This window comes from Haliotis rubra, unplaced genomic scaffold, assembly GCF_003918875.1.
Source record: "Haliotis rubra isolate DU_JTF1 unplaced genomic scaffold, ASM391887v1 Scf241, whole genome shotgun sequence".
NCBI classification, from domain to species: Eukaryota; Metazoa; Mollusca; class Gastropoda; order Lepetellida; family Haliotidae; genus Haliotis; species Haliotis rubra.
This window is the reverse complement of record NW_025766459.1, coordinates 7,696-71,363: the sequence shown is the minus strand read 5'-3', so window position 1 is coordinate 71,363 and position 63,668 is coordinate 7,696. Positions and strand designations below refer to the sequence as shown.

General features: G+C 41.0%; 4 protein-coding genes and 1 long non-coding RNA gene across 6 annotated transcripts in view; 2 read left to right on the top strand and 3 right to left on the bottom strand.

The window, feature by feature from the left end:
• Window positions 1-3,786: 3,786 nt before the first annotated feature.
• Window positions 3,787-9,104, bottom strand: LOC124278737 (UPF0691 protein C9orf116 homolog). Its single transcript, XM_046714503.1, has 4 exons — window positions 8,972-9,104; window positions 4,947-5,055; window positions 4,564-4,697; window positions 3,787-4,262 (listed from the first exon to the last, which is right to left on the bottom strand). Exons 1-4 carry the CDS (start codon window positions 8,987-8,989, stop codon window positions 4,194-4,196), a joined length of 330 nt encoding a protein of 109 aa, XP_046570459.1. The 5' UTR covers window positions 8,990-9,104; the 3' UTR covers window positions 3,787-4,193.
• Window positions 9,105-19,987: 10,883 nt separating this feature from the next.
• Window positions 19,988-39,521, top strand: LOC124278779. Its single transcript, XM_046714554.1, has 9 exons — window positions 19,988-20,185; window positions 30,446-30,495; window positions 32,045-32,161; window positions 32,835-32,877; window positions 33,322-33,408; window positions 34,722-34,773; window positions 35,225-35,317; window positions 36,356-36,429; window positions 38,357-39,521. The coding sequence occupies exons 1-9, from the start codon at window positions 19,988-19,990 to the stop codon at window positions 38,492-38,494; spliced, it is 852 nt and encodes a 283-aa protein (XP_046570510.1). The 3' UTR covers window positions 38,495-39,521.
• A 1,329-nt stretch (window positions 39,522-40,850) lies between these two features.
• On the bottom strand, window positions 40,851-41,162 carry LOC124278747. Its single transcript, XR_006899170.1, has 2 exons — window positions 41,070-41,162; window positions 40,851-40,989 (listed from the first exon to the last, which is right to left on the bottom strand). It is a non-coding gene; the product is annotated as an uncharacterized LOC124278747 (long non-coding RNA).
• A 7,981-nt stretch (window positions 41,163-49,143) lies between these two features.
• Window positions 49,144-56,881, bottom strand: LOC124278745 (laccase-1-like). 2 transcript variants are annotated; one of them, XM_046714511.1, is made up of 3 exons: window positions 56,828-56,881; window positions 50,373-52,362; window positions 49,144-49,405 (listed from the first exon to the last, which is right to left on the bottom strand). In XM_046714511.1, the coding sequence occupies exons 1-3, from the start codon at window positions 56,864-56,866 to the stop codon at window positions 49,329-49,331; spliced, it is 2,106 nt and encodes a 701-aa protein (XP_046570467.1). In that variant the 5' UTR covers window positions 56,867-56,881; the 3' UTR covers window positions 49,144-49,328. The 2 variants fall into 2 exon arrangements, with proteins under 2 accessions (XP_046570467.1, XP_046570466.1); XM_046714510.1 differs by lacking the exon at window positions 56,828-56,881 and adding an exon at window positions 53,939-54,041.
• Window positions 56,882-59,548: 2,667 nt separating this feature from the next.
• The window catches only part of LOC124278744, a 5,216-nt gene continuing 1,096 nt past the window's right edge, over window positions 59,549-63,668 (top strand). Inside the window, exons 1-5 of the mRNA XM_046714509.1 lie at window positions 59,549-59,669; window positions 60,375-60,417; window positions 60,883-60,969; window positions 62,289-62,340; window positions 62,789-62,881. Coding sequence (XP_046570465.1) covers window positions 59,554-59,669; window positions 60,375-60,417; window positions 60,883-60,969; window positions 62,289-62,340; window positions 62,789-62,881 — 391 coding nt within the window. The 5' untranslated portion in view covers window positions 59,549-59,553. The remainder of the gene's footprint in view (window positions 59,670-60,374; window positions 60,418-60,882; window positions 60,970-62,288; window positions 62,341-62,788; window positions 62,882-63,668) is intronic.

The following is a 63,668-nucleotide window of genomic DNA, read 5'->3' as shown; positions in this document are numbered from 1 at the left end:
ACTCCATGTAATAACATGTTTGACACCCCATTGTATAACACATCTGTCACTCCATGTTATAACATGTTTGTCACTACATGTTATAATACTTTGTGAATAACGCTTCGCCCGGTAGCATGGACATACGAACGATGTTGACCGTACTGTCCACACAGGGTGTGGTTAGGGGCACATATCCTGAACTGTTTCCATGCCAAAGCACATACAGTTCCATTTCACCATTTTCATGATAACGCTCTTAAAACCTACCTACCCACAACACATGTACCCGATGTCGTTGGACTAGGAAAAGTAGGCTATAGGCAATAGAAACAAGAAATATATGCTTAAAATATGATCGTAGTTGAAAGGTCAAACCCATCTAATAATTAAAGCGTCGTTATAAACAGAACATAAAACGACTTCTATAGGAAAGAACACCAGGACATCGTGAGTCGCTTGAAACAAAGCGCGAGCATGTTTGACGTTTAAACACAAATGTCTAACGAGAGCTGCGTTTTAGCATCATGTAAACAGAATTGTTCTTTATGACGAGAAATGCTGTCAGGAGGCCACTATAAAACTAAACGCACGTGTGACAAGGAGCTTGTAAGTCACTGCAAAGTCATAAACCGCCGGTTTAACACTGCGTACGTCAATCGCGCGCCTCAATGAGACACTACCACGTCGCCATACCGATGACGAAAGTTGGAATCCGTTGCCATGTCTTGATCTCTCCAGTTCCTGGTACCTGACACCTAGTACTGGGCGAGTTCTGGCTTGTCTGCGGAGATAAGGCAGCATATGGGTCTAACGTTACCGTGCTTGAAGACGTTACTGCATAGTTGTTCATGGATAAATGACACAGGAGGCAAATGAACGTCCCAATGGCCCTGTGCAATATTGTCTGCTCAAAAGATGAGTTGCGGTGTGTGGTCTTGTCCATAGACACCAGGTCTCAAATCAGTTGAAGTTAGACAATGTTGACCACGGAGAGTCCATGGATGGGTGACAGTGTTTGGCAGCCTGACTCCTGGCTAGGGCTTCTGAAATGAAGTCCACGTGACACATGTAGCCTCACCTAAGGCAAGTGAGTTGCTTCAAAATTGTCTCTGTTCACCCAGCAGAAAATGGGTACCCGGTGGGATAAGTCATATGACTATAAACCTTCAAGAAGGGTTATTTTGGGTAAGAGCGGGGTTTGACTGTTTCCAGCTGTAATGTTGGAAAAGAGGATGTTCAACAACAAACTAAGAAACATACCTGGCTCATCTTCAATGCGACCTGTGAAGATCCGGGGTAGAATAGGTCTTCAGCAACCCATTCGCTGGCCATAAAAGGCGACTATGCTTGTCGTAAGAGGCGACTAACGGGATTGGGTGGTCAGTTTCGCTGACTTGGTTGACACATGTCATCGGTTCCCAATTGCGCAGATTGAAACTCATGCTGTTGATCACTGGATTGTCTGGTCCAGACTCGATTATTTACAGACCGCCGCCATATAGCTGGGATATTGCTGAGTGCGGCGTAAAACTAAACTCACTCACTCACCCATCTTCAATGCTGATACTAAAATGATTGATAATCGGAAATATCCTGGATGAGAAGATGTTTTAATGATTATCAATACGATGAGATTGAGAATATCGCACATAAGCGATTGTGGTGAAATAAGGTTTTAATGGACAGGTTTACACGAAAATGAACCTTTTTTGTCTTGCACTTTATTACTTCTATGTCCATAATAAACACACCATGGCTTATGTCCCTTGGAAATGACGTCATTGGTGACCGACTGATAAACGAATGACCTTGTTAGAACTTATAAGATCCATTTCACGTGCTGCAGATATAGGTGTGGTTCTTGTGTCGCGATGCGCAGACTACTGTTTTAGTCCAGCTGTTGCCTGGCCGTCAGCTGGCTATGTGGTCAGTTCCACACTCAACAGTGATGACTTAACATCTTTTGCTTTGGGATTAGACAGGAGACCAGTCTAAATCAACTGGCACCTATTATACATAATCAAAGGGCGGTTACTCTGGCCTATTTAGCTTGACAAACAGAGGCTTCATAACATTTCAGCACAATGCGGGTTATACTTTCATTGTAAGAAAAATGAGTGTATATTTTCAAACATTGATATCAAGCAAAAAAATAATGATAGAGTTCACATAACTTAGACAAACCAGCCAATCAAATGTCAGTCTTATTGTCATTAAGTTTTGAGGTAGGTATTGTCACTGAAGACATCACACATGTAGAACAAGAGTGATTCCTGGCCCTGAAGCATAGCGCTTAGACGTATGATCAAAGTAGCGCTAAGATAGTTTGTGGAATGGTGCCTTGGATTTGGATATTGAAGACTGTAGCAATGATAATCCACATGATAATCACTGATACACCCTGTGTATATGTGCGTGCAATGTGTGAAGCCTCTTTCTGGTGTCATTTGCTTTGATATTTCTACAATAAAGCAAAATGTGACATAAAGCCAGATTCACTCACTCACTCCTGTGCGTGAAGTAAACAACACAGAGCTAAGGACAGATCCTTGTGGAACTCCACATGAGTTGTATACCTGTCCTGAAAAGCATGATCTGGGTATGTACCCAGGATAAGAACCACCAAAGTCTTAGATGTAAGACTGACTGACTGACTGAGTTTGGTTTTACATCGCTTTTAGCAATATTCCAGCTACATCACGGCAGGGGAACACCAGAAATGGGCTTCACACATTGTACCCATGTGGAATTCGAACCCGGGTCTTCGGCGTGACGAGCCAACGCTTTAACCACTTGGCTACCCACCGCCCCCTTAGATGTAAGAACAATCAGATGTTGAACCGCATCAACATCTATGGATATCCACGGACAACATATTGTGCTTGCCCAAATTGAAAATGCATTTTGGCGACATCCATCCTCGATATCTCCGGGGTATACGTTACGATCACTCTGCACTATACCCTGGATGCATCCACGGCTATGTTGATTTTATTACCTCCCTTGCCTGGCTTTTTATCCAATCAGGTGTCTACGCTGGGAAGTTGAGCGAACCAGTCACAACTCACTTTCACTTCTTAAATTATCTAACCGTTTAAACTTGGCAACACAATAGATGCAGAGGGCACTCTGAAGATGTGGAAGGAGTTCTTTACATGTTTTGTAAAGTTTCAGATCTGTCAATTTGTTTGTATTATTTCTCAAATCTGAGTGGTACTGCGAACAAACCTTCGCGACTGCGACCGCTGTCAAGCTGTTGACACTGGCAAGCTCTGATGTAACGGCGGCTTAGCTGATTGGCTACTGTGAGAATGAGGAGCCAGCAAAGGGAGGTAATATAATTATCGGGCCAAGGCGTGGATGCATCCAGGATATAGTGCAGAGTGATCGTAACGTATACCCTGGAGATATCGAGGATGGGCGACATCAGGCAAAGAGATTTTTTTTCTCGGTTGAATACCAACTGAAACACCACAATACAGTAGGACAAAGTTTTTCAACACAAGAAAGAAGGCAATTAAATACTTTAAACAATAAATTGTTATCACAACAACAGCAATATAGCAGATTCCAACTTTCACGACATGACTGACTGACTGAGTTTGGTTTTACGCTGCTTTTAGCAATATTCCAGCAATATCACAGCGGGGAACACCAGAAATGGGCATCACTCATTGTACCCATGTGGGGATTCGAACCTGGGTCTTCGGCGTGACGAGCCAACGCTTTAACCACTAGACTACCCCACTGCCCTTCACGACATGAACACATGGAGACTTACAGAGGGAACACAACTCAGGCAATGCATGGAAGATTTAATGATATATAAAATGATATACAATGATTTCCACACACAGCATGCAAGCGACGAAAGTAAACTCACCCTCCAATATCTGGTAGGACTGATGTATATAACACCCCACTACACATGATATCAACAATAAGACTTGGATGTAGTTTTATATAAATGTTCCCAGTAACTTTAAATACTTGAAATATTAATATCATCATCATATGATATAGTTTATTACCACTTTCAACAACAGACTACTGAATAACTCTCAACTTTCATTATATTGCTTCATTTCCATTTCATTTATGCAGATGTAAGAAACTTTTCATAATAAAATGTAACAAAACACTGACTAAAATTTTAGCAAGAGTCAGAGGTGTGGAATGTGAGATCTGTGAATGTGTACAATATTAGACAGCTAGACACGACTCTGGTCTAGACCTGTGTTCAGCGAGTGGTTCCGGTACATGCCGCATACGCCCAGTTTCTGAAACACAACATTACATCCTGAATCCAATAGGACAGACCAAACCTACATTCAAGGCTAAATCATTGCAAGATTCTCAAATATGAGGATTAACAACTTGAGTTACTTCTTAGATTCTATCCAAAATATACTGTGTATAATTGACATATACCAAATTCAAGTGCGGACAGTTTTGTCTACTTTTAGCTAATTCATGCCAACTAAATACAATTCTATAATCTCTAAAATCAACATTTTGTAAATAATGTTGTATCCCCCCAAAGTCTTGTATTAGCATAGCTGACAATGTTTTTTGTCATACCTCTGAGAATTGCTGGGACTTGGCATGAAAACATGTTGGCATGGTGTGAACGCTCGGTGCCCGACGGCCATACTCGGAGGATGTCGTCATGTACATGGGGTGCTGGGGCTTCCCGACGTAGCCTTCGAACCAGTCTGCAACACACACATCAACACCATCAGTTCCTCCATACTGTCCATACGATCCTCACAAACTCACATTCAGTTATTTAGTGATTACTAATGTTTACAATGGAAATACACAGCCCATGAGTCCATTACACAAGACAATCTTCGACTGCGACTGAAGTGACACACGGCAGTTAAGATCATTTTGTTGAAAAAAGGGTCAGCACATGAGCTGAATGACTCAGACTGTCTTGTGTCACTTCATGATGTACTTACTGGGGTTGTCGAACCTGGCTGGCATCTCCTTTGTCCGGTAGTAGTCAGATGTCTTGGCATCCTTGGGCACCCCTCCTGGTCCAAGCTCCGGTGCCTGGGGCGTCTGTGTCTGGAAGCATCACAATAAATACTATATGCAAATTGTTACATATGTCTCATTTCGTGAATATTGCTATATTACAGCCAAATCAGGTACCGCGAAATACTGCTGACTTTGGTTGATCACTGCTGTGAACACGATTTCCGTTACTTAACACCATGCTGTGTTCGTGTGAGAGGAGAATCTTAGGTGAAGAAGGTCTTCAACGTTTACACTTCGGTGGAATGACTGAGCATAGCAAAATACTATCACAGAAAAGCAGGATTTGAACCACCTAAGGGAGGCAACTCCACACACCACTAATGAACGCCATCTGTTTCTGTAACCTGGCCTGTAACGTTGTGTATTGAATACAGTTTGCAAAGAAACTTATATGCGTCATGTACTTCTTGTTTCCTCACTGTCCTACCTTGAGGAAAACTAATACAGGTTCTCATACCAGTCACTTTCACTGTCTGATGTGAAAAGTTACAGTTCAATTTCATCCACAGTTTGGTAGTTGCAGATGTGGGAACTATCATTTGAATGTACCTGTGGTTGAGCTATATATTCACATTACAGTGGTTTGACATTGCAATATGTAATCACAATGAAATTTCTCATTCTGCATGTACAAAACATGCTGAACATGCACAAACAAGCTGAACAAGCACAAACAGGCTGAACATGCACATACAAGCTGAACATGCACATAAACAAACAAGCCGAAGTCTGTGTGTTGGGTGCCTCATCATGTGTATCTCAGTGATCAGACAGAATCCAGGTGAAACCCTGACTCCAGTGTGGGAGTGAGGGGCGGGGGAGATAGATAGTGTCGCAAGTTGCCTGGATGTTTGGCAAATGAAAAAATGTAAATTCTTAAATGTGGCATGAGTACATCAAATGGGTCACCCACCAGGGTTCGGTGAGACCTGGGAATTGGAGACCCTCCAAAAAACCCACACCAAGACAAGATCATCTCACTACATTAAATGCACAACACAATAGATTCGAATCTGCAGGAAATACCAAGGGCCACTATTGGAAGTCATTCAACAGCGTGCCATCAAGGTGTCATGCAGGTACCACTCAACACTGCGGATACACCAGATACTGAGTTACATACACAAAATCAACTTTACACATGTTTATTATCATTATACACTCACTATGATTTCATAAGTCCGTTGTATTTTATATTAGCATGTTTGTTATACCTGCTGTGGCAAGTAAGGAATGTGGATACACTTAAAATATTTAACATCATCAACTCGTCAAGCAGTAGCATAGCACATTCCGTTGTTTGTTTGCATTTCTGTGAATGAATCCATATATAGTGAAATTATCAGTATGTTGCTAATTAAACCTGTAGCTTTATTCCATTTCTAGGAGATCAGATTGTCAACAATTTAAACAATGTGTAGCCCTAAACAAAGATTACAGATCCATGCCAGAATTCTATGACTCTTTTGGAAAGATATCACATTCATTTTCTAGTCATGATCACCTCTTACACTTGTTACAGTGTTACCTTATTTAGGACATTGAAATTAACAAAGAGTGAGTTAGGGGTGGAAATAACTTTAATCTTGATAGTGTACTCCGGTACAGTGGCACATGTAAAGTCACTTGCCCTGATAATTTTCCCACTATACCGACCTTTTTATTGCTGATTTTTTAAATAAACAACATAATTAACATTGGAAAGTCAACTGGACACCGGTACAGTGTGATATACAAATTTGCTTGCCCGACAGAAAAAAAACACTGGACTCGGACGTCGGGCAATGTGTTACTTCCACCCCTGTACTGGCCCTTTTGGACGCAGGTATTGGTATATTTTATCCAAGTTGAAGGAATAGATCAAGTGTCATTAAAAGGTAATTTTTCTGAATGTCGAGGACATCACAGGGGCGTGTCACGCTTAGAAACAGCGTTAGAAAGACATATAGGTATATAGACCCTACCCTAGTACTATATAAAAGGAAAAGGATGTAACAACGGAACCAATCTAAGTTAGATTTCACCCCGTAAACTATTTTTAAGGCCCTGTCGAGGCCTACGGATCAAAAGCGAGATGATTTCCCTACAGAATGAGCTATAAATGGTCACAATCGGATCATTATTTCAAAAGTTATATGCCACGACTCGCCGAAAACAGCTACCTTCTGCAATTCCAAGCCAAAATCATGGTTCACCCAAGACAGCGAAAACTCACCTTTTAAATTCGTTTATTAATTCCAGCCACGTTGACAGCACCTATGTAGGGCTAGATTCGATCGACAGCGCCATTCCATGGGTCTAAAAGCTTATTGCAACATCTACAAATCATTTCCTCGACAGTAAGCAGGCATTTTCTCCAAAACCATTGGCAATCATACTCATTTGTCGGTCATAGATGGCCTTGACATTTAAGTGACCTGAACAGTAAATTTGTAAGAATAATTTTAGAAGTTAAATATTTATAAATATAATTTCCTAAAAATGAATCAATATCGAATGCATTTTTACAACCTCTAAAACTATTCTTAACAATTTATTGTTCCGTACATCATCCCAAATATAGGATTATTGCAAAGTTCATATTTCGAGCCCATTAGCAAACAGTCAAAATCTTACAGTATTTTATATTTTCCACCAATCGGATTGCCCAATTCAGTTTCTGCGGATCTGCTCAGATCACTTGAATGTCAAGGCCATCTATGGCCGACAAGTGAGTATGATTGCAGATGGGTTTGGAGAAAATGCCTGCTTACTGTCGAGGAAATGATTTGTAGATGTTGCAATAAGCTTTTAGACCCATGGAATGGCGCTGTCGATCGAATCTAGCCCTACATAGGTGCTGTCAACGTGGCTGGAATTAATAAACAAATTTAAAAGGTGAGTTTTCGCTGTCTTGGGTGAACCATGATTTTGGCTTGGAATTGCAGAAGGTAGCTGTTTTCGGCGAGTCGTGGCATATAACTTTTGAAATAATGATCCGATTGTGACCATTTATAGCTCATTTTGTAGGGAAATCATCTCGCTTTCGATCCGTGGGCCTCGACGGGGCCTTAAAAATAGTTTATGTGGTGAAATCTAACTTTGATTGAGGAGGGGGTGATTCCGTTGTTACATCCCTTTCCTTTTAGGGTAGGGTAGGTAGGGTAGGTATTAGGGTTGGGTCTATATACCTATATGTCTTTTTTAACATTGTTTCTAAGCATGACACGCCCCTGTGAAGGACATAACATAGTTTGATAAATAATCAAAGGAACTACTGAATTAAAACAGGCTGAGTGGGTTAGGCGTCTGACTTTGTGTGCTGGTGATTAGGTGCCTGACTCTGAGGGTCTGGGTGCGAATCCTGGATGAGGTTCAAAATTACTAGAATCTGTACTTTACTAAGAAAGTGTAATCCCAAATATAACATATGTTACATTTGACCACTTTCTAAATGGCATTGTGTATTCATAACTCCTGATCAGTTTCTTATGTCGTGTACATGTTTCAACTTTTCATCAGGGTAATTGTCAAAACATAACAACATTGAGATTTCAGGTTACTTCTTTCATCAATACCTTTCCGTATCATAGCCATAGCCAACTCAGCATCAAATCAACAAACCTGATTTAATGGACTGTTTGTTTTGTTTCCCTGGTAAATAGTACACTGTCAACACTCTATTAGAAACTTAGGAAGAATCAGTATGTGTGTTGGCTGTCCCAATAATTCCATAAATGCAAATAGTTCAATCAAGGAATTTCTGAATCTGCAAAAATAATAATAGATGGCAACGGGAGACACTTCACTGACAATATTATTATGATGGTATAATCTGTATCTGGTTTGAAGATGCCTAAATAAGGATGTCATATCAAAGAACATTACTTGCTGACTATCAGAAAAAAATGGTTTTCTAGTTCTTTAAGTGTGAATCCAAATGATCGCTTCTCTGGTCGCTTACCTCCTCGTTAGCTTCCATTCTGTGAAATTCCTGTCACAATGTTATAATATTCACAGACTGAAGCCCCGAGCTTGGAGATCTATTAATACTTCGTTGTCAACTGGTTGCACAGCAACGATCAATGGTTCACGTGATATAATACTATCTTTCCAACTATTTGCGTTAGAAATTAACTGCTATTATAAATATTTACTGTATCATATGTTATTGTCTAAATGTATAATTGATTTGATTACAGTAATTTTGAATTGCAAAACAAATTTGAAATGCCTGATTTAATATGTTTTTGAAGTTTTAAGGCTAACGTGAAGATCTTTTATGAAAAGGCGTTGTTATACTAGTAGTATATAAACGTTTTTAGATAAAAATCATCAAACGAAGATATATTCGTATATCTCATTTGAAGTATCCGTGCTAAGTATAAGTGATTGTTTTCACATATATTTAGATAGTAAAGATAATAAGAAATATAAATACCGTGTGGACGAGAAATAAATAAACTTTAGCGCCATCTCTCGGTGATTGCAGACGAAGTCACGTGTGGCCATAGGCGAAAGTGTTCCTGTTTGTATAAGCATGGCTACTTTCCCAGTTTGCGAGATGAACTCAACCAACTCATCAAATCAAAACCGCTTCGGTTTGCTCAGCGATGACGAGGTTTGTGTTGGGATGTTTTATTTGGATATTGTATTAACTGACCCATATTTGTATATTGCTAATATTGTCTACTCATTTAGGTCAGTGCACGAATACAGAAGGGTTTCAAAACATGACCTGTCAAAAGCGTTCTTGTCATGCATGAGTGCAAACTTGGGGAGTACTGCACTTTACCGGGCGCACTTTTTCAGATTAATTAGCGCTGCTGGGGTTCCCTAACCCTAACCCCTAACCCTAAGGATTGTAAAGGGTGCCTAACCCTAAACCCTAACCCTAAACAAACTTGTACTTCAGGTTAACGTTAACGAATATGTGATACAACGTATTCAGAGTGTGTTAAATATCAATAATCACTCGTTCAACTAATGTCTACAAGTACTTAAAGAACAAATAAACAGTATAGAAACTGTGTAGCACGCTCAAGCTCGTCATTTTGATGATTTCTCGACATCAACGAAGGCATGCCGAATCGTTGCGTTGTCGTCAATTGCTCCTAGGGGTCTGACGATGGTGTCACCATGCACAGATTTCCACTGGACCCTGCAGTTCGTTCAAAATGGGTTATGGTTGTGAGTGCGAAGCGAGCGTTGTGGAAGCCTGAAACGATATCTTATTTGTGTTCAGATCGCTTCACGGAAGTTAAAGAATCAAAACTACTTACTAGTTGTAGTAACATATGTATATGATTGATGACCATTAAGATTTTCCATGACACAACTTGTAACATATCGATTTCTTCCTCGGAAGCGAGGTTGTGGTCGAAGTAACAATAATACTGTAAGTAGTAGTATTTTGACACCTACCTTGCTGCCACGAGAGAAATTGTTATGTTAAAAGCTATGTCATGCAAAATCCTATTGGCCATCAATCAAATACATATTTTACTACCAGTAGAAAGTAGTTTTGATTTTATAACTTTCGGTGAAAACAAACCTAAATAGCATTTATCCTCAGACTGGCGGATGTTCGCGACAGGGTGCCGCCATTTTTGAAAATCGTAAAGTCACGGGCTAAAGTCTGTTAGAATTACTGAGATTATGGTTTGTTTTCATCAAGTTAGAAAATCAAAACTACTTTCTACTCGTAGTTAAATATGTATTTGAATCATGACCAAAAGGATTTTACATGACACAACTTATAACATAACGATTTCTTCCACGGAAGCGAGGTGGGGGTCGAAGTGACAATTCTGCGCGATAAGTTTCTTGCTACATTCATGTGGTTAACGTCCACTCACCAGTATGTAGATACTAGTCAATGTACGTCTTTATATTTGGTCTTATAATCCTAATTAGTTTATTATCTAGTCTCTCGTACAGACCCTGAAGCAAATATATCCAAGAAAGCCCACACAAATCTAGAAAATGTGGCAAGTCTAGATTTCCTCAGCTTCTGAAAATGAAGAAAGTCTCAGGGCTCCTTTTCATTATATATATATTTTCTTTTACTATGAACTTTTTTCAGTAAAATATGTTCATTTCAGAGACTAGTTGTAAGTCTATTTATTATCATACTTGTATGCATTTTGAAACTAAATAAAAAGCAGACGATCTGCTGGTACTTATAGTGAATTTATAACAGGACTGTAATATCTAGACATTTTATAGTTTGCCAATGTGAATCATAATTCGCACACATGCCCCAGTGTATGTTGTCTGTCTCATTACACTTCACGGCGAAAACAATGATTCTGTTGAATGCTACGCCAAATAAACAAAAACAAAATGCAAATATTAAAATTAAAACAGATTAAAGTTATAGGAACAATGTCAGGCTATTTATTACCTTGTTCCAGGAATGTATCCATCAATATCCACAAAAACGAGTGATATGCCATTCATCTGCAGCTGTTGTGTGTCTTTTTAGCAGTCCAATATACGAAAAAGGGACATATCGTTTCAGGTATTACACATTGGTGTATAGTCTCATTGGTAACCTAAGATAGCACACCTGGCAACTAATTGCATAATGTCCGCCTTTCTTTTAAAAAAAGTAATTTAGTTAGCCAATATTGAGCAATCAATCATTGTATTGGCGGTTAATCCTTTGAAAGAAGGGCATTGTTTTTTCGCAGACACAGACACGACAGAGTGTATTCAGTATAGATTAGTAAATCTACATACATACACGCTACCTTTTATAATGTTGAGTATTTACTCCAGACACAAGAAATGCCAAATGGGAACCTTTGTCGGGTAATCTAAGTGGTGTTACCACTAATTATACCTGTTATAAATTAATTAACTGACAATCATGTGAATGATGACAAATAACATGTGTAGGTTTATACCACCTAACACGGGTAACAACAATTTTTAATATCATACGTACCGTACTAGACGTCATATTTTGACATGACATGATTAAATATCGAGGTAAAAAAACCACAGAAATGGGATCAATTTGGTTCAGTCATTATACCATCCAGGCATTAGAAAACCTGAAAAAGCCCACACTGATTTGATACTTTATTACAATCAGGCAAGAACTACCGGGGATATTTTCAAATTACTGCATCTGATGGGCATCCACCCTTCTTAATGTCCCACTGTTCAGGTTGAAGAAATTATGATCGTAACCATGATGAGCGAGGCTGATCATCGTTTTCGCTATCACTAGTGTCTGGCTCGAACAAATAAGGCCTAGCGACGCCAAGGAATTTTGACAGAATTGTCTATGAAAACAAGTTGTAACTCGGAAACTAGGCAAAGCAGGAGACAAAATTCAATGACAGTAGATTGTGAGAACATATAGCTTTCATTTTTCACAACAGTTGCCACGATTTCAGGTTTATACAAACCTGTAAACAAGATAATTTACCCCCTGAAATGTACATGAATTTTGCATCGGCCCTCATACCTATTCCTCATATGACGTCACAGAGACGCGCTGCTCTGATTGGTTGAAATTTCATGCGCGGGTGAGAATTGTGCACTGTTGTCAAAATGGTCGATTTAAGTTAATTAAAGATCGAAATGAGAAGTTTTACTGACAGGGTTTCATTTATAACAATGCCAATTAGTGATTTATGTATTTGTACCCCCCCTAGAGTATATGTGATCTTTAAGTTAAGAAGTGCTGTCATGATCTGTCTTAAGATCAAAGACGTATGATACAACTGTTTACCTTTTTGGTCTAATTAGTTCGCTTGACATTACGATTTCCTTCACACAGAGGAAGAAAAAAACACAATTCCGAATAGAGGTGTTCCGATTAATTGAAATAATCGAACATTGGTCGCAGTGGCCAAACGACCAAGCTATCGATCACATTTTCTCATAATCGAACACAAACGATTTTGGAACCGCTGTAATAGAGTTTGAAATACTTGATGATAGAACATATCTAGGATGTTGTCAGGGCCTGAAAATGTGTTTATTTCTAAGAAAACTCACTTCACTTTCTGAAAAGTCATGATTCTTGAAGAATCTGGGAAATTTATGTTACACTGGAACTGAATAATTTTACACTGGATGTGAAATTTGCAAATGTAATTTGTGCAGTTTCAAAAAACAACAGAGAAGCAAATGTGTCTTCTTTATACTTATCTGCAACTACAACCTGAATAGGAAAATCTAAAAAATGACGCTAACCAATTTTTTTCGATGATTGGTCGTTGGTATTGAACCAATCATCAATTGTGAGATTTCAACCAATTCCCAACACTAATTCCGAAATGGCAACATTGCAGTTTACCCGGCGCATCTGATTGGTTTTAGTTGTGTTAGGGTTAGCCATGGTTAGGTTACCCCCTAGTTAATAATTAAATAAACTCGTATTCCAGCCAAGGCCTACGTCGAGTTGGCGAGCACACCTTGATATAGTGCAAAGTCGTCTATTTATATGCTTGACTAGGTTACCCCCTCGTCTTATCTTAAGCTTTTGGTTCCCTTTCACTACCTTGTCATCAGTACTACAGTCCGTTTGGCTCAAAAGCGGACTGATGAACTGCAATCTAACTCGAAAACTAATAAACATAACATACTCAATGAAACGCTGATCATAATCAAAACATCATACCCACTCTGTGAGGTTTTTGCAGAATTTTTGTCCTAAAAATAATAAAGTTGTTTAACAAACTATCATTAAAATATTGACACAGTTCACTGTCTGTTACGAGAGAGAAGTGCAGAGAAAGGGACAGCCAGGTGTCTTCAGCGTGAGGAGCGGACGCAAGATGCAAGAATGTCAGTGCAGTTGTTTTAGTAATTCCCAATGAGAATGATAATTTGCTTCCTGCTGATTGGCTGGTTCATGTTAAATTGTTTCCCTTGTTCGCGAAGTGGTTTGTAGTAACGTCATACCAACAGCATCGTCACCAACAGTCAAACATGAAGTCATCCATTGTTCATGATGCCCTAGACAAGAGATGAGCTGATCTCTCCAGTGGTCACTTTTGGTGGTTTCTGATGTGTAACAAAACACAGTTATTTAGCCTAGTGGTTAAAGCCACGGGATGAAGACCTGTGTTCAATTGCCCACATGGGTACAATGTGTGAAGCCCATTTGTGGTGTCCCCTGCTGTGATATAGCTGGAATATTGTGTAAAGCGTTGTAAACTGGTCCTCCTTCACTCCTGTGATACATGCTAGTGACACAAAATTCCAAGTTAAGTGTTCTTGTCAGGCAATTCAGGCAGAAGGGGCTTTTTTGCTCAAATTAGTCAGTGAAATTAAAGTCACCACTATACGGTCTAACATCGGTTATTATATAAATAATATTACTATGTAACCTTCAGTGAAGATACGGGTTAGAATTGGTCATCAGCTACGCTGACTTGGTTGACCAATATCATCGTATCCCAATGGCAAAGATCGATGTTCATGATGTTAATCACTGGCTTGTCTGGTGCAGACTCTAGTATTCCTGAGTCTGGCATTAAACAGCAAACAAACCTGATGACATGAACTGAACTGGGCAATTCCTAATTTGGAACTATTTGACAAAATTTGCCACAGTGAGTGAGTGAGTTTAGTTTTACGGCCGCCTTTGCAATATTCCTGCAATATCATGTTATTTTAGTGATAAATTGTTCAGTGATTTTCCCCTGAAGTGGTGGTAACCAAACACACATGGTTTCATTGTGATCAATTTTGGTGCTGTCCCTCAGAGTCGAGAAAATCCTGTGGTTAATTCCTGACCTCCATGTCAGTCTACTAATGACCGGAAACAAGCTGTCTTACTTTGAATCAAGTATTCTTCTGTTTGAAATTAGTTGTGTTGTAAAGTTTAAGTCGTCAGGTAATATATTTCCAATGTCGTACTGTGGTGGATGATATATTTGTACAGTATTTGTTACGGTGGTTGATGCCTCTCAACACCATGAAGACTGTTCAGAACATATGTAATGTACCTAGTCAAAATAGAAATGCTGTTCATTGTTACTGTTAGTGAGTGAATGACATGTGATACAGCTCAGGATCACCTCAGGGCAATCAAACAGCTGTTTTTCTGTCAATTTTCTATTTGTTTTATTTCTTTTACCCCAGTAGTTTGAAACATATCGGCAAGATAAATTCATGGAAGTTGAACCCTGATGGAATGACAACATGATGATTCTGTTCTCTGTATAGTAGCTGTGGCTCTCACACTGGTTTTTATGTCTCTTTTGTCGACTCAGCTGAACTGTTATTGTACGTGAAGCTTTGTGTAGTCATATTGTGTAGCGTATATATTGCTTTCACTTGTATTGATTTTGTTTATTGTTTGAAGTTATAACTGTTTATGTGACAGATGTTATCAGAAATGTTGTGTGTTTTGGGATATGTCGGATGTTCTGCTAGATGTAGTCCGTGTAAGGCATGTCCCTGTGTACATGGTTTAGACTTGACGTAATCTGGTAATGCTGTATAAATTACAGTATCACATTTACCAGTGCTCAACATTAGAATATACATGATATACCTGATATATACTACACTGCTGATATACTACACTGATAGTATCATGAGTTTTACTATTATGATATTCGATTGTGTTAAGAGAACAACCCACTGTACACAGACAATGTATGTGACAGTCACAGACAGGTTTTGAAATAACAGTCTGTATTATTAAACACTGAATCATTATCCCCCGCCGCGCGTTTAGTGCGAAGCGGGGGATATAGTATTAGGCTCTGTCCGTACGTACGTACGAATTGGAATATCTTAAGAACCATTAATTAGATTCTTTTCATACTTGGTACCTAGGTTCATCACAGTATAAGAAAGGTCCCAGTCAAGTTTGGTGACCTTGACCTTCATTTCAAGGTCACAAGGGGACTTTAACGTTTTACCCTTGTCAGCGAGATATCTCAAGAACCGTTTTACTGGATTTTCTTCATATTCACCACCAAGCTTTACCTAGGGAAGGCGCAGGGCCCCAGTCGAATTTGGTGACCTTCACTTAATTTTCAAGGTCACAACGACACTTTGAAGATTTCAGCATGTTAACCTGCATGTAAAGATTGTCAGCGAGATATCTCAAGAACAGTTCACTGGACTTTCTCCATAGACTTTCAAGATTTCCCTTGAATGTTTTTCAATAAGCAATTACTGTATTACTATTTTTGCATATTTCATACACTAAGACATTCATGTCAAGGTCAAAGTCAGTCTTGAAAATATTTGTGCGTTTGAACAACTACAGAACAAGATATCACGAGAGGTTGACTGGTCATGTTTTTGTTGACATTTAACTTTCATCTTAAATTACGATCTTCACTTTCATTACTTTTTAAGTTTGATTTCATAATTTGCGGTGGGGGATTATGTCACCTTAGTGACAATGCTTGTTTTGATATGTAACCATGGCAACTTACGAATCACAGTTTTATAATCGACCTTTTCTTGTGTTTGTAGTGATGTTTCCATAGCTACCATTGTATATAGCAGATTATTGATTAATATGAAAGCCATTTGCAATTTTTATAAAGCCCAATCTTTTCTTTTATGGAAAGGCCAGACCAATTTTATTTCTTGTTCTTCGGACGTTATTTTTTCAAGAATAAGAAAAGAAAAAAATTATTAATTTTCCCCGCTCAAAAAATAATGTCCTAATGTTTGTATTGGCCCAAAATGTAAACTTACAAAAAATTGTTTTTAGATTGTTTTTTGCCCCATATACACTTCATAAATTGCTAAAAGTAAAATACTTTATGTATTTAGAAGGAATATTAATTTGACTGGTGGTTTTATTTTTATTTCTTTCCCTCCTGCCTTTAGGTTTTTTGAAGACAAAAATCAGTAAAACAAGAAATAAAATTGGTCTGGCCTAATTGTGTTATTAAATATGTTAATTTTAGTTCACTCAATATATACCTAGAGTGTAATGGTGCCTCTGTTCTTCCGGGGTGGTGGGATAGCCTAGTGGTTAAAGCGTTCACTCGTCATGCCGAAGACCCAGGTTCGATTCCCCACATGGGTACAATATCTGAAGCCCATTTCTGGTGTCCCTGCCTTGATATTGCTGGAATATTGCTAAAAGCGGCGTTAAACCATACTCACTCACTCTTTTCTTCCCGTTACCATGGTTACTGTAAACTAAGTAAGCTGATTCCCTGGCTGTGTCCATGGTCTGGTGGATAGAATGTCTGCCGGAGAACGAAAGGTTCGTGGTTAAGCTCCTCAGGTGCCTTATATCAAATGACCTAAATAGATAGTACTTGTTACCCAGTTCAGGCCTTGATACTGGAGGGATAGAACAAGGACTGGTTGGCTCAGAGTCTGCATACTTTGTCTGATTGGGGCATCCATGTTCAACTGCCGTGTTTCAGAAGGCTGGCCAGGGTTTGCATGAAGCAGAAATGTGCATCCAGTACACAGACAACTATAAACCAGGAGGAGATATAGATATATTGTCTAAAATCTCAACAAGGAACATAAAGGTCTTGTTATTAATATGATTAGAACATATTAAAAGTACAGTACGTTACACTATTTCATTACTGCCATGATCTCACATTTTTTTTTTGTAAGAAATTAGGGATAACCTAGTTTTGTAGGGCAAGATAAAACCCTGGCTAGAATAAAACTGACATAAGTCTAGGCTAGGTCAGAGAGACAGAGACATACTGCAATAAATCTTGAACACGTGGAGATCATCTTTCATTTTAATAATCATTTATTGATGGTTACACAATCTCATGATTTCATATGAATTGCATGTATCTAGAGGTGTCCTTGTTCTTGTTGTAAGACATCTGTTACTGTACAAAACCATATAGCTGGAATATTGCTAAGTGCAGTGTAAGACTAAATGCAAATCCAAAGAAACATCTATACCGAATTTAACACAAAAAGTAGACTATTTTGAGGCAAGTCAGTATTGAACATGTGCATGCCGTCTGACCCTAAATGCTCTCTGCGTGCGTGTGTGTGAGGCTCGCTGACTTGCTTGACACATGTCATCATCGTATCCCAACTGCATAGTAGGGCTGTATCGATGCATTGCAATTGTTGAGTCTCCGATAGCAATTAATCAATGGTAGAAACGAAAAACTATCGATGCATCGATGGTATGTGCAGTGTTCACAAATAGCGTCTGACCCTCTGACAAATCCGGCAGATTAAGCCAGCGGTCCGATAGTAATCTACAACCCACCTGTCTCAGTTTCTGACTGTATATTTCACAATGATTTTGACTGAAGTTGTTATATGTGACATGTGACACTTGTTTGCTGTTAATAAATCTTATGTTTGTTAATAATTTCAATGCCAATTACACAGGATCCAATTTCCTGTTACTTTGAAACACCATTAAGTGAACACTGGTATGTGTGACTAATTTACTTCCGATGATAAATCGCGCAGTGCAAATTACAGGAAATTACCAGACTTGTTCACTTTGATTTAGATTGCAGACTTGCAGCTTCACTGAGTTTATGTTTTAATTGTTTACCTCATCTGGGTTTCAAGTTTATTGTCAGTTGTTATATTGACTAAAACTACTTTTAACTTGTTTTTATTTCACATAAACTATACATTCATTTGGGAAATTACTTCAAATGAAATGCCTGGTGTGTTTTTGTCCTGAGCCAGAAGGCCTGGTGTGTTTTGCCCTGAGCTACAAGGCCTGGTGTGTTTTGTCCTGAGCCTACAAGGCCTGGCCTGTGTGGTTTGTCCTGAGCTACAAGGCCTGGTGTGTTTTGTCCTGAGCTACAAGGCCTGGTGTGTGTTTGTCCTGAGCTACAAGGCCTGGTGTGTTTTGTCCTGAGCTACAAGGCCTGGTGTGTTTTGTCCTGAGCTACAAGGCCTGGTGTGTTTTGTCCTGAGCTAGCAAGGCAAGGTCCTGGCTACAAGGCCTTGTGTTTTGTCCTGAGCTACAAGGCCTGGTGTGTTTTGTCCTGAGCTACAAGGCCTGGTGTGTTTTGTCCTGAGCTACAAGGCCTGGTGTGTTTTGTCCTGAGCTTCAAGGCCTGGTGTGTTTTGTCCTGAGCTACAAGACCTTGTGTGTTTTGTCCTGAGCTACAAGGCCTGGTTTGTTTTGTCCTGAGTCCTGAGCTTGTCCTGAGCCTGGCTTTGTTTTGTCCAAGGCCTGGTGTGTTTTGTCCTGAGCTACAAGACCTGGTGTGTTTTGTCCTGAGCTACAAGGCCTCGTTTGTTTTGTCCCGAGCTACAAGGCCTATTGTGTTGTGTCCTGAGCTACAAGGCCTGATATGGTTTGTCCTGAGGTACAAGTCCTGGTGCGTTTTGTCCTGTGATACAAGGCCTGGTGTGTTTTGTCCTGAGCTACAAGGCGTATTGTGTTTTGTCCTGAGCTTCAAGGCCTGGTGTGTTTTGTCCTGAGATACAGGCCTGGTTTGTTTTGTCCTGAGATACAGGCCTATTGTGTTTTGTCCTGAGCTACAGGCCTATTGTGTTTTGTCCTGAGCTTCAAGGCCTGTTGTGTTTTGTCCTGAGATACAGGCCTATTGTGTTTTGTCCTGAGATACAGGCCTGATGTGTTTTGTCCTGAGATACAGGCCTGGTGTGTTTTGTCCTGAGCTTCAAGGCCTGATGTGTTTTGTCCTGAGCTTCAAGGCCTGGTGTGTTTTGTCCTGAGCTACAAGGCCCAGATTCGTTAGCATCAACCTTCCAACATGTTATATTGCAGGTTCTGTAGTGTTAAGAGCACTTTGAATGCATTTATAATTATGAATTTTGATTCCTGAACAAATGACCCAATTTAATGTCATTTCAGTAATAGGATATGATAGCATGACTAGGTGGGCTGTGGGGTAGCCTAGTGGTTAAAGTGTTGGCTCATCACGGCAAAGGCCCGGGTTCGATTCCCCACATGGGTTCAATGTGTGAAGCCCATTTCCGGTGTCTCCATCCATGATATTGCTGGAATATTGCTAAAAGCGGCGTTAAACCATACTCACTCACTAACTCACTCATGACTAGATATGGTGCAAATGCTATTAGTTACGTCAATCTGCTCTTCCTCCATGGCACTGCATGTGTTTGTAATATCTGTCTGCAGAGTTGCTACATCAGCACACTGTTCCTGACTCTGTCCTATGCTCTGGAGGCATTTCTGAGGGTCAGGAAACGTCTCTACGATGGATTAACCAGTTTGTCAAGAGAACAGCAGGTATGCTTTCATCTTGCGTGACATATTGTCCCTGTCTTATGCTTCTTTCATTGCTCCAAACATCTTGTCGTCTGCCACTTTCATCCCTCTTCACATCTTCTCCATTTCGCGTACCACTTTCATCCCTCCAATATGTTCTCCCTTTCGTCGGACACTTTCATCCCTCCAATATGTTCTCCCTTTTGTCTGACACTTTCATCCCTCCAATATGTTCTCCCTTTTGTCTGACACTTTCATCCCTCCAATATGTTCTCCCTTTTGTCTGACACTTTCATCCCTCCAATATGTTCTCCCTTTTGTCTGACACTTTCATCCCTCCAATATGTTCTCCCTTTTGTCTGACACTTTCATCCCTCCAATATGTTCTCCCTTTTGTCTGACACTTTCATCCCTCCAATATGTTCTCCCTTTTGTCGGACACTTTCATCCCTCCAATATGTTCTCCCTTTTGTCTGACACTTTCATCCCTCCAATATGTTCTCCCTTTTGTCTGACACTTTCATCCCTCCAATATGTTCTCCCCTACCTGTGCCATATTTATCACTCCTCACATGGCCTCCTTGTATTCCATCACTTTCATCACCCCTGTCAAAATATACGTAATTAGTCCCTCACAATTGTCATAAGAGTCAACTTGAGAAGGTAAACTGTGGTAAAGGTTTGATTCTGTGGATCTCAACTACTGGTGTGTCTGATCCAGACTGATGACAGTCACTGTCACACCTGAAACATTCAACAGGTGTGCATCCACTCAGTCTCTCACCTTTCTTGATGCAGAAATAGTCATATGGGCGTGTCTCGCTTAGAAACATCGTTAGAAAAACATATAGGTGTATAGACCCTACCCTAGTACTATATAAAAGGAAAGGGATGTAACGATGAAACCACCCTCTCCTCAATCAAAGTTAGATTTCACCCTGTAAACTATTTTAAAGGCCCCGCTGAGGCCTACGGATCGAAAGCTAGATGATTTCCCTACAAAATGAGCTATAAATTGTCACAATTGAATCATTATTTCAAAAGTTATACGCCATAACTCATCGAAAACAGGAACCTCCACAATTCCAAGCCCAAATCATGGATCAGCCAAGACAGCGAAAACTCAACTTTTAAATTCATTTATTAATTCCAGCAGCGTTGACAGCACCCAAGTAGCGCCAGATTCGATCAGCGGCCATATTCCATGAGTCTGAAAACTGATTGCAACATCTACATATCATTTCCTCAACAGTAAGCAGGCATTTCTAAAAAAATCATAGGCAATCATACTCACTTGTCGGCCATAGATGACCTTGACATTCAAATGACATGAGCAGTAAATTGGTAAAAATATTTTTAGAGGTTAAATATTTATAAATATAATTTCCTAAAAATGAATCAATATTAAATGCATATTTATAACCGCTAAAATTATTCTTACCAATTTACTCTTTCGTACATCATCCAAAATAGAAGGAATATTGCAAAGTTCATATTTCGCGCCCTATTAGCAAACAGACAAAATCTTACAGGATATTTATTTTCCACCAATCGGAGGGCCCAAGTCAGTTTGTGCAGATATGCTCAGGTCACTTGAATGTGAAGGTCTTCTATGGCCAACAAGTGAGTAGGATTGCAGATGATTTTGTAGAAAATGCCTGCTTAATTTCGCGGAAATGATATGTAGATGTTGCAATCAGTTTTTAGTCCTGTGGAATATGGCCGCTGATCGAATCTAGCGCTACATAGGTGCTGTTAACGTGGCTGGAATTAATAAACGAATTTAAAAGGTGAGATTTTTCCTTATCCTGACTCATGCTTATTTGCTTGTCTTCTTCTTCTTGCGAACACAGTGGAAACACTTGTATCTCCCAATTGAAGTTCCCTTCAATGTAAAATCACTAATTAGTACTCCCGAGTTATCTTTCCCCTCAAGCGCGTGAACGAGGGCGCCACCTCCTGCCATGTGCCTCATTCTCTCCTTCTTCGCCCAGTGAGCAGGACGTGAGAGCGCCTGTGTCTCCCTACACACTATATCCTTTATTTATATTTAGTTTGTTACCTCTTATATTCATCTATAGAGGTGTAACTAGTATCTTTATTCAACATGCATGGATATTTATTCGTGTTTCCGCTGCTTTATTCACGGTTCGCCGTGTTTGCTCAGCAGATTGCGTTAAAAAATCTGCACTGTTGTAAATTACGTTTCTCTGCTGCTGATCTGCATTTAATATGCTTTAGTTGTACAACGCCATGCTCTATTGTTTCACGCTGCAATTTATGTATTAAATTGTCTAATTCTGCCTTTGATAATTTTTTATATTACGTCTTGAGACGTGCAGCAGATAGATCTCGGAAACAATCTTCAGTCATGGCTGATAGATCAGAGTCAGATATACCCTGTCAACTGTGGGCGGACGACCCTCACCGTCTGGTGTTCCGCCTGAGTTACCTTCGGGGGGGAAGCGTGGGACGCAGTCTGCTATATCCAAGAAGCGACCTGCATCCCAGGACTTTCCACGCTCCGCACCCCCAGGGCTACAGCTTCGTCGAAAGGGAAACCCACGAAGGCTAATAAAAACCTTTTCATCAGAATTGTGTTTATATGATGATGACATTCTGATTATCATTCCAGATGTACGGCATAAGAAGCGACCAGTATCGGCTACCGTCACTTCAGCGCAGATCAACACGCAACTAGAGATGCCTACGCTGATGGCTGAGATCAACTGAGGGTCCCGTCGCTACCACAGAGAGACAGCGCAAACCGTCCCAGACGACCTGGAGACCGATACGGTTTACAGAGGCCTCAGAGCCGTGGGCCCCAGAGCCCAACCCATAATAAGTCATATAGTGCCCCAGACCCTGCTATGACTTTGCGTAGGGCCCCAGAGCCCACAAACGCGCCTCCACGAAGGGCAACCCAGCCCGTATCGAAGCCTTTGCGAAGGACGTCCCAGTCCACCTCCACGAAGGACCTAGATCCTCACCATTCGCAAAAGGCTTCACGGAGGAGGAGTGCTTCACCGAGCTCAGACCCTGTAGAACACAGAGGTCGTTCGCGAAGCAAGCTCCTATCTAATGATTCGGACTCAGACTCGCTACCTTCATGAAGGTTAAGTGCTAGCCCGCCTCCACGAAGGACCTTGATCCTCACCATTCGCGAAAGGCTTCACGGAGGAGGAGTGCTTCACCGAGCTCAGACCTTGAGGAACACAGAGGTCGTTCGCGAAGCAAGCTCCTATCTAATGATTCGGACTCAGACTCGCTACCTTCACGAAGGCCTTCACGAAGGTTAAGTGGCTCCAAGTCATCGTCATTCAGAAGATCTATAAGGGATTCACCGAGAGCTATACGAAGCCACCAGCGTTCGCCAAGAAAGCTCCACGAAGGTCTGCCTATGTAAGCCACTCGTCTGTCTGTTCAAGACATCGCAGTACTTGTCTATCAACTGTATACCACATGCCGTCTACAAGCCTACGCGAAGGCATTTGCACAGGCTATTTACAACGCAGAACATCGCTGTATTATTTTATCAACAGATGAAGAGCCTAATTAAGGATCTTCAGGCCGACTACCTACATCAAGGGCATCAACGACGTTTCGTAGATCTTCACATTAATCAACATTTCCGTATATATTGCTAGGTATGCAATCCCGGACTACAATACGATTATCTACATCTGCAGACGATTCAATAACGGAATTGAGCAACAGCCTTGTTACAGCGAGTAAAACACATAATTGTCAACGATTTCCTGAGAAGAAATATGTACAACAAGTTCAGCTTTAATTCTACAATTATGACGCTACATTGATGTATGCAGTCTACAAGCTGACAACTTGCAAGTTTATTGAGCCTTTATATAAGGAAGTCGGCATTATCTTCAAGACTGAAGTTACTTTCACAACAGCCAGGAAAATATCCTACCCAGCATTAATATTACAGAGCGAGGTAATTCGCGCCGAAAGATTCGCGCGTTTACCATTAACCCTCGAAACACGTGGTCACTCATGTAACTTCGGGAAGCTACGGACAAGACCAACGATTGATCTAATATCAACGACGGCCCTAAATTATACAAGGTTCCTTTTCCTGCTACACCGGTGTCATCACAGCGCGGGTACTCTACAGAATCAAAATGCCTTGTTCTGATTGGACCGCGATGGACAACGCCCTATGCAGAGGTCGATCATAGTTCACAGTTCAAGACATAGGTTGCAAGTGACAACTATATATCAGTGAACGAGCGTAGCCTCCTTAGAGTCCAGCTAATCTGAACCTTCATGATTGGGCTGCCTTCATGAGGTTAGAGACCTCCCCTGTCTAGTAAGGACGAGGGCTCGGCAGTCAGACGATTTTTTACATAAAGTTCAACGATGGCAGTCAACCCTAGTTGTGCACCTACATCGTCAAGCACTTTGCAGCGGGTTTACCTTGACGACGGGATACAAGTGGATCCAAATCCACAGCGTCTCAGACTACAGTTGAATTTCATCATCAAGCTACTAACACAACTAGGATGGTTAGTAAACCTACTTAAGTTAGACCTAGAACCTACGCAAGATCTACAATTTCTAGGTATTTGATTTGTAACGGCGCAGAATCGTATAATTGTACCGGAGGACCATGGATCAAGATCCAACAGTCAATCCCACAAGCCTTACTCTCTCCGCTACCACTACGACAGTGGCAGAGCCTGTTGCAGCTCAAGACATGACAGGCAGAGGCAGACTACAATTACATCCGTTACAAGTCATCATCAATTCGCATCTCGACGAATCTCTACCGTTCAATTTACCGGATCAGGTCAAACCTCATCTACTATGGTGGACCAAGAGATCAAATGTTTGTGTAGGCGTCTCGTTAATAACGCTGGAATCGATAACACTTCTCTACGTAGATGTGTCACTACAAGGTTGGGGAGCCCATCTCGCCAACAGGACGGCATCAGGGCTATGGAGCAATCAAGAGAGCAAATTACACATAAATCTGCTAGAGATGCAAGCAGTAATAAAAGCCTGAATGCACTGGAGCAACTTACTACAGAATGCTCAGTTGATGATTCACACAGACAATTCGACAGCGGCGTTTTTTATGTGAACAAACTAAGCTCAACCAGGTCCCCGAACCTATTGACTCTATGTTTTCAATTGTTCGAATTAATCGACAATCTCAACATACATGTCAGAGCATGTCACATTCCAGGAGCAAAGAATGTAATAGCAGACGCTCTCTCTCGGCCACACCTACCATCGCCGACAGATTGGATGCTCCATATGTACAGAGATATTCACTCAAATTATCAAGGAAATAGGAACTCCACTAATAGACCTATTTGCCACTCGATTCAACAAACAACTGACAACATTCGTATCGCCAGTTCCAGACCCACTAGCATGGGCAACGGACGCACTAAGCATATCGTGGGAAGGACTCAACGCGTACGCTTTTCCGCCACCAGCGTTAATCCCAGAAGTCTTACTCAAAATCAGTCAAACGCAGAGCCTCCATCTGAATTTGGTCGCAGCCTACTGACCAGCGAGAACGTGGTTTCCAACTTTTATTCAAGGAATCGGACAATCAATACTACATCTTCCAGAGTGCTCGAATCTGTTAATACATCCGCACACCAAACAAGCGCACGGAAAGCCAGAAATATTCCAACTTCTCGTATGGATTGTATCAAGGCGTGTCTGAATAACAGGTTATTCAGCCAGAGCGGCAAAGCAGTCAAGCTTGCCCTGCGTAACTCAACTCGCAACTTATACGATGACAAATGGCACAGTTTTGTCAATTTTGCTGCAAAGAAAGGATTTACAGCTAGATATGCTACTCATCCTCAAGTGGCTGACTACTTATGTTATCTACGTCAGACTAAGAATTTAAAAGGCTCAACTTGTCCACCTATCTTGCAGCAATAAGCTCTGTCATAACTGAGAACGGGCGTCAAGTTAACCTAACCCCAGTTACTCACCTTGCTACGAGCTTCCCGATTGGAGGATTAAAACGGAAGTTTCACGCTCCAGCTTGGGATCTGAATATATAGTGCTCCAACACCTCACAAGTGAGGTTTATGAACACGCTTTGATGATATACTTGGACCCCATGATACGATGCATCTATCACGATGGCCAGTAAGAGCACTGAAAATATATCTCCACCGATCCAAACAGAGGAGGGAAAAATTCAAGAGATTTATTTCCTCTATCAACAAGCTACGCAGACTGAAGTCTCACGTACTACTATCTCCATTTGGATTGGAACTGTCATACTACGTGCCTACAAGACTGCAGGACTCGACCCTCCAAGAGCTTCTAATCCTCATGATATTAGAGCGCTAACATCTACAATTGTTCTACACAAATGCTATTGAAATAATGGAGGGTTATTTCTGGAGATCCGATATGGTGTTTGCCAACCACTATCTGAGAGATATCACCACCAAGGTCGTCTCAGGTATCCACCAATTCGGTCCCATGGTCCTCGCACAACAGTTGACAGTTCCTCGGAGAAGATAAGTCAGTCTTACAGATTTCTACTTATCTTATAACAGTACTAAATAGCTACATGCTATATATATTTTGCTTAAGTTCTTTTATTATCTTAAGCTCAGTACTATGGTTATTATATCATACAATATATAAGCTAACAACTCTACGGAGTTTGTTATTATATATTTAGCTTAAGTTAATCATATCTTAAGCTCAGTACTATGGTTACATTATAAATGTATTAGCTAACAAACTCTACAGAGTTTTTGCTATTATATATGTAGCTTAAGTTAATTATATCTTAAGCACAGTACTATACTCATATCATAAAAATATATTAGCTAACAAACTCTACGGAGTTTTTGCTATTATATATGTAGCTTAAGTTTATTCATATCTTAAGCTCAGTACTATGTTTATATCATAAAAGTATATTAGCTAACAAACTCTAAAGAGTTTTTGCTATTATATATTTAGCTTAAGTTTCATCATATCTTAAGCATTATGGTTACATTATAAAATGTATTAGCTGACAAACTCTACCGAGTTTTTTGCTATTATGTATGTAGCTTAAGTTTATTCATATCTTAAGCTCAGTACTATGTTTATATCATAAAAGTATATTAGCTAACAAACTCTAAAGAGTTTTTTGCTATTATATATTTAGCTTAAGTTTCATCATATCTTAAGCATTATGGTTACATTATAAAATGTATTAGCAAACAAACTCTACGGAGTTTTTTGCTATTATTTAGGTAGCTTAAGTTAATTATATCTTAAGCACAGTACTATACTCATATCATAAAATATATTAGCTAACAAACTCTACCTAAGTTTTGCTATTATATATATAGCTGAAGTTTTATTCATATCTTAAGCTTAGTACTATGTTTACTTCATAAAAGTATTTTAGCTAACAAACTCGAAGGAGTTTATGCTATCATATTAACAAGCTTAAGTCTATTAGTCTTAAGCATTGTATTAATGTTGTACCGTGATATGACCGCCTATAAGCCGAATTTTGAGGACCAAAAAAGCCGCCTGTAGAAGGGGTCGCCTTATCCATGAGTTACACTTCGTCAAACTTTTTCCAGGGTAAAACAACATCGTATCACTTCACGCGGAACAAACAACAGAAGACGACTTTGTCAGTAGAGACGCCAAATTTGCAATTAAACATCACTAGACAAGATTATTTACCATTTAAGTTATAAGTTGTTTTGCTGGGCATTGTTTTATTTGCAGGGATTAAGATTACCGTATGTGATTTGTCTCTTACACAAAGCCTAAAATAGCAATCAGCTGTGCACACGCTTCCGCTAACAAGTTCAAACATGCACAATAATATAACGGACCTAATTCTGACGAGTCATCAGTAAAATATAATACAGAATACCATTATTTAACCCAAAGAAATATATCCTAGCATTGTGTAATTTTAGTTACAGTTTTTGCTCTATAAATTAATTAAGATTACCGCGGCGATTTGCCTCATTACACAAAGCCGAAATAGCAATCAGCTGTGCACACGCTTTCCCCGCCGAACAAGTTCAAACATGCACAATAATATAACGGGATGAATTCTATTGATTGAATACTATTATTTAACCCAAAGAAATATATCCTAGCATTGTGTAATAGTTTTTATGTAAAAAATATATAATCAACACTAAGGTTATACGGACCATCATGAACGTGGTAAGCACGTGACATGGAACGAGGCGGTAATCAGTTTGTGATTGTTGAATGGGGTAAAATAAGCAAGCCAGTTTGTTGCTACAATAAATATGATATTCAGAGAAGCAAAATATATTATGCATTTTCTGTCAACTACACTTCGTTTCGATCCGTGAGTAGACACAATATATATGACAGTGAATTCTTTGAATAATGTGGATCGAATTTACAGTATGAGGAGGACAGTGACACGAATTTGATGGGTTTACGGCCGATGACTTGTGAAAATCTCAGAACTCTCTTGCAGAAATGTCAGTGTTTATTGTTAGTGGACTATTTTTCTTATTGTCATATATATATAGATGAAATATGGACACTTAAATAATATATTTTGAAACAAAAGTTGACTTCAGTTTTTATTTACCGATGGTACTTTTTCTCTCCATACTCACCGATTTCACAAAATGGTGTCTCGTTGTTGATGCAAGCAGTGATCGTCGGGATATAAAAAGGAACACAAACACATGTTGCCACAATACACCGGTAATCTTTATTATGTAATATTCTCACCAACACTTACGCTGTATATCCACTTTTCAAAAGGCGTCTCGTTGTTGATGCAAGCAGTGATCGTTAAAAAAAGGTAAACAAACACCGGTAATCTTTATTATGTAATATTCTCGTAATGGTGTCTCGCCGTTGATGGAACATACTTACCGGGTACTCTGGTCTCTGTTGACCGCGACCCATCGCGGGGGGTCGGCCTATCCATGAGAGATATGATTTTGACACTGATTTTGAGGGTCAAGTTTGGGGGTCGGCTTATCCATGGGGTCGGCTTATAGACGGTCATATACGGTATATACTTTTATCATAATAAGTATATTGTAATAACCCCTATATGGCAGCTGATAAGTTAGCAGCAGGAATTCATCAGTTCAGTGCCTTTATGAAGTTCCCATAGGGTTATTACAATCATTACAGTTCAAATCACTAATTATCAAAATCCAAAGTATTATATATTCCCACCTCCTCCGCTTCTCAGAGGATTCTACAAGCAAATAGCATGAGTCAGAATAAGGAAAAATATGTAATTTTCTGAATAAAATTGATATTTTATACTTATCCTGACTCATGAGGTAAGCTCCTCCCATCCTCCCCACATAACACTTTGGATTTCCCTGAAAATTCAAGTGTTGGGCTCAGTATATGAGGAGAGAGTGAGGCACATGGGTGGAGGTGGCCTCGCTCAGCTTGAGAGGACAGATAACTTGGGAGTACTAATTAGTGATTTTACATTGAAGGAACTTCAATTGGGAGATACAAGTGTTTCCACTGTGTTCGCAAGAAGAAGAAGACAAGCAAATAAGCATGAGTCAGGATAAGTATAAAATATCAATTTTATTTAGAAAATTACATTTTTCATTGTTGTGACTGATCCATGATTTTGGCTTGGAATTGTGGAGGTAGCTGTTTTTCGTGAGTTGTGGAGTATAACTTTTAAAATAATGATCCAATTGTGACAATTTATAGCTCATTTTGTAGGGAAATCATCTAGCTTTCGGTCTGTAGGGGCCTTAAAAATATGTTACATGGTGAAATCTAAATTTGATTGAGGAGAGGGTGGTTTCATCGTTACATCCCTTTCCTTTATATAGTTCTAGGGTAGGGTCTATACATCAATATGTCTTTCTAATGCTGTTTCTAAGCTTAGACACGCCCTATGGAAATAGTCACTCCTACATCTTCACCTTTCATCTTTATCTAACCAGGGCCAGAGATAAAGGGCGATACAGCCAGTAATGTACACCTAAAAATCAATGATGTATGACATAATATAAGATTTTGTTTATCATGTATGCACATAAATACCTTTGTACGCCTAACATAAAGTTTAACAGTTGAAAAGTTGTTGAATATTATAAATAAAAACACATCAGCTGCCTGCTCACACAAAGATATGCCTGTACTTCCTTCAAAATTCTCAGTACACCTCTACTTGCAATATGAGGTGTAAGTACACCCACACCCCCAAACATTATCTGGAGCCCTGTCTTACTGAAGACAGAGATGACATATCAGATATTAATAATGTGCTTTTCTTTGCAGAAAAAGGTTGTGAGCTATACATTCATGCATCTGATCTATGCGGTGGCATGGTGAGTCTATAACCCTCTCAACCGTCAGATTAGAAAACTCTACTAGGACTCCAGTGTCCTTTGAAGTCACCTGGCTTAGAATATGTCCCAGGGTTCTATTGCTTGTTCCCTGATGTGACCTGGTTTAGTGTAGGTCCCCAGAGCTCTATTGCTTGTTCTGTGATGTGACCTGGGTTAGAGTAGGTCCCCAGGGCTCTATTGCTTGTTCCCTGATGTGACCTGGTTTAGTGTAGGTCCCCAGAGCTCTATTGCTTGTTCTGTGATGTGACCTGGGTTAGTGTAGGTCCCCAGGGTTCTATTGCTTGTTCCCTGATGTGACCTGGTTTAGTGTAGGTCCCCAGAGCTCTATTGCTTGTTCCTGTGATGTGACCTGGGTTAGAGTAGGTCCCCAGGGCTCTATTGCTTGTTCCCTGATGTGACCTGGTTTAGTGTAGGTCCCCAGAGCTCTATTGCTTGTTCTGTGATGTGACCTGGGTTAGAGTAGGTCCCCAGGGCTCTCATTGCTTGTTCCCTGATGTGACCTGGTTTAGTGTAGGTCCCCAGAGCCTCTATTGCTTGTTCTAGAGCAGGTGATGTGACCTGTGACCAGAGTAGGTCCCCAGGGCTCTATTGCTTGTTCCCTGATGTGACCTGGTTTAGTGTAGGTCCCCAGAGCTCTGTTGCTTGTTCTGTGATGTGACCTGGTTAGAGTAGGTCCCCAGGGTTCTGTTGTTGCTCATTGATGTGACCTGGGTTAGAGCAGATCCCCAGGGCTCTATTGCTTGTTCCCTGATGTGACCTGGTTTAGAGTAGGTCCCCAGAGCTCTATTGCTTGTTCTGTGATGTGACCTGCTAGAGAGTAGGTCCCCAGAGCTCTGTTGCTTGTTCTGTGATGTGACCTGGGTTAGAGGTAGGTCCCCAGGGTTCTATTGCTTGTTCTGTGATGTGACCTGGGTTAGAGTAGGTCCCCAGAGCTCTGTTGCTTGTTCTGTGATGTGACCTGGGTTAGAGTAGATCCCCAGGGCTCTATTGTGCACTTTCTGATTTGACCTGTGTTAGAGTAGGTCCCCAGAGCTCTATTGTGTGTTCTCTGATCTTCTGAAATTAATAACTTAACACAGATGTACCAATGGTTGTATCTGTAGATTATAACAGTAGTGATTCAGATCATGTCAACTTTCAATCTGATCAGTCTTTTGAGATGACCCTGCTGATGTGATGGTATTCCTCCTGTAAAGTGACAAGTGCTGCGTTTGAAAACAGGAAGTTGATAATCTGAACTCTCCTGCCCTCTTCATGATGGACCCGTGAAGGTCCGGGTTAGAATTGATCTTCAGTAACCCATGCTTGTCGTAAGAGGCGACTAACGGGATTGGGTGGTCAGGCTTGCTGGCTTGGTTGACACGTCATCGTATCCCAATTGTGTAGATTGATGCTCATGCTGTTGATCCCTGGATTGTCTGGTCAAGACTCCAGTATTTACAGACTGCTGCCATATAGCTGGAATATTGCCGAGTGTGGCGTAAAACTAAACTCACTCCCTCATCATGATGGTGTTTGTGTTGTGCAGGATGGTGCCGCTGGCTGCGGGGATTATTCTGCTGGTGTTCACGCACTGGGTGACCGCCAAGGACACCACCAGCCCACATGTCAATTTCACTAAAGTCATCCCAGCTGAATGTTCCACGTGAGTCCTGACAACAACCTTTCTCTGTCATATTGACTTCAATCTGGATTGTCATAAATGTAACCTGACTGAATATATATATTGCAGACGAAAAGGACCAGGTGTATCATGATTCCATGAGTCAAACATCTTTTTGTGTGCAGCTGATGTTATGATGAAGCTGAACTTGGCCATACATTTTCTTCAAATAACTGCATCAAATTTTGTTAAAATAAGTACGACTTTTAGGTTATTTTTGGGTAACAAGTATTTTAATGTCTTGTTTGTTCTCATGCTATACTAGTAGGGGGCGGTAGGGTAGACTAAAGGCTAAAGTCTGGTCTGGCCTAATTGTGTTATTAAATATGTTAATTTTAGTTCACTCAATATATACCTAGAGTGTAATGGTGCCTCTATTCTTCCGGGCGGTGGGATAACCTAGTGGTTAAAGCGTTCACTCGTCATGCTGAAGACCCAGGTTCGATTCCCCACATAGGTACAATATCTGAAGCCCATTTCTGGTGTCCCCCCACCGTAATATTGCTGGAATATTGCTAAAAGCGATGTAAAACCATACTCACTCACTCATTTATGCTACGTAGGTGTTTTCACATTAAACACTGTGTGACTTTGAAGTTTCAAAGAATATGATTGCCATGTTGAATGTACAGCATCTACTGGTTTTGTCTTGCAGATGTTTGCCAGTGTTCCACTACACTCAAGATGATCCGTGTTGGGTGAGTTTCATTCAAGTGGGACCCGTTAGAATTGATCTTCAGTAACCCATGCTTGTCATAAGAGGCGACTAACGGGATCGGGTGGTCCGGCTCGCTTACTTGGTTGACACGTGTCTTCGTATCCCAATGTTGTAGATCGATGCCCATGCTGTTGATGACTGGATTTTTGTCTGGTCCTGGCTTGATTATTTACAGACCGCCGCCATATAGCTGGAATATTGCTGAGAGCAGCATAAAACTAAACTCACTCACTCATGTTAAGATAGATCCCAGATAGTTCTGATGATCTGTGGAATTGTCTGGATTGATTATTAGTGGTCAGTGAAGCCTGCAGCTGGGAAATTGCTACAGTTTGCAGCATTGAACAACTCCCTCCTTCGCTGACATCGCTTGGCCTTGTAACACGTCAAGTTGATCTGCCTGAAATTCTGCATGTTGTTTCAGACTCAAGTGGTTAGCGGCATATCCTGGCATCTTGCATACAAGCTGGTGTTCTTCGTTCCGCTCATCGCAGTGTTCATCTCTAACCTTGTGAGTACAGAGTTATGTCCCCTGTCTATCTTTTCCCTCAGATGTTATATAAAGGATCAAAACCGATTCCGAGGTTTTGTTTAAAAAAAAAGCCTGCAGCAGAAGGAAATTCTGGAGGGGGCCCAATTTCCCACGGACAAGGGCTTATTATTTAAAACAAAACCTCGGAGTCGGTTTTGATGAAACCTATGAACTGAACGAAGATATACTTTAGATATAATTATAATATTTGGTATTTACTGTTGAAATCAACTGGGATGCGACTGGCAACTGACACCTTGCCTTGCACGCGCAATGCACGTGCTCTGCATGTGCTACCCGTGCCCTGCACGTGTGCTGCCCGCAGGACCCGTCTTGTCAGGGGTGGAATTAACTTAAAAATTGCTAGTGTACTCCGGTACAGTATCACATGTAAAATCACTTGCCCTGATAAGTTTTCCACTATACCGGCCATCTTCTGGGTTTTTTTTAAAATAAACAACATAATTAACATTAGAAAGTCAACTGGACACCGGTACAGTGTTATATACAAATTTGCTTGCCCGACAGAAAAAACACTGGACTCGGACGTCAGGCAATGGGTTATTTCCACCCCTGCTTGTGAGGAACACATGGTTCATACTGACAAACAATTTCATTCTTCACAGCGATTCCTCGTAGCTAGTGGATAAAACCGCCAAGCTTGTGAGCGAAGGATTGCAGGTTTGAAACCAGGAAGATGATGGAAGTATGCAATAGTGTGACATTTCAACATCGTGTTCAGTGATAGCAAGACAAAGTAATATCAATCTTCAAATATAATAATAATAATTCAAAGTCAAGGGCTATTCCTCTGAAAATCCCCAGGATGCGGGCAATTCTGCAGAAGATCCACGGGATTTCATTGAGAATGCCCGCGAAACTGCCTGAAGATGTACTCAGTGAAAGGAGAACCTATAGAGACAATAGAGTGACATCACTGGAGGTTTATAATAGTGGTTAAAGCTTTTGCTTGTCACGCGTTCAGTTCCCCACATGGGAACATTGTGTAAAGCCCATTTCTGGTGTCCCGTGTCGTGATATTGCTGGAATATTGCTAAAAGCAGCGTAAAACCAAACTCACTTACTATTAGTAGAGTTGTGTCCCCTTTGTTGTATCCGCTCCACCACCATCAAGCATATTCTGTTTGAGTGTGTGGACTTTTCAAATGCCAAGGATTAACATTATGAAGCAAATCATCTGAAAGGTCTGTTTTCCTGCGTAAGTGGGCACCTCACTGTGAACTAATTGAGAGAAATTGTAAATTGTAATTTGTATTGTGTTCTGTCTTCAGGTGCTTTACGTGTTCATAACCCGAGCCTTCAAGCAAGTGTCCATGAGGAGAGGTAAGTAGACTGTCACTGGGCAATCTGTCGTAGATGAGTGAGGGAATGAATAAATGTCTGTGTTGTTGAAAAGTGAATGATGGTTGTGGATGAATGAATGAGTATCTCTTGTAAGTTGTAGATTTTGTGTGAGGATGTGTAATATTTTTTATTCATAGGTCATGTGTGACTGATGTTTATCCTTCCACAGTGACAATCTTACCTCTATTGCATAAATAGATAGGGTAGTATGAGTGGCAGTATTCTAGGGTCCGTGTAGTAGTTACAGTAGAGTTACCTCCCTTAGCATCTGATGCCCAGCTATCCCTCACTGAAGTTTCACTGCACCATTTCACTTCAAACTGGTTTCTCCACAGTATACCAGTGTCACTTTAGTCTTTTCAACTAGGATTACTCAGAAATACTGTTCAAGGTAGCTGCCTCTTACTGAGATATGTTTAACCAACTTCAGGTTTGTACACCTTCCATCAGCGTCAGGAGGAGTCGACTGTGAGAAGGAAAGCAATACTGTACCAGTGTGCCTTCCTGTGTTGCTGGCTACCCAGTGAGTATATGTCATTATAGTACAGACAAGGGGTAACAATATAGCAATACTGTACCAGTGTGCCTTCCTGTGTTACTGGCTACCCAGTGAGTATATGTTATTATAGTACAGACAAGGGGTAACAATATAGCAATACAGTACCAGTGTGCCTTCCTGTGTTGCTGGCTACCCAGTGAGTATATGTCATTATAGTACAGACAAGGGGTAACAATATAGCACTACTGTACCAGTGTGCCTTCCTGTGTTGCTGGCTACCCAGTGAGTATATGTCATTATAGTACAGACAAGGGGTAACAATATAGCACTACTGTACCAGTGTGCCTTCCCGTGTTGCTGGCTACCTAGTGAGTATATGTCATTATAGTACAGACAAGGGGTAACAATATAGCAATACTGTACCAGTTTGCCTTCCTGTGTTGCTGGCTACCCAGTGAGTCTATGTCAGTATAGTACAGACAAGGGGTAACAATATAGCACTACTGTACCAGTGTGCCTTCCTGTGTTGCTGGCTACCCAGTGAGTATATGTCATTATAGTACAGACGAGGGGTAACAATATAGCAATAATGTACCAGTGTGCCTTCCTGTGTTACTGGCTACCCAGTTAGTATATGTCATTATAGTACAGACAAGGGGTAACAATATAGCAATACTGTACCAGTGTGCCTTCCTGTGTTGCTGGTTTACCAGTGAGTATATGTCATTATAGTACAGACGAGGGGTAACAATATGGCAATACAGTACCAGTGTGCCTTCCTGTGTTGCTGGTTTACCAGTGAGTATATGTCATTATAGTACAGACGAGGGGTAACAATATAGCAATACAGTTCACCTAAATCTAATTACGTTTACTTGAAGAAGACTGAGGTATTGATCAAGATTTTAACCATTTCCAAAATGTCTGTTTCACTTTCATATGTCTATTATATGTTTGTCAGTGTGAGAATTGTGTTAACAGGCTGCAGGTTTTCATGTAATTGTAAATGTGAGCTTCTGTACCCGTGATCCTCTGGTTGATTGTGTTAATATTGTGTTTCAGCCCTCATCTTAGGAGTGATATCCTTCACGGAAGGGTTTCATATGTGCGACTGGTTTGTGCTATACCTACTGCAGGTGAGATTTGTGTCTGAGATGTTTTTGATTGCAAATCTTTGTAAAGTGAATCAACAGGTGTCCAAACCTCCTCCTCTGAACACCCGCTCCCCACCCAACCCTGCAACTTGGTCCCCCATTCCCTTTCTGTGAGATTAGAAATACCCAACCCTGCAACTGGGTCCCCCATTCCCTTTCTGTGTGATTAGAAATACCCAACCCTGAAACTGGGTCCCCCATTCCCTTTCTGTGTGATTAGAAATACCCAACCCTGCAACTGGGTCCCCCATTCCCTTTCTGTGTGATTAGAAATACCCAACCCTGCAACTGGGTCCCCCATTCCCTTTCTGTGTGATTAGAAATACCCAACCCTGCAACTGGGTCCCCATTCCCTTTCTGTGAGATTAGAAATACCCAACCCTGCAACTGGGTCCCCATTCCCTTTCTGTGTGATTAGAAATACCCAACCGTGCAACTGGGTCCCCATTCCCTTTCTGTGAGATTAGAAATACCCAACCCTGCAACTGGGTCCCCATTCCCTTTCTGTGTGATTAGAAATACCCAACCCTGCAACTGGGTCCCCATTTCCCTTTCTGTGAGATTAGAAATACCCAACCCTGCAACTGGGTCCCCATTCCCTTTCTGTGTGATTAGAAATACCCAACCCTGCAACTGGGTCCCCATTCCCTTTCTGTGAGATTAGAAATACCCAACCCTGCAACTGGGTCCCCATTCCCTTTCTGTGTGATTAGAAATACCCAACCCTGCAACTGGGTCCCCATTCCCTTTCTGTGTGATTAGAAATACCCAACCCTGCAACTGGGTCCCCATTCCCTTTCTGTGAGATTAGAAATACCCAACCCTGCAACTGGGTCCCCATTCCCTTTCTGTGTGATTAGAAATACCCAACCCTGCAACTGGGTCCCCATTCCCTTTCTGTGAGATTAGAAATACCCAACCCTGCAACTGGGTCCCCATTCCCTTTCTGTGTGATTAGAAATACCCAACCCTGCAACTGGGTCCCCATTCCCTTTCTGTGAGATTAGAAAAATACCCAACCCTGCAACTGGGTCCCCATTCCCTTGCTGTGTGATTAGAAATACCCAACCCTGCAACTGGGTCCCCATTCCCTTTCTGTGAGATTAGAAATACCCAACCCTGCAACTGGGTCCCCATTCCCTTTCTGTGAGATTAGAAATACCCAACCCTGCAACTGGGTCCCCATTCCCTTTCTGTGAGATTAGAAATACCCAACCCTGCAACTGGGTCCCCATTCCCTTTCTGTGAGATTAGAAATACCCAACCCTGCAACTGGGTCCCCATTCCCTTTCTGTGAGATTAGAAATACCCAACCCTGCAACTGGGTCCCCCATTCCCTTTCTGTGAGATTAGAAATACCCAACCCTGCAACTGGGTCCCCCATTCCCTTCCTGTGAGATTAGAAATACCCAACCCTGCAACTGGGTCCTCCATTCCCTTTCTGTGAGATTAGAAATACCCAAACCTGCAACTCGGTCCCCCATTCCCTTTCTGTGTGATTAGAAATACCCAACCCTGCAACTGGGTCCCCCATTCCCTTTCTGTGAGATTAGAGATATTTCGAATACCCTGTCTGAATGTCAACATGCAGTCTTAGTTGCTCCAAACATTATCAGGAGCTGTGTAGGGATGGGTGAAATGACCTTAATTTGTCGCATGGAGTTAATGTCGGAGTGGTTTGTTAGGGCTGCAGTGAATACACTTTGAGATGAATATGATATATTTCATGACTATTGAGTAACAAATATTTATTCCTGAATACTTTATGTTTACTAAATGGAAGATGTATCTGATTAGGTAGAAACATTTCAGTGATAATTTTGTTAGGAATACATTGCGACAATGCTGCTTATAGCCTATGACGGGTTTGCTGGTGTAATGTTTCTGTCAGTCAGCGGTTTTGTTCCAGGCCTTGCTGGGTCCACTCCAGGGCTTCTTAAACTGCATCATCTACGGCTGGAAGAGGGAGCAGTTCCGCCGAGCACTGTCTGAGAGCTCTAGCCTCACCAGCACCAACATGCCGTCCTACTTGTCCCTCACGTTATGACGGAGCCTCCTCCTGTCAATATACATACCGGTACCTACTTGTGATCCTCAGGCTCTTCGGACCATCACACGGTTCATCATTGTTGTGTAGGTGTTATCTGTGATCATACTGAGCATATCTGGACACACCACCATGTTGTCTTCAGTATGGTAACCAATCATGTTGTCTTCAGTCTGGACACGGGGTAGCCTGGTGGATAAAGCGTTTGCTCATCTCGCCGAAGATCCAGGCTGGTTCCCAACATATCAACAATGTGTGAAGCCTGTTTCTGGCATGACCGGTGGTGATATTGCTGGAATGTTGAGGCGTAAACTCACTCACTCACCCACTGAGTCTGGACACACCATCAACTTGTCTCAGTGTGGATATAGCATGGCCAGCTCACTGCATGCTATGGTTGTGTCATTGCAGGTGACCTCTGATTGGTCCATGGAAGACAGTAATGAGGATCTGTATTTTACACAAACTCCCGTCTTTCTTATAGTGTGACTTCAACATGAGTTGAACATGTCAAATACCATGAACACACAATGCCATTTAGAAAGTGGTCAAATGTAACATATGTTATATTTGGGATTTAACTTTCTTAGTAAAGTACAGATTCTAGTACTTTTATTGGGTTGAGTCCCATCCGGGATCCCTCTGAGGGTGTGTGTTCGAATCCCTGATGGGATTCAACCCAATAATTAGAATTTGTACTTCTCTAAGAAAGTTTAATCCCAAATAAAACATATGTTTCATGTCAAATACCAATCTGTCCTGGGAAATTGCTTTTGATATTGTTGTAATAAATCTCGTAACAGCTTGAGTCTGGCAGAGACTGCCTCTCACCGACCCAATATTACTGATAACCTGTTGAGTGGATCAGTACTAAACTGGCGCTGATTGACTTTAAGGATGGAAGCATGAATTATTTTCCATATATTTAGTCAATTTTTCATTTACTTCTATTGTTCATGTAATTTCTTTCTCTCTATTGTAAATTAGACCCTCATCGATTGGTGCCAATAAATTACTTGTTTGCTTGTTCAAGCATCATGTGTCAGCAATCTTATGATGAGGCACTGATGTCTGGTTGCCATGGTAACTAGTTTCAGTGCAGAGTTGTTCTAAACTTCCTTTCAAGTGAAATATATATTATTTTCTTCACTGCTGAAGGAGGCAAACTATATTGGGTCATTGAGATCAATGACATGATTGTTTTCACATTGCACAAGCTGTTTCAGAAATATTGTATCAATATTAAACTTTGTTACAAGATGATATACATATTTAGACATATATTATAAGAGTTTAGTTTTATACCATATTTGTTGTTTTGGAGTTGCTAGGGGATGGGATTATTACTAGCTTCTGTGATTATTGTTGCTGTGACTGTATATACTGACATCAGGGCTGCTGCGATTCGGTTCGATTAATCGAAAATCGAATCTGACACCTTACTTTTGATTTTTGATAACCATTATTTGATATTTGAATACCTATTTAAATTATTTCCACACAGCCAGAACGTAATTTTGACTCCCAACTTGAGCAGTTTCCAGCGCTGAAATAAGACGAAACGTGATTGGTTGACACTGGGCAAATTATCCAATGTGAATTGTTGTTAGTAGACATCGCCAAGTTCATGATGGATTTCATGCTGAAAAAGCCAAGATTGAGAGTTAAATGAAATCTGATGTTTTTACATGTATGAAGAATCGAATAAAAAATGATCGAATCAAGGGTCCAATATCGAAAATCGAATCGAATCGAGGTCTGGTTGAATCATTGCAGCCCTAGCCGACATCTGCACAACGTGTTTACTATTGTAGTAGCTATACGATTTTGAGTGCTAAAGTCATGAATGTTAAAGTAATACATCTCGGTACATATATTCCCTTCTTACTTCCTATCTGATGTTGACTGATCACTGTCTGTTTCGTTTGTTCATTTCTTTCGTGTGTGTGTGTGTGCGTGTGTGTGTAAGAGAGAGAGATTTAAGTGTTCGCTCGTCATGCCAAAGACCTGGGTTCGATTCCCCACCTGGGTACAATGTGTGGAGCCCATATCTGGTGTCCCCCGCCATGATATTGCTGGAATAACATCCATGGGGTAGGGTTTGTGGACGTTCTCCGCTACCTCCAGGGTGTTGTTGAGACTTTCACTTCAGCTGTTTGTGTGTGGGGTGGGGTTTGTGGACATTCTCCGCTACCTCCAGGGTGTTCTTGAGACTTCACTTCAGCTGTTTGTGTGTGGGGTAGGGTTTGTGGACGTTCTCCGCTACCTACAGGGTGTCGTTGAGACTTTCACTTCAGCTGTTTGTGTGTGTGGTGGGGTTTGTGGACGTTCTCCGCTACCTACAGGGTGTCGTTGAGACTTTCACTTCAGCTGTTTGTGTGTGTGGTGGGGTTTGTGGACGTTCTCCGCTACCTCCAGGGTGTTGTTGAGACTTTCACTTCAGCTGTTTGTGTGTGTGGTGGGGTTTGTGAGTGTGTGTGGAGGCTCTCATCTACCTTTGTGATATGAGTGACTTTCACTTGGCTGTTTGTGTGTGGGGTGGGGTTTGTGAGTGTGTGTGGAGGCTCTCATCTACCCATGTGATATGAGTGACTTTCACTTGGCTGTTTGTTTGTGGGGCTGGCTACAGGGTGATGCTTGTGATTTTCACCTCGGTTGTCATTGATGCACATTTAATGTGATGTTATGACTTCTTTAAGTGTCTGAGTTATTTAATATACGCTCTCTTCTAGGCTCCACGGCTATTACAATGTACACGCCTTTGTGTTGCTTGTATGAGAGCTGTATGTTAAAAGCATGACTGCTCCATGTTGAAGGAATTACAATTGTTTGTTGAATGTAGGACAGCTGTCAATTTAAGAAATGGCCCCTCCATATTGAATTGTCATATGTTGATTATATGACAACTGTTTGTTGAATAAAGGACTTGTATGTTGAATGTATGACAACTGTTTGTTGAATAAAGGACTTGTATGTTGAATGTATGACAACTGTTTGTTGAATAAAGGACTTGTATGTTGAATGTATGACAACTGTTTGTTGAATAAAGAACTTGTATGTTGAATGTATGACAGCTGTTTGTTGAATAAAGGACTTGTATGTTGAATGCATGACAACAGTTTGTTGAATAAAGAACTTGTTTGTTGAATGTATGACAACTGTTTGTTGAATAAAGGACTTGTATGTTGAATATATGACAACTGTTTGTTGAATGTATGACAACATTTTTTTGAAGCAGTGAATGCTCAAATGAGTGGTAGCTGGAAGTTGAATATATGACTACAATATGGTTGCGTGATGTGACCTAGGCTAGTTAACAGGTTTAAGATGACCTTTTCTATTTTATATGAATATTATTTAGATAAGATGTTAACTAAATGAACAGTTTAGCTTTTTGAGCAATTAATATACACTAAAATATCGACATCACATAAATTGGATAGTTGGTAAAAATGATGATTAATATTTTTTTTGCTACAATTTCATGCATTGATTCATTGGCATTTTGTTCCCACAAAGATGGACTTCCTTTTAAGCTCGAGAATAGTTTCAAAATGCTTGTTTGGGAAAAACTTAACTGTAGTCATAATCTAATGTTCTTCAACTACTTTTGCACATTATACACAGGATAATAATGTCCCTGTGACAGATTGCAGCTAGTGTGACCGTGTGAATGATTAGCTACATTATGAATAAGAGATGGAGACAGTAAAACTTGAATGTAACAAGACGAATGGTGTAAATGAAAATGGACAATATGACAATTGTACCCACTGTACTGCTTGTGTGCTGACAGGGAGAGTGCATGGTGTTTGGTTCCCTTATTTATAAGTCCATTGATGTTGTTTTAGTTAATTTGTTATGTATATTTGTTTTATTGGTTTTAGGTTTGTGTGCATTTGAGAGCAAAGCACATGAGCAGAATCCTGATTATCTTGATTTAATTTATAGTTATTTTATAATTTTATAAATTCTAATCATGTCTTTGAATAAATATCTGACACATTAACACATTTTGATGTCCTTTGATTTCATCTGTGAGTACAACTGAGGTGCTGACATTAAGTACATTTGCCTTAATGTGTGAGTACAACTGTGATGCTGACATTAAGTACATTTGCCTTAATATGTGAGTACAACTGTGGTGCTGACATTAAGTACATTTGCCTTAATATGTGAGTACAACTCTGGTGCTGACATTAAGTACATTTGCCTTAATATGTGAGTACAACTGTGGTGCTGACATTAAGTACATTTGCCTTAATGTGTGAGTACAACTGAGGTGCTGACATTAAGTACATTTGCCTTAATATGTGAGTACAACTGTGGTGCTGACATTAAGTACATTTGCCTTAATGTGTGAGTACAACTGTGGTGCTGACATTAAGTACATTTGCCTTAATGTGTGAGTACAACTGTGATGCTGACATAAAGTATATTTGCCTTAATGTGTGAGTACAACTGTGGTGCTGACATTAAGTACATTTGTCTTAATGTGTGAGTACAACTGTGTGCTGCTGACATTAAGCACATTTGTGCCTTAATGTGTGAGTAAGTAACTGTGAGTGCTGACATTAAGTACATTTGCCTTAATGTGTGAGTACAACTGTGGTGCTGACATTAAGTACATTTGCCTTAATGTGTGAGTACAACTGTGATGCTGACATTAAGTACATTTGCCTTAATGTGTGAGTACAACTGTGGTGCTGACATTAAGTACATTTGCCTTAATGTGTGAGTACAACTGTGATGCTGACATTAAGTACATTTGCCTTAATGTGTGAGTACAACTGTGGTGCTGACATTAAGTACATTTGCCTTAATGTGTGAGTACAACTGTGATGCTGACATTAAGTACATTTGCCTTAATCTGTGAGTACAACTGTGGTGCTGACATTAAGTACATTTGCCTTAATGTGTGAGTACAACTGTGATGCTGACATTAAGTACATTTGCCTTAATCTGTGAGTACAACTGTGGTGCTGACATTAAGTACATTTGCCTTAATGTGTGAGTACAACTGTGGTGCTGACATTAAGTACATTTGCCTTAATGTGTGAGTACAACTGTGGTGCTGACATTAAGTACATTTGCCTTAATGTGTGAGTACAACTGTGGTGCTGACATTAAGTACATTTGCCTTAATGTGTGAGTACAACTGTGGTGCTGACATAAAGTATATTTGCCTTAATGTGTGAGTACAACTGTGGTGCTGACATTAAGTACATTTGCCTTAATGTGTGAGTACAACTGTTGTGCTGACATAAAGTATATTTGCCTTAATGTGTGAGTACAACTGTGGTGCTGACATTAAGTACATTTGCCAAATGTGTGAGTACAACTGTGGTGCTGACATTAATTACATTTGCAACTGTGGTGCTGACATTAATTACATTTGCCTTAATGTGTGAGTACAACTGTGGTGCTGACATTAAGTACATTTGCCATAATCTGTGAGTACAACTGTTGTGCTGACATTAAGTACATTTGCCATAATGTGTGAGTACAACTGTGGTGCTGACATTAATTACATTTGCCTTATTGTGTGAGTACAACTGTGGTGCTGACATTAAGTACATTTGCCTTAATGTGTGAGTACAACTGTTGTGCTGACATTAAGTACATTTGCCTTAATGTGTGAGTACAACTGTGGTGCTGACATTAATTACATTTGCCTTAATGTGTGAGTACAACTGTGGTGCTGACATTAAGTACATTTGCCTTAATGTGTGAGTACAACTGTGGTGCTGACATTAAGTACATTTGCCTTAATGTGTGAGTACAACTGTGGTGCTGACATTAAGTACATTTGCCATAATCTGTGAGTACAACTGTTGTGCTGACATTAAGTACATTTGCCTTAATCTGTGAGTACAACTGTGGTGCTGACATTAAGTACATTTGCCTTAATGTGTGAGTACAACTGTGTTTCCATCAGTCTCTACCACTATGACTCAGATGATAAGTTCAGCTGTGCCTCAATCAGTCATTATGGTATCCCCCCACGCACACTGCCTCAGGCAGTCATTATGGTATCCCCCCACGCACACTGCCTCAGTCAGTCATTATGGTATCCCCCCACGCACACTGCCTCAGTCAGTCATTATGGTATCCCCCCACGCACACTGCCTCAGTCAGTCATTATGGTATCCCCCCACGAACACTGCCTCAGTCAGTCATTATGGTATCCCCCCACGCACACAGGCAGTTCGCGGACCACTTAAACCATTATAATGGAATAGTCCAAATGAAATCACACGAAAAATATCTAATGCCAAATATATATTTATTTGATAATAGAAATGACATATTTTTCAAATAACAATGTATAATGGTAGCACAGTAGCTTCCAGTAGATAGATATTTTTCATAGAAATATTTTATCTATATCTAGAACCGTTCAGTGGTAGAGAACAACAGAATCTTGTCATGTTCTCCATCCGAAAGAAGAAGGAAACGGCGTCCATCACTTGTCTCTGTCCTTTGTTATAACGTCACTTGATCATGAGGTTTTAGTCGACAAAACGCGCCAGAAGGGTTTCCGGGTGTAACAGTTTACAAAACACACCGGAAGTCACGTGTTCTTTTGTGAAAACATTGTTCACACTTAGGACGTGTGAATTTGGACCATTCTTGGCTTGCGTCAAATCAGTTTCACGACTATACGGAACCGATAGAGGGAGCACAACATCCGGCCTCAACGGCCTGTAAAAGGTCCAATTTTGCGCCAACATCACCGACAGGCACGTCGTTCTTGGTACAGACAGCATCTACGGTACAGGAGACACGACCGGGATGGTGTTTTTTTCACCGACGAGTCGAAATTTCATCTGGACAGCTCCGATGGCAGGGTAAGGGTTTACAGACGGCGAGGCGAACGGTATGCGCTGTTCAACGTCGACAGTTTGGCGGCAATATCGTTATGGTATGGGGAGGCATCAGATCTCGTGGTCATTGCCAATGGCAATGTGACAGGTCTGCTATACAGGGGTGAGATCATTGGGCCTCCTTTAAAGACAGGGACGTAACGTCACGCTTCAGCAAGATAATATCACTCATGTTGTGACAAATTTCCTGAGACAGCAGAACATTCCGCTACTGCCCTTGCCAGCTGTTTCTCCGGATGGGATGAAATGGAGCGACGTTTACGTCAAGCCCAGAATCAGCCATTGACATCAGCTGAACTAGGACAATCGTTGGTTCAGTGACCGAGTGAGTGAGTATGGTTTTACGCCGCTTTTAGCAATATTCCAGCAATATCACGGCGGGGGACACCAGAAATGGGCTTCACACATTGTACCCATGTGGGGAATCGAACCCGGGTCTTTGCCCTGACGAGCCAACGCTTTAACCACTAGGCTACCCCACCGCCCCCTGTTGGTTCAGACATGGAACAACATTCCCCAAGCTTTCTTAGTCGTCTATGCGTCGTCGTTGTCAAGCCTGCATCAACGCCAATGGTGGACACACACGATACTGAATTTTGAACTGACCTTTGACACCACATTTCCCCAAGTGCGTGTTACGATGCCTAGTGTCAAATCATACAGTTTTCAAGAGTATCCTGTCAACAGTTAAACAGTGATTAAGGAAAACTTCAGAAATCATGTTATTAACTCTTTGCATTAAAAAATGGCATAACATCAAATAATGCACAGGTAAACATTTAAATATAGTTAAATGTTTTCTATGAACCCTTTCACACTTTCTCTTAAATAAAATCCCCATATTTCTCTATCATGTATGAACTGGTACTATGTTTCCGAAAGTATATTACATTTCTTGGACTAATTTTGGAATGACCTTTAAACCAAAGTATATACACTCCTCAAAAGAAAGAAAGAAAGTGATTTTGAGAAAACGCGGCAATTTAAACTTTTCACCTTGAAGAAATAGTCACCAAAACGTCACTAAGAAAACATGCAAAGCAAAATTGGCGTACAAGTAAGCGGAAAAGCATGTGGCATCGATTACTTTAAAAAGGCAAACGTTGTGTTTAATTTTGCCATTCGTTTTTGCCTGGAAAAGAGAACGACTGAGTGCCCCGATCGAAACATCACCATAGGCCGCCTTGAAGCTGGGGAGTCGCAGTCTGCAGTTGCCCGACATTTCAACGTTCATCAGAGCACCTTATCTCTCCGTTGGGATCGTTTCCTGCACACTAATTCCGCCCAAGATCGCCCGAGAAACGGCCGTCCAGGAGTTACCACCCACTCCCAGGACCGTTACATCCGCGTTGCTCACTTGCGTACTCGTCTGGCCACAGCCGTGGAGACTGCACAACGCATTCCTGGTTTGAGAAGGATTTCCTACCAAACTGTCCGGACTCGATTGCGTGAAGTGGGGTTTCGACTAAGAATTCCAGTTGTCACCCCTATTTGGAGAGACTTCCATCGGTGCAATTGCTTGATGAATCACGATTTCTTCTTCACCAGCGAGACGAAGACAGCAGCGTGTGTAATGTTTTGCCAGTAAATGAGGCAGTGTCATGGTGTGGGGTTCGATATCCACAAAGATCTGATTTAGTGGTGGTTCACGGGAATTTGACAGCAAATCGGCACATCAACGAAGTCCTGGCACGTCACATGCTTCCGATTATGGACCGACAAAGAGAGTTCTTAAAGTATGACAACGCTACTTCACATACAGCACGATTCTAACGTCATTGTCTTGCCATGGCCTTCCCGATCACCAGATCTAAGCCAGATAGAACACCTATGGGATGAACTCGATCTACGTGCACGTCAACGTCAAAACACGCCTCAGACACAACTCTACGACTGGACATCGGATTGCAGGAGGAGTGGGGAAGAGTTCCCCAAGAGCGCTTCGTCGGCTTATCCAGTCTGTGCCGAGACGGTGCCGAGCAGTAATTGCTGCCAATGATGGCCATACAAAATACTGGCATTGACGCTATCTTGTGGACAGAAGTAAACAGAAACACAACAGAACTACATCAGCTGGTTCATGTTTCTAACTGCGAAAGATTTCTCGTATCTCAAAGGCACACATACTTAATTCGGAACTAAATAGAACTTCAACATCTCCATCAATATGTCACATGATTGTTTAAAATCAACGAATGCCCAATAAAATGTCCCGTCATTTACTGTCTCTCACAGTGATAACTACAGATTTAACATGTTCACGCATGAGAGAGAGAGAGAGAGAGAGAGAGAGAGAGAGAGAGAGAGAGAGAGAGAGAGAGAGAGAGAGAGAGAGAGAGAGAGAGAGAGAGAGAGAGAGAGAGAGAGAGAGAGAGAGGCATTAGAAGCTGTATATGTATATAATTTCTATTTCCCTTATCAACTACTCTATCTAGATCAAGTATTTGACAAGGTAATAATCAATACATATAATTAGTTTATTACATGTGAAGCAGTTTGTGAAATCCCACGCTCTGCCGGTAACTAATGACAACCAGGTCACAGTGCCTTTGTTAGGAATAGATATAACAGCCTGTTCTAACCTCAGTGTGTTCAGTGTCTACACGGCGTAATGATCAGCGATGCGTCTCCTTCACTGCATACCGAGCACACATGCACTGCTGCAGACAATGACAGAACTCGTACGACTAGTTTACCTGGATCAACTTGTATGCTTATCTAATGTGGGAGAGCGGTGCAGATCCGGGTTAGAATTGGTCTTCAGTAATCTCTGTTGTCGTAAGTGACAACTGATGGGATTGGGTGGTTAGACTCGCTCACTTGGTTGACACACATCGTCGTATCCCAATTGCGTAGATTGATGCCCATGCTGTTGGTCACTAGATTGTCTGGTCCAGACTAGATAAATTACAGACTGTCGACATATAGCTGTAATAATGCTGAGTGTGGCGAACAAACAAACAAACAAATGTATGGGAATATGGAATATATAAAAACAGTTCAGTACAAAAAACTTCTCATGAAGATACAACCTCAAAAAAACGAGTACCCACATGCACGCGATTTGCAAAACAAAGTCGATACATGTTATGAGTAGCAATGTTTTGATAATGATCATAGTCAGTATAGAATGTCAGTGTGAAAGAGGACCCGATCTTGAACTAGCCCCAGGGACAATTTCCTTTTGTCGTGAAACGAAAATAGCTGTGCAAATAACACACTGCTACAAAGAGGCGTACATCAGACCGTATTACCCTCAAGAGAAGCATACAACTTATTTTATTACTCTTCCGTGGAAGATACTGCAGTGTAATATTTTTACGTCAATATTACACTATTGTAATACCGCTAGACAGTTGACGTCATAATGGTTTACAGTTATGACGTCACAATGCTAATACCTCTGTCACAATCGTATTAGACCTTGATGACTCGCGGAAAGCTGAAAGTCATCACACTGTTAGTAGGTAGTTTCTATCAATTTATGTTGGAGAGTAATAAACAGAATACTAAACTTGCTTATACCAGTTTTATTAAACTCTTGAAAGATTTAGTATCATCGTTTTCGCTCGTTTGATACCAAATCATTCACTCGTTTAATAAAAATGGTATTAAACGGAAGCGAGGTTAGTATCCTCTATATCTTGTGCACTAGTCGTGCGTGACTTTACTTCGACACTTTGTCTGAGACAATATACTTTTGGTGACTGTTGTCCACCACTGTGCCTTGGTACTTGCGAAACAAGTAGATACATGAACATATAGATTATCATGATATATCTTTGTGGAAAAAATGTACAAATGTTTAACAAAATATCCATATAGATGGTACCTTGGGTGTGACATGACTTTTGTTGGTAAAATCGTGATTGTTTATGTAATAACTAATAATGCCTTGAATATTTGACATGGAAATCTGTAAAAATCTGTTGATGATGATAATGGTATCAGTAACTCCATGGCATCAACTTGTCAGCTCCCATCAGGACCAGCACAAGGACCGTCTCGAGGGAAAGAAGCGGGCCTGTAATAAAAAGCACTATTATTCAAATCATCTGAAAGTGCGAAGATCATAATTATCGCTGCGTGAAAATATCCTCAGTGCTACCATTTTAATTATCTGATAGAGTGCATGTACTGACTGACTGAGTTTGGTTTTACGCCGCTTTTAGCAATATTCCAGCAACATCACGGCGAGGGACATCAGAAATGGGCTTCATACATTGTACCCATGTGGGGATTCGAACCTGGGTCTTTTCCGTGACGAGCCAACGCTTTAACCACTAGGCCACCCCACCTCCCCAGAGTGCATGTAAATAACATGCGTGGCAATACATACTGTGTATTAGGGAATTCCATGGAGCAGAGAACATATATATGTACAGGTAAGAACAACAAAAGTACTGATACAACACAGGTGGAGGCTCAACAAGGGCAGGTAAGAGGCGCTGATAGGTGACTGGCAAAGGATAAATGGAAGCCAACACTTAACCGTTAATTAACACTGATAGGAGTAATTATATACCCCGAAACGTGTTCCTAAAATAAAAGAAGTTGTGTCTGAGGACATTGTAAGGTCCCGAATTCCCCATGCCTGAAGGTCACTGTATTATCTTTCCTACTGTGTACCGGAAAACATGACAGAGGCGTCTTGGAGTCTCCAAACCATGGCAGGATATTATTAAAGCGCATGACATTATTGCCCCCACCAACGGATCAGTATGCATTCTGATTGCAAGCCAATCTCTGTGCGTGATATCCGGCCTAAGATGATTGGGAGGATCTCGTTTTGGAATTTATTCATTTGGCGTTGTTATTTTGTCTTAGTAAAAAATATTATGAAACAAGGCACAGTGTGTTCAATTTCCTACGAAAAAACACAAATAAAGCTAAAATCAATTATACTGATTATAATCAGGACGATGTTGAGATTGATGATAAGATTATATATGTTTGGAGAGAGCATTGAGAAGACATTTGGATATATCTACCTTCAGCGCCGGACACTGGTGGTAGTTTGAAATCTGTGTAATCCCCACAGACCGGGAATCCTGCTGGAGGTTTTGGATGTTTGGAGAAGGATTCATTGATTGCCATCGCCATTCCATTGGTGTTGTGCAGGTCAATATGGCAGTGGAGGAACCAGACCCCGGGGTTGTCGGCCTTGAACCGTGTAATGACATAGCCTCCACTTGGAACAATCAATGTGTCTTTCAGAGGAGGGATCCGCTTTGTTGAGTTTCGTTGAACGTTTGTTTGCCGCTTCTGTCTTCCTCTCCATTTAGCAACATTGCAGTAGTCGTCCTCGCACTCTATGTCATCACTATCCTCTCGAATCATGCCGGTTGCTGTATCATACTGGGGGAACCCGTACGCCAAGACGTATACTGAATGGCCGTGGATGTGAACAGGATGAGACCAACCTCTGCCCTTCCCCATATTGAAGAGGATCAACTCCACAATGTCACCTTCGCTGATATCTATAGTGTATGTACAGCTACATATCTTGTCAGCTCCACATTTGTCACCCAGGTCGGAACATGCAGCATGGACCTGTGAAGGTTGAGTCAAAGCTGATACCTTAGGCGACACAAACTGTCGCCCATTGACAGACCCAGGAGTGTTGCCTGCTTCTCCGGGAAAGGCGAAGTTCAGGAAGAACTGTTTGATCTGTTTCTCCTTCAAGATTTCATCTCTGTCCTTATCGTCCTCAATTCCAGAAGCGAAATTGTATGTAGAGCAGTTACGGTACTGATTTGCAGGGTAGTATCGGTATGGGCAGTTAAATATTAGACATGGCTGTAACTTACTGCATGTTCTCTCACTTGATACCAGTTTATTGTTAGTGGAGTCATCTGCAGGACGTGAATAACGAAGAATAGCCTCTGCGATATGCATACTGTTTTTGTTCACCTCTAACGACTCGGCCACAATCATGTAATCTCCTACTTGTTGATTAGTTTCTAAGTAGAAGTCGTACCGCTCACCACTCTGAATAACAAAGGAGTCCACAGGAATTGGTTTCAGATCTCTTCCATCAGAAGCAATTATAGTGATAGGGTGACCAGCCACATACACTCGGAAGGGGTAGAGAGTTGTAGCACTGATCACTCTTAAGCGATATGTCATATTTGCATCCACTTCAAATCTTGTAAGAGGTGCGCCATTGTGATCCTGCAGACGTGGCCCGTAATGGTATCTTCCTCTTCCATTGATGAGTCCAGTGTGCAGTTCAAATCGGCTAAACAACGCTCCATCAATAGTGCCTGTCTCTTGATATCTTTCACACTTTGTAGATTTCTCATCACAGTTATAGATGCCATATATCATTTTCTGATACGCTGTTTCTGGGTCCATGTCGTGGTTCCAGTCCTGAATAATGATGATGTGTTTGTCGATGATATTTGGTGGCGACTCTCGCTTCTTGACAATCAGAGGACCATAGAGCCCCATGCTTCTCTGGTCTCCAATGTGAGAATGATACCAGTGGGTACCAGCTGGTGAAGCCTTGAACTTGTAGGTGAACGTAGCCCCGGGCAGGATGGGGCACTGGGTGATGTAGGCGACGCCGTCCATCCAGGGTGTGTTCCGCTGGTGTATGCCATGGAAGTGAACCGTGACACTGTCTGTGTGCAGCTCATTGGTTACAGACACCTCAACATTCTGGTCTTCATACATGATGAGCTCTGGACCAGGGAACTGTCCGTTGACGCTGATGACCAGGCGGGCATAGACGCCGTCAGCTGTAAGAACCCTGTCCAATACAGATGTATCCAGAATAGGTACTGTTTCATTATAGTAGCGAAGGCCTCCATTTGAAGGCATGACTCGCCTTGACCCGTCCATCATGGTCAGTCGGGGGTCAACCACCAGCTGGATCTTGCAGGGGTTATCATCTTTACCACACTCAATTGCTCTCGCCCCAGTGGCCATCATAAGCAGGACGAAAGCACTAATCATACTGTCCTTTCTGTGAGACATCTGAAATATAACAGTCGAAATATCATTTCACCTTGGAAATTAGTATCTTTCCATTGTCACAGCTATAAACTGCTTATATAGAAGGGTTTGCTTACGTCACAAATTTATAGTTCATAGTTTGTAACGAACATCTCAAGACCAGTTCACTCCGCAATAATATAGTTCCCAATACACTAAACGCCAAAAGAAACGTTACCCTCCTGTCTTAATGACGGAGGTACCTATCTTCAGCTGGCGTTGTGATGTGTGGACATCCACTTCTTGGTCTGTCTACGGTGACCCCAGTCTGTCTGAAGCCCTGAATAAGTCTTATAACCGTGCTACGGTGGCATCCGAGGGCGTTGACAACATCATTTTATGTCGACCCCATCTACACCATCCCAATGGCTCTTTCTCTCTCTTCAGCTGTTAATCGTGGCATATTTCTCGTACTTGTGTATCATATCATGTATTCTAGGCTCTCTTCATACCCTAAAGAATCATTCTACATGTGAAATGGTGCATTTTGGCGATTGATATTCCTATGTGTAAACAGAAAATGGAAAAATGTTACTTTGCAAGCAACAATGTTAACAAAGATAATTTTAGATGTTCCTAAACATTTGTTCACAATATCGAAGACACGTTTTACTTGTTTTCACTAATGCAGATCAGCATAAAATGTTTTAAAAGACTGAAATCTTAGGAATGGTTCTTTTACAATTTTACACACTCTACAACAGTTGTTTCTTGTTTTAATAGTTGAAAAAAGGTGACTTGAAATGGTTTATCATGGTCACAAGCAGAATTTAATTTGAACCTTTCTTTTGGACATCAAAATCACTGTTATTGGTTTATTTAGGCATGGACGAAAATAGGACAATATAACTCTTCTGAAAAAGATGCATTTCACCTAAATATGAATGCATTTGAGAACATTTTTACGTGATTTGCATAAGGCTGTGTTTTTAAGGTTTCTTAAACAAATTAAGCATATATGCCCCTACTGTTTACATTTGATCTCAGTAGAAGGGATACATGTAAACGGATAGCATGCATAGTTGGAGGGCATCAGGATTGTGTTTGGCGTGTAAAGTTTGCAAATGAAACAATAAGACGCAAATCTCGTTTTAAAAGAGGATGTTCACGTTCAGACCTTGTTACAGGATGTTCACGTTCAGACCTTGTTACAAGGTGTTCACGTTCAGACCTTGTTACAGGATGTTCACGCTCAGACATTGTTACAGGATGTTCACGCTCAGACCTTGTTACAGGAAGTTCACGTTCAGACCTTGTTACAGGATGTTCACGTTCAGACCTTATTACAGGATGTTCACGTTCAGACCTTATTACAGGATGTTCACACTCAGACCTTGTTACAGGATGTTCACGTTCAGACCTTGTTACAGGATTTTCACGTTCAGACCTTGTTACAGGATGTTCACGTTCAGACCTTGTTACAGAATAAAGAAGTTGGATATCCATAAACAAATCGTCCTCATTCTTCAAATCCTCAACTTCTAGAATGCCAATCATAGAAGTTGTTCAGAGCCAACAATTATTTGAGAAATATAGACATAAATTGCAATGAACATACCTTGAGAAGGGCAGATAACGCTGTGTAACCTAACAACATGGATATGTAGTCTTGATAAGAGCCCTAAAATATTTATAGACAAATATTGCATGTATGGCTATCATTAAGGGCCATCGTTCAGCTAAACACAGTTATATCACATTTCCCTGTGAATAGCTGACGTTTGGCAATGCGGCTCAAGTAATAACCACCATTCACAATGAACAGGCTTGCAGTTTTTACAGGTCGACATTTATTCGTTTCTGCAAGGTAGATTTATGGTCTTTACAGTACACCATACTTAATCCCACCCGAGTTCACCATGAATACCTTTCGTGGAAAACAATCTTCCCCAGGATTAAAACGACCTAGCTTTGACACATGTGTCATGGTTTAAACAATGTGCGTCCTACTTATCCGGTGGTGTCATCTGGGATAAACAAACTAATAGCTGTAATAAGAGACATAGCTCCATCTGATCTCCCATTGATCGGTCATGGATCACCTAATGTTGAAACAACAGAGTTCGATTTTTACATACACAGTTTGATCAATAAAGATGACATCGAATTTGTAGGCCGTGTCCCCAGAGAACCCTTCATGCAACAATCCATGTCTTAGTGACATAGATGGTACGGTTTTAGCGGATATGCTGCTGTTTTCAAGACAAACAAAACATTGTACAATACACGAGTCGAACACGAATACACAGCAGCTTATAATGCTTCTCTAAATATACTCAGCTGTACGGAGAGACAATGTCGTAAGTTATGACACCCGACGCATTATAGAGACAGATATTGTTACAAAGGATTCGACTTTCTTTGTGTGTGTGTGTGTGTGACAAGCACCTCTCAAATTACAACTTTGAACACTCTCTGCAACGAAATGCGTTGTTGTGGTGACGAGTAACCTAAATTGTCATGCGAACGAATTACATTGTCGTGTGAACGGGATACATTGTCATGTGAACGGGATACATTGTCATGCGAGCGAGATAAATTGTTATGCGAACGAGATACGTTGTCATACGAATGAGATATATTATCATGCGAACGAGATACATTGTCATGCGAACGAGATACATTGTCATGCGAACAAGATACACTGTCATGCAAATGAAATATAGGAACGTTATGGAGACAGTTTACTGATTTGTTTAAACATCAGTTTGAACAGTTCTGTAGTTTCATCACAAGGGTAGGCAATCCCTGACTGATACTGGCGGGACGAGTTACCAACATGTCAGTGTTTTATGAACAGTTGTGGAAATGATCAATGAACGGACGACAGTGTCATGTGAGCTTGTGCAGTGTTGTCGGAGCATGAACAATTTATGAAACAGGAAACTGTGCACATGATACTATAAGTTTCAGAACGACATGCATACCGTGAGAATGAGATACTATAAGTTGTATGCGGTCTGATGTTCGCCTCTTTGTAGCAGTGTTACCCGAGCCGGTGATACTAAGTGATGTGGACAACATATGATGTCATGACAACGAGATACAATGATTTAGTATTGTGACGTCATTCCAGTGTCTGCTCGCTCCAGTTTTCTTCAGGAATGGAGCGTTGCTTATCAGTTTCAAATGTGTACAAATGTAAGTTTACAGAGTGAACAAATTCAACATCACACCCTTTGCATTGCATTTGGCTTTTAAAATTATCAATGCTTTGAATATAGTTTAAGTAAGGTAATATCCTTGTAACTCAAAGGCCACGGCTCCATTATCTTAAAGAATTCTCACTGTGTGAGTGAGTTTAGTTTTTACGCCGCACTCAGCAATATTCCAGCTATATTGGGTCGGTCTGTAAATAATATAGAAAGCCCCGTATGCGAAGAATTGATATAGCTTCCAACAAGAAGACCTCTTTCTCATCAATCCAGGCTCTGGTGGAACGTTAATAGCCCTTCGTGAAGCATCAGTCCCAAAACTGATGTCTGATTCAATCCCTTGTTCGACTTGCTACATGAGATCATATATTTTTGCAGGTGAATACTTTCCTTGCCGGGGTGGTGGGGTAGCCTAGTGGTTAAAGCGTTCGCTCGTCACGCCGAACACCCGGGTTCAATTCCTCACATTGGTACAATGTGTGAAGCCCATTTCTAGTGTCCCCCGCCGTGATATTACGGGAATATTGCTAAAAGCGGCGTAAAACTAAACATAATCACTCACTCACTCACTAACAAAGCACAGTAATCTCAGTCACCAGATCCCCAGGTCATCGTTTCAAAACCATAGCATCATCAGGTCATCGTTTCAAAACCAAAGCGTCATCAGATCATCGTTTCACAACCATAGCGTCATCAGGTCATCGTTTCAAAACCAAAGCGTCATCAGATCATCGTTTCACAACCATAGCGTCATCAGGTCATCGTTTCACAATCATAGCGTCATCAGATCATCGTTTCAGAACCATAGCGTCATCAGGTCATCGTTTCAAAACCAAAGCGTCATCAGATCATCGTTTCACAACCATAGCGTCATCAGATCATCGTTTCACAATCATAGCGTCATCGGATCATCGTTTCACAATCATAGCGTCATCAGGTCATCGTTTCACAATCATTGCGTCATCGGATCATCGTTTCACAACCATAGCGTGATCAGATCATCGTTTCACAACCATAGCGTCATTAGGTCACGAGATACTGTACAAGTAACGTCGAAAAGATGCCTACAGAAACTAAGACAGTCAGTCAAACACCGGTGAGTGGAACTTTTATTTGATATGTGGAACTTACTGTTGTTTCAAAGTAAAGGATTGGTCATTGCGTTTTCTTAATTTAGTAATCATTTTCGGTTATGTCGAACGTCGGACAACTTAAAGAATTTGCGCAGTTCCCTACAGGTTGGTCTTAACGGTGTTTGACTGTGCGAAGGTTATGACACTTTCTGTACATACCTGCTTTTGTACACCAGAACCCTCCTGTGTTTGCGACATGTGTCCCGATATATCTATCTAATATACTGGGCGATCTCTTCCCCAAACTACATCCCTACTCATAGCCGGCGTTCTTGGAAGTCGACCTGTTGAGAGAAACTGGCGGTAAGGGGAAATGTGTCATGACAATGCATGTAACACTGAGTGCAACTCGCTCGTTTATTGTATCATCGGTCAGTTGAATTGTATTATCTTGCAGATCACGTGAACATATGTTTTGTTAGTACGTAGAAAGAATGGTAATGACATATATTTCTTTTCGCAAACTTTTCGATTTTCCTCCCGATAGTGCCAGTTAACTGTGAAACTACTTTCCAATTCGCACTATCAATATGTGGAGTTTATGTTTGTTTGTAGCCACGTCAGATTGATGACGCTGGTAGAGGGTGCACTGAAGCCTTGTCATGCCTGAAGTCAGAAGTGGTTATCGATAACATTGTAGCTCACTGTGCTTTAGTTTGTTTTGGTGTTTTTAACTTATTGTCAAACACAATGTTGCATACTAATATTCAAATTCATATTCTGCTTCATGATACAGTTTTGTGCTTCTGTTATTTGCATATTAATTTGAAACGTTGTTTCTTTTAAATCACATCATGAAACAGTTATGAACATATTTCTAATGTCCATCCCCTTCCTTTCAATCAGCTCGTCCAAACAGAAATACACTTCTAGTGCTTAAAATATCACTTATCGCTCACTCAATGCGCACGCATTTAGAAACGAAAGACTCACTAATTGCAAACATTCTGATGATACTGTGACAGTAAAGCCATTTGATGCAAAAATCTCGTTTTGTATTTTCAAATTGTTATATGGCAATGGTACTAAGCCTATTGTGGAAACTCCTCCATTTTGGCTCTGAGGTGCTTATGACCATGTTTACTTGTATTTCTACTAGGACTCTATGGTATCACACTGCCTTTGTATCTGTACTGACACTCTACCTGTTACTTCCATTCTGATACCTGCATGTGTAGTGAAGTGTGTTATTTGTAAACCTAGTTGCAATTGTTTGTTCTATCAAAACAATCCAACGATCAAAGAAAGAAATGTGATGTAATTAAAATTGTATTCTAAAATTATCAATGCGTATGTGTGTGTGTGTGTATGTATGTATGCATGTATGTTATGTTACGTACTTACGCACGTACTTACGTAAGTAGGTCGGTAGGTAGGTATGTGTGAGTGCGTTTGTGTGTGTGTGTGTGTGTGTCTGTCTGCCTGTGTTTGTGTCTATGCGTGTCTGTCTGTGTGTGTGTCTCTGTATGTGTGTCTCTATACGTGCGTGTCTGTCTCTGTGTCTATGTGCGTGTCTGTCTGTGTGTGTCTGTCTGTGTGTGTGTCTCTGTATGTGTGTCTCTATGCGTGTGTGTCTGTCTCTGTGTCTATGTGCGTGTCTGTGCGTTCGTGCGTGTCAAACAGTTGTATGAAACGGTTATTTGAAGAATCAGAACACGAGTAATGAACTTATGTAATAAACTAAGGACAATATTGACAATGTAGGGAAACATGCGGCATTACCCTAACTTTAACCAACGTATCCGTATGACATCATGAAATGACATCTTAGTGGATGTCATACAGTACTATTGACGTAAACACTCTCCAAGAAGTCGGACCAGACACAGTCCAAAAATCTTTGTTCTATTCACTTTACTGTAGTACTGTGGTAGTGTTAAAGAAGGTAATCAAGTGGTATAATACCGTTCTATAGATATCAACGGTGTTTATTATTGTAAAGGAAACGTGGCTATGACCTGCGATGGCGACATTGTAATGAGATATGTATGACTATAGAATGTTGTATGTACCCAAATAAACTCAGTGATACCTATGTGAAGTTGATTTGCCTTTAATCAACCGTCCATATCTCCAGATGTCTATTGCATCAATGTGTGACGCCCATGTGTGATTCCTGTTCCCCTTGGAGTGATATTGCTGGAATGTTGCTTAATGTCTGTTTATTATCATCCATGTTCTGTTTCTTTTTGTAAACTCAGCTCGTCATTGCCTATACAGTAACACCTAAATCTTCTGAACTTACTAACTTAATACAGATGCACCAATGGTAGTATCTGTAGGGGCGGTGGGGTAGCCTAGTGGTTACAGCGTTGGCTCGTCACGCCGAAGGCCCGGGTTCGATTCCCCACATGGGCACAATGTGTTAAGCCCATTTCTGGTGTCCCCCGCCGTGATATTGCTGGAATATTGCTAAAAGCGGCGTAAAACTAAACTCAGTCAGTCAGTAGTATCTGTAGATTATAACAGTAGTGATTCAGAACATGTCAACTTTCAATCTGATCAGACTTTAAAGATGACCCTGCTGATGTGATGGTATTCCTCCTGTAAAGGGACAAGTACTGCGTTTCAAAACAGGAAGTTGATAATCTGAACTCTCCTGCCCTCTTCATGATGGACCCGTAAAGGTCCGGGTTAGAATTGATCTTCAGTAACCCATGCTTGTCGTAAGAGGCGACACAGGACCGGGTGGTCAGACTCGCTGACTTGGTTGCCACATGTCATCGTATCCCAGTTGTGTAAATCGATGCTCATGCTGTTGATCCCTGGGTTGTCTGGTCCAGACTCCAGTATTTACAGACTGCTGCCATATAGCTAGAATATTGCCAAGTGTGGCGTAAAACTAAACTCACTCCCTCATCATGATGGTGTTTGTGTTGTGCAGGATGGTGCCGCTGGCTGCGGGGATTATTCTGCTGGTGTTCACGCACTGGGTGACCGCCAAGGACACCACCAGCCCACATGTCAATTTCACTAAAGTCATCCCAGCTGAATGTTCCACGTGAGTCCTGACAACAACCTTTCTCTGTCATATTGACTTCAATCTGGATTGTCATAAATGTAACCTGACTGAAAATATATATTGCAGACGAAAAGGACCAGGTGTATCATGATTCCATGAGTCAAACATCTTTTTGTGTGCAGCTGATGTTATGATGAAGCTGAACTTGGCCATGCATTTTCTTCAAATAACTGCATCAAATTTTGTTAAAATAAGTACGACTTTCAGGTTATTTTTGGGTAACAAGTATTTTAATGTCTCTATCTGGATGAACTATGGTTCCAGTGTGCTTCGTTTGTTCTCATGCTATACTAGTAGGGGGCAGTGGGGTAGCCTAAAGGCTAAAGTCTGGTCTGGCCTAATTGTGTTATTAAAAATGTTAATTTCAGTTCACTCAATATGTACCTAGAGTGTAATGGTGCCTCTATTCTTCCGGGCGGTGGGATAACCTAGTGGTTAAAGCGTTCACTCGTCAAGCCGAAGACCCAGGTTCGATTCCCCACATGGGTACAATGTGTGAAGCCAATTTCTGGTGTCCTCCCACCGTAATATTGCTGGAATATTGCTAAAAGAGGTGTAAAACCATACTCACTCACTCATTTATGCTACGTAGGTGTTTTCACATTCAACACTGTGTGACTTTGAAGTTTCAAAGAATATGATTGCGATGTTGAATGTACAGCATCTACTGGTTTTGTCTTGCAGATGTTTGCCAGTGTTCCACTACACTCAAGATGATCCATGTTGGGTGAGTTTCATTCATGTGGGACCCGTGAAGATCCGGGTTAGAATTGATCTTCAGTAACCCATGCTTGTCGTAAGAGGCGACTAACGGCATCGGGTGGTCCGGCTCGCCTACTTGGTTGACACATATCATCGTATCCCAATTGTGTAGATTGATGCCCATGCTTTTGATGACTGGATTTTTGTCTTGTCCTGGCTTGATTATTTACAGACCGCCGCCATATAGCTGGAATATTGCTGAGAGCAGCATAAAACTAAACTCACTCACTCACTCATGTTAAAATAGATCCCAGATAGTTCTGATGATCTGTGGAATTGTCTGGATTGATTATTAGTGGTCAGTGAAGCCTGCTGCTGGGAAATTGCTACAATTGGCAGCATTGAACAACTCCCTCCTTCGCTGACATCGCTTGTCCTTGTAACACGTCAAGTTGATCTGCCTGACATTCTGCATGTTGTTGTATTTCAGACTCAAGTGGTTTGCGGCGTTTCCTGGCATCTTGCATACAAGCTGGTGTTCTTCGTTCCGCTCATCGCAGTGTTCATCTCTAACCTTGTGAGTACAGAGTTGTGTCCCCTGTCTATCTTTTTCCTCAGATGTTATATAAAGGATCAAAACCGACTCCGAGGTTTTGTTTGAAAAAGAAAGCCTGCAGCAGAAGGAAATTCTGGAGGGGGCCCAATTTCCCATGGACAAGGGCTTACTATTTGAAACAAAACCCCGGAGTCGGTTTTGATGCAACTTATGAACCGACCGAAGATATACTTTAGATATAATTATAATATTTGGTATTTACTGTTGAAATCAACCGGGATGCGACTGGCAACTGACACCTTGCCTTGCATGCGCAATGCACGTGCTCTGCATGCGCTACCTGTGTCCTGCACGTTCGCTGCCCGCAGGACCCGTCTTGTCAGGGGTGGCAATAACTTTAAAATTGCTAGTGTACTCCGGTACAGTATCACATGTAAAATCACTTGCCCTGATAAGTTTTCCACTATACCGGCCGTCTTCTGTTTTTAAAAAAAACAAAAACAACATAATTAACATTGGAAAGTCAACTGGACACCGGTACAGTGTTATATACAAATGTGCTTGCCCGACAGAAAAAACACTGGACTCGGACGTCAGGCAATGGGTTATTTCCACCCCTGCTTGTGAGGAACACATGGTTCATACTGACACACAATTTCATTCTTCACAGCGATTCCTCGTAGCTAGTGGATAAAACTGCCAAGCTTGTAAGCGAAGGATTGCAGGTTTGAAACCAGGAAGATGATGGAAGTATGCAATAGTGTGACATTTCAACATCGTGTTCAGTGATAGCAAGACAAAGTTATATCAATCTTCAAATATAATAATAATAATAATTGAAAGTCAAGGGCTATTCCTCAGAAAATCCCCAAGATGCGGGCAATTCTACAGAAGATCCACGGGATTTCATGGAGAATGCCCGCGAAACTGCCTGAAGATGTTTACTCAGTGAAAGGAGAACCTATAGAGACAATAGAGTGACATCACTGGAGGTTTATAATAGTGGTTAAAGCTTTGCTTGTCACGCGTTCAATTCCCCACATGGGAACATTGTGTGAAGCCCATTTCTGGTGTCCCGTGTCGTGATATTGCTGGAATATTGCTAAAAACAGCGTAAAACCAAACTCACTTACTATTAGTAGAGTTGTGTCCCCTTTGTTGTATTCGCTCCACCACCATCAAGCACATTCTGCTTGAGTGTGTGGACTTTTCAAATGCAAAGGATTAACATTATGAAGCAAATCATCTGAAAGGTCTGTTTTCCTGCGTAAGTGGGCACCTCACTGTGAACTAATTGAGAGAAATTGTAAATTGTAATTTGTATTGTGTTCTGTCTTCAGTTGCTTTACGTGTTCATAACCCGAGCCTTCAAGCAAGTGTCCATGAGGAGAGGTGAGTAGACTGTCACTGAGCAATCTGTCGTAGATGAGTGAGGGAATGAATAAATGTCTGTGTTGTTGAAAAGTGAATGATGGTTGTGGAATGAATGAGTATCTCTTGTAAGTTGTAGATTTTGTGTGAGGATGTGTAATATTTTTCATTCATAGGTCATGTGTGACTGATGTTTATCCTTCCACAGTGACCACCTTACCTCTATTGCATAAATAGATAGGGTAGTATGAGTGGCAGTATTCAAGGGTCCATGTAGTAGTTACAGTAGAGTTACCTCCCTTAGCATCTGATGCCCAGCTATCCCTCACTGAAGTTTCACTGCACCATTTCACTTCAAACTGGTTTCTCCACAGTATTCCAGTGTCACTTCAGTCTTTTCAACTAGGATTACTCAGAAATACTGTTCAAGGTAGCTGCCTCTTACTGAGATATGTTTAACCACCCTCAGGTTTGTACACCTTCCATCAGCGTCAGGAGGAGTCGACTGTGAGAAGGAAAGCAATACTGTACCAGTGTGCCTTCCTGTGTTGCTGGCTACCCAGTGAGTATATGTCTTTATAGTATAGACAAGGGGTAACAATATAGCAATACAGTACCAGTGTGCCTTCCTGTGTTGCTTGCTACCCAGTGAGTATATGTCATTATAGTACAGACGAGGGGTAACAATATAGCAATACTATACCAGTGTGCCTTCCTGTGTTGCTTGCTACCCAGTGGTGTATATGTCTTTATAGTACAGACAAGGGGTAACAATATAGCAATACTGTACCAGTGTGCCTTCCTGTGTTGCTGGCTACCCAGTGAGTATATGTCATTTTGTACAGACGAGGGTAACAATAAAGCAATGTGTCCCTTCCTGTGCTGCTTGCTACCCAGTGAGTATATGTCATTATAGGTACAGACAAGGGGTAACAATATAGCAATACAGTACCAGTGTGCCTTCCTGTGTTGCTGGCTACCCAGTGAGTATATGTCATTTACAGTACAGACACCAGGGTAACAATATAGCAATACAGTACCATGTGCCTCCTCCTGTGTTGCTTGCTACCCAGTGAGTATATGTCATTATAGTACCAGACAAGGGTAACAATAAAGCAATACTCTACCAGTGTGCCTTCCTGTGTTGCTTTGCCCAGTGAGTATATGTCATTATAGTACAGACAAGGGGTAACAATATAGCAATACAGTACCAGTGTGCCTTCCTGTGTTGCTGGCTACCCAGTGAGTATATGTCATTACAATTCTACAGACAAGGGGTAACAATATACAGTAATACAGTACCAGTGTTGCGCTTCCTGTGTTGGTGGCTTCCCAGTGAGTATATGTCA

Coding starts and splice junctions, on each gene's coding strand:
- LOC124278737 (XM_046714503.1), bottom strand. Junction 4,698..4,946: donor AGCCAGGTTCGACAACCCCA/GTAAGTACATCA, acceptor TGTGTGTTGCAG/ACTGGTTCGAAGGCTACGTC. Junction 4,263..4,563: donor AGTCCCAGCAATTCTCAGAG/GTATGACAAAAA, acceptor GTTGTGTTTCAG/AAACTGGGCGTATGCGGCAT.
- LOC124278779 (XM_046714554.1), top strand. CDS start 19,988: ATGACTAGATATGGTGCAAATGCTATTAGTTACGTCAATCTGCTCTTC. Junction 20,186..30,445: donor GTTTGTCAAGAGAACAGCAG/GTATGCTTTCAT, acceptor TTTTCTTTGCAG/AAAAAGGTTGTGAGCTATAC. Junction 36,430..38,356: donor TTGTGCTATACCTACTGCAG/GTGAGATTTGTG, acceptor GTTTTGTTCCAG/GCCTTGCTGGGTCCACTCCA.
- LOC124278745 (XM_046714511.1), bottom strand. CDS start 56,866: ATGTCGCAAACACAGGAGGGTTCTGGTGTACAAAAGCAG. Junction 52,363..56,827: donor GTTCTGGTGTACAAAAGCAG/GTATGTACAGAA, acceptor GTTATATTTCAG/ATGTCTCACAGAAAGGACAG. Junction 49,406..50,372: donor ACCAGTGTCCGGCGCTGAAG/GTAGATATATCC, acceptor TTTTTATTACAG/GCCCGCTTCTTTCCCTCGAG.